Source organism: Pinus tabuliformis, chromosome 6, assembly GCF_031772625.1.
Source record: "Pinus tabuliformis cultivar Carrire ecotype Pingquan chromosome 6, CPIR1, whole genome shotgun sequence".
NCBI classification, from domain to species: domain Eukaryota; kingdom Viridiplantae; phylum Streptophyta; class Pinopsida; order Pinales; family Pinaceae; genus Pinus; species Pinus tabuliformis.
The window spans coordinates 1,270,360,055-1,270,432,143 of record NC_142292.1 but is presented as its reverse complement, the minus strand read 5'-3'; positions in this window follow the sequence as shown (position 1 = coordinate 1,270,432,143).

The following is a 72,089-nucleotide window of genomic DNA, read 5'->3' as shown; positions in this document are numbered from 1 at the left end:
GCCAAATTTGGCGGCCGCCCCATATTTAGCGGGGCTATCTGGCAGTCAGCCAGTTTTAACTGGAGTTTTTTTAGGCCAAGCTGGCAGTTGGGAGTAAATGGCCATAACTTTGGCTAGGAAAGGCGGTTTTGGACGATTTTTTTTTTTATTTTGGGTATTTTCGACCTTTTGAAGCCATTGGTGCAGGTCTTACAGCCATCTGAGGTCATTTTCAGAGGTTTTGGAGCCGTGAAAGTTCTAGGAGCCACTAGGGCCCAGTATTGTGAAGATTGTATAGGGTTGCAGGTATCCATTGGAGGTGAACCAGTAGTCAATCCTAAAGGATTCAAGTGTTCTGAATCCATTTTTACCATCTGTTCCACCTGTAGATTCTTCTATTCAGCTGTATATTCAATTTGAGCATTTAATTAAAACAAGGACAGGCCCATTTGGGAGCTTTGGACCCAGCAGACGTAGCCCAGGAGGGGTGAACTGCTTTATCAACTTCTTTTGCGTCTGTGGTTGATTTATTTTGCAGAAAAAATTTGTTTTAGTGTGTTAAACAGTAAAAGGAAATAAATCTAATATGCTTAAATGGGTCATGAACAGCTGAAATTTTCATTTGTTTTCTTTCTGCAAGACATGGACATCTTTTAAATATGTATATATATGAATTGAATACCTTGAAAACCATTTACAAGTAGTTTCAAATTCAGATCAAGTTGGTATCATAGTTATGTTGTTGTTTCTTTGTATCAAAAGCAGTCAAATAAAGCTATAGACAGAGCCTGAAATGAGCCAGGAAGCCTTCGAAATGCTCTTGTTATACAATTGCAAAGTAGATAAATGCTCTTTCAGTCAATCTCTGGTGTAGTTGTCTTTTGATTGTTTTTGTGCAAAGATATTCTAACTGTCTTGCAAGTATTGATGCTTACCAGGTTGAAACTTAAAAGAGGGGAGGGACAGTTGACTAGAGAACGAGAGAATCCTCAGTCAAGGAAGGCCATAGAGCCATCACCTCCACCTTCAATTTCACCCTCAAGAGTCTCAGCAGAAGCTTCAAGAATGTCTACACATGAAGGAGAAATTCCTACAGACATGGATCCAAAAGAAGAAGAAAGAGTCTTCAGAAAGGCTTTCTTGGACCCCACTGAAATGGTGAGGATATTGTACCAAGAAATAAATGAGAAATTGGCTGGAGAAGGGTCCAAACATCCCCAGGAAGGAGAGGGATCTTCAGGAGGTAAGAAGGATGATGATCATTCCAAGAAGGGACATGGAGGTAATGGTGATCCACCACCCCCATCGTCACCTTCTTCCTCTTCATCCTCGTCTTCTTCTTCTGTGCATAAGCATAGATCCTCTGGAAAAAGTCCTTTTTTGAAGCTTGATGTAAAATTCGAATTACCTATGTTTAATGGTGAAGTGAATGCAGAAAAGCTTGACAACTGGATTAGGCAGTTGGAAGTTTACTTGAGGATCCAAAATATGCATGATGATGCCACCAAGATTTAGTTGGCTTCTTTGAGAATGGATGGAGCAGCATTGGTCTGGTGGGAGGCCAAGACTAAAGAGGAGATCAAGAAATTTGGTAAGGTTACCTTAACATGGCCTGAATTTCTGTTAGCCATTAAAAAACAGTTTTATCCTCTTGCTCACATGCAGAAATCCATTATGAACTGGAAAAATTTCAGACAACTTAAGGGTCAAAGTGTCCAAGACTACACCCAAGAATTCAGGAGAAGAGCTCTCTTGTTAGGGGTAGATTTACAGACCCAGGAAACCTTGCTGAAATACATTGGTGGCTTGCATAGCTACCTTAGACACACCATCTTGATGTTTAACCCTACTAGCCTGGACGAGGTTTGTGTCCAAGCTACCCATTTAGAGGCAAGGGGAAAAAACACATTTGAAGAGGGTAGAAACAAGCCCCCAAGGGGAAAAACAAAGAGAAAACCTCCAAGGGAAAAGGCAAAAAGAATGCAACTATCAAACAGGAGAGTGAGAAAGTGATCTGTAAACACTGTTCTAAACCAGGCCATGAGGAGAAAAACTGTTGGAAATTACATCCTAAAAAAAGACCTCAATCTAACAAATCCAAAGGGAAACAGAAAACTGTTGCTACTACATCTACACCACAGGATTTAGGGGATGATTCAGGTGATGAAACCAAAATTGCAGCCATGGGTTTGAAAAACTTGAAGAAAAAAGAAATTGAAACTCAAGCCAGCACTAGTACCTCAAACTGCCATGTACAAGCTCCTAATGAGGAAGAAAGAATTAAACTGTTTCATGTGAGGGTGATTTCAAAACATACTAAAATTGACACACTTTTTGATAGTGGGTCACAAGAAAACCTTATATCAGAAGACTTGGTCAAGCAGCTTAAACTTGAGACCGTTCCACATCCGAAGCCATATCCACTTGGATGGATTTGCAAGGATGCAAATTCACGAGTTTCAAGAAAGTGCACATTGCGCTTTGCAATTACTGCACATTTTATTGACACAGTTGAACTTGATGTGGTACCTTTTGATATAGCAGGAATTGTTTTGGGAAGTCCTTACTTGTTTGACAGGAAAGCTATCTTTCATCGCCATGAAAACAAATATCATTTTTTCAGAGATGGCAAGGAGTTCATTGTTAGAGCTCATCACAGGAAGACAAATATAGCGATGGTGAATGCAGGACAGGTAAAAAGGCTGGTCAATTCAAATAAGAATTTTGTTCTTCTTATGATTAAGCCCAAGGTTGATGTGAATCATGAGTCATTTGACAATTGTGATCCAAAACTTACGTTAGAATTGTATGATGTAGTTGATGCATATCATGAGATGTTTCAGGAGCCAACAGGTTTGCCTCCTAAGAGGGAGATTCAGCATGAAATCCATTTGCATCCAGATTTTCCTCTTCCAAACATAGGCATGTACTGCATGTCTATTATGGAGAATGCTGAAATAAAGAAGCAAATCAAGGATTTGTTGGACAAGGGTTTCATAAGGCCAAGTACTCCGCCATGTGGATCACTGATTGTATTGATTCCAAAGAAAGATGGCACTTGGCGTATGTGTGTTGATTTCAGGGCCTTGAACAAGATAACGGTAAAGAATCGTTACCGACTCCCAAGGATAGATGATTTGCTAGACCAGCTGAAAGATGCTCGATATTTCACTAAGTTAGATTTGCGCAGTGGATATCATCAAGTAAGAATTGAAGAAAGTGACATTTGGAAGACAGCCTTTAAAACCAAACAAGGACTCTTTGAGTGGCTTGTGATGCTGTTTGGTTTGTGCAATGCACCTGCAACTTTCATGCAGGTAATGGATGATGTCTTGCGTCCTTTTCTTGATGATTTCGTTATTGTCTACTTAGATGACATCTTAATTTTCAGCAAGTCTAGAAAAGATCATGTCATGCATCTTAGGAAAGTACTTGATGTTTTGAAGAAGAATCAGTTATTTCTTAAAATGTCAAAGTGTGAATTTGGAAAGACTTCTTTGGTTTATTTGAGACACATAGTAGGAGGAGGTGCTTTGAGAATTGATCCTGCTAAAATTGAGGCTATTGTGAAGTGGCCTACTCCCAAATCCATAACAGAGGTAAGAAGTTTTTTGGGTGCAGCTCAATATTGGAGGAAGTTTATCTCTAACTTATCTTCTATAGCAGCTCCTATGCATGCAGTGACAAGTGTGAAGCATGCTTTCCAATGGGGAGGCAAGCAGCAAAAAGCTTTCGAATCTTTGAAAGAGAAGATTAGTTCAGCTTCGGTCCTTGCATTACCGGATTTGAGACAGCCATTTGAGATACAAACCGATGCTAGTGATTATGCCATGGGTGCAGTTCTTCTACAGCATGGTAAGCCTATTGCTTTTCATTCTGAAACTTTTAATGGTGTTGTTGTAAATTATCCTACATATGATAAGGAGTTGTATGCATTGGTACAAAGCGTCAAAAAGTGGAAACATTATTTGATGGGCAAAGAAACTGTTATACATACCGACCATCAGCCCTTACAATACTTGCAATCACAAAGCAAGTTACAACAGTCACGACACTTCAGATGGATGGGCTTCTTTCAACAGTTCCACTTGGTAATAAGGTACAAGAAAGGTACTTTGAATAAATTTGTTGATATGCTTTCAAGGCCTATTATTGGTGCTATTACTTTACTTGAGAATGATTCCATTGTACATGATAGTTACATAGAACAATATGCATCTGATGATGACTTTAAAGATGTGTATGCTAACTTGAGTAAAGGGAATCATGTAGAGGAAAATGACTATCACATGCATAACAATTTGCTGTTTCATTTGGGAAAGTTGTGTATACCACAGGGGGAGAGAATAAATGTCATAAGAGAAGCTCATTCTTCTCTTATTGCTGGCCATTTTGGTGTGAGCAAAACAGTTGCACATCTACAAAGGTATTGCTATTGGCCTCGCATGGTAGATTCTGTTTCAAGGTTCATAAGAGGATGTTCATTATGTGCTACAAGCAAGCCTAGTAATAGGAAGCTTGGTTTGTATACTCCTTTGCCGGTACCTTCTAGACCATGGGAGAGCATCTCTATGGATTTTGTAGGAGGTTTGCCAAAATCTAGAAAGCAGCATGATTATTTATATGTAGTAGTTGATCGTTTCAGAAAAATGTGTATACTGCCTTGTAAGAAAACTATAACTGCTGAACAAACTGCTGAATTATTTTTTCATCATGTATGGATTCACTTTGGTTTACCTACTTCCATTATTAGTGACAGGGATTCCAGATTTGTGGGGAATTTTTGGTCCAACCTATGGGAGATGATGGACACAAATTTGAAGAAAAGTACTGCTTTCCATCCACAAACATATTGACAAACAGAAGTTGTGAACAGAACCATTGTGCACCTCTTGAGAGGATATTGCAGCAAGCATCCCAAGCTATGGGATGAACATTTGCACTACATACAGCATGCTTACAATCGTGCCAAGCACTCTTCACAAACACCTCACCTTTTGAAGCTTGTTTTGGTTACTTGCCAAAATCACCTCTTGATTTCATTCTTGAGAAAGATGTCGCCATTGAGGGACATAGTGATATTGACAAAGCTCGTTCATTCATTGAAAGAATTCAGCAAATACATCAGCAAATTCAAGAACAACTTGAGAAGAGTCAAGGCAAGTACAAGGAAATACACGACAAGCATAGAGTCAATAACAAGTTTCAAGAAGGGGATGAGGTATGGTTGTAAATTAGTAAGGAAAGGATGCAAGGAGAAGGTAAAAATCTTAAGCCTATTCGTTATGGTCCATTCAAAATCCTCAAGAAGGTTGGAAATAATGCTTTTCAATTAGATTTGCCTTCCTACATGCAAATGTATTCTATTGTCAATGTGGAGAACTTACGTTTGTATGAACCTCCTTTGATTGTTGATCATGAAAGTGCTGTTCAGCTGCCATCTATAGAAGATTTCTCGCCAGAATTCTTAGATGAGCTGAAAGAAGATACAATCCTTGACAGAAGGACACGCACTTCAAGGAGGGGCAATGTAGATTATGTTCGGGTTGGTTTCAAAGGCAGCAAACCGAACAAGGCAAAGTGGATGGAGGTGGACAGAGTGAGGGAGCTATACGCTCACCTATTTAACAGGTAGTTGAAAGCTTTTGGGGTCCAAAAGCTTCCCAATGGGGAGGCGTGATCAGGTGCTCATGTCCTAAGTGTCGTAAAATGCTCAAAATTTAAAATGCTCAGAACTGGTTCAAAGTTGAATGACTGGAAAGTTCTCATCCTCCTAATTCGGTGCCGCAAACAGTTCGAAAAACGGTCGCCGTATGAGAAAGTTATGGCAAAAAGAAGAATTTCTCAGTAACATTGGAATTTTAAATTTTCAAAAAAAAAATTAAAAAAAAAAAAAAGAACATTCCATAGAATATTCCTTGGAATATTCTAGGGAATATTCCCTTTGAACAGCCAATAGAAATCTGCCACGTGGCAGGCCTGGAGGCTGCCACCTGGCCCCAGGTGACGTCAGCATCAGGTTGGAAGCGCATATTAAAATTTTGGATGGTTGGAGGATCGAACCCGTGACCTCCGTATTACAAACAAACTGGCTTACCGTTGGGCCACTACAGTGGACATTGAATGATTGGCGGATAAAATTTTATTTAAAATTTAAAATGGTTGATGGGCGGGAAATGAAGGGGACCAGCCCCTAAGCGGCCAGCCCCCATACCATATGATCGTGTGCTGAAAACCGTGGCCTAGATCCTAACCCCGGCACGGAATCCAATGCTAACAGCCACCCTGATATTTCTGTCACATGCACGCCAAGAATGGAGTTAACCGGCGGTCAGCTAGTGGCGGAATTGGCGGTGGCACCAAATTTGGCAGCCGCCCCATATTTAGCGGGGCTATCTGGCAGTCAGCCAGTTTTAACTGGAGTTTTTTTAGGCCAAGCTGGCAGTTGGGAGTAAATGGCCATAACTTTGGCTGGGAAAGGTGGTTTTGGACGAATTTTTTTTTATTTTGGGTATTTTCGACCTTCTAAAACCATTGGTGCAGGTCTTACAACCATCTGAGGTCATTTGCAGAGGTTTTGGAGCCGTGAAATTTCTAGGAGCCACTAGGGCCCAGTATTGTGAAGACTGTATAGGGTTGCAGGTATCCATTGGAGGTGAACCAGTAGTCAATCCTGAAGGATTCAAGTGTTCTGAATCCCTTTTTACCATTTGTTCCACCTGTAGATGCTTCTATTCAACTGTATATTCAATTTTAGCATTTAATTAAAACAAGGACAGGCCCATTTGGGAGCTTTGGACCCAGCAGACGTAGCCCAGGACGGGTGAACTGCTTTATCAACTTCTTTTGCATCTATGGTTGATTTATTTTGCAGAACAAATTTGTTTTAGTGTGTTAAACAGTAAAAGGAAATAAATCTGCTATGCTTAAATGGGTCATGAACAGCTGAAATTTTCATTTGTTTTCTTTCTGCAAGACATGGACATCTTTTAAATATGTATATATCTGAATTGAATACCTTGCAAACCATTTACAAGTAGTTTCAAACTCAGATCAAAGAAACAACAAACTTTTAGTTTGAATACGTATGGGTGCATGTTGGGATACCAAGGAGCATCAATTCAGATGGGGACACTATATTACTAATAATACTCTAGACAACATTGTGGCAGAACTTGGACATGAAATTGAAGAGTTTTACATCATTCCATCATAGATAAATGGGAAAACAAAAGTATTCAATAGGATTTTGGTACAAATTTTGAGGGGTTACAATCAGAATCATCTAAAGACCTGGAATGAAAATTTAGTCTACATACCACACTCCTACAATAAAGTGGTACAAAATTCAACTGGTAACCCACCGTTTGAGACTAGTTTTGGATTTTTACAACCTTCACCTTTAGATGTTGTATATGGGAAACAAGGAGGAGTGAAGGAGGATCTATTAAGGGACGCTTTAAGACAAGAAAAATTGTTGCAAAATCAAACAAATCAATTTATAGGTATAGGGGGTGCTAAACAAATCACAAGAAAAATACGAGGAGAGGCTACAAGGTGTTGGTAAGAAAATCAAAGCTTTGTGATATGGTCCTTTCATGATACTGAAGAAGGTGGAAGATAGTGCCTAAAGACTTAGTATATCCCCATAAATGTGCATATACTTAGTGGTGAATGTAGAAAATCTTAAATTCTATGAGCCTTCCATGTTGGATGAGCAAGAGGAGCATGTCCTATCTTCCATTAAGGACTTAACTCCATATGCTCAGGAAGAGTTGATAGAGGATACGATTTTGTAGAAGAGGTCTAGAACTACAAGGCAGAACCAGCATGACCTTTTGTAGATTAGGTTGAAAGGACAACTTCTATGTGAGGCTAAATAATACACTAGGAATAAGCTAGAGAAAAAATTTCCTCACCTCATTTAGTAAAGCTTTTAGGGACCAAAAGCCTCCCAAAATGGGGAGGTATGATTTGAATTGGATCACTAAATAATTTTTCATCCATATCAATAATTTCAAAGTGGAAAAATTGAAGGAATATTCTTACAAGAGCAGTTTTATCGATGGGACCCTATTTGGAGATGTGTGGCCTAAAACATTTTGGGGCTAGTTCCAGGCCTTAAATGACTTTTTTAGGGTGTAAGAATTTACATGTTTAGTTCCATGCCTTGTGATGTTTTTCTACACTTGAATATGTTTCCAATGGTTTAAGAAACATTCCAATCATAGTTCAAATGCAAAAGTTATGCATTTTGGAAGTTGACCTATCATGATTGGCCACCATAATTCAAAAGGATGTCACGCCAGCCCCATTACCAATGCAAAACGGGATAGCCATGTGGATACTATGAAGAAGACTCTATAAGGATAAAGTTGTAACTAATGATGAGGGTTGAGTGTGTAAAATATAACCCCTATTTGGCTATCAAGTTGTGTTATAACCAAGCCAATAGGAGGCAAAGGAATTCCTTTATATTTGCTTGCATTTTATTCCATAATAGAGTAGAGTAGCTAAATATGGATAGAGAGAGAGAATAATAGAGGGGGTTTGTATTCAATGGAAACCTACATGCCACAAGTCTCAGGTAATTCCGTAGAGGTTTCCTTCTACTTTATACTTGCATCATTTTCATTCTAGACAAAAGAGATCAAAGAAGCCTCACCTTGCAATTGTGTTTTCTCCTGTAAGGGTTTCCCAAAGCATATATTGGTGTTCATTGTGGTTTGTGAGATATTATATACTTGTTCTTTATTTTTCGCATATTATCTATTGCATGCATAAACATAATAACAATAATAACAATTTTGGAATCTAAAAGGAATTAACCCTGCATAGTATAAATTGAAGTTTATTTTCATAAATCTATTGTGACGATCTATCCAATGGAATATCCACAACAATTTATGGATCATTAATAAGCATTATTAGTGAACTCCTTTGTAGTCATCCCCTTATTAGTGGCATTTGTTGTCAAGGTTCAAATCAATTATAAACTATCATTCAAAAACATCCCACATACAACATTTCAAAGACATTTTAAAATGGAGTTGTCTTCATCATAATTGAAAATGAACTTCTTCATGAGAAGTTCTAACTCGAAGGGTTGTACTCCTCAAGTATCTTGGGGGTCTACATAGTCATTTGCAGATGCATGTGACTTTGTTCAATTCCATAAAATTGATGAGGCCTATGTACAAGCATGTTACTTCAAAAATATAGGCCAAAAGAAAGGGTAGTCAAGTGGTTCAAAGTAAAAGGAATGTCAGGAAGCTCCTAAGGAGGGGAAGAAGCAGTGGAAAGAGGGGAAGGGAAATAAGACAACAATTGTTGTACATTAGTGCAAAGATATTAACGACCAACGCAACAATGATGGTCACATTAAGGAGGTGTTGGAAATTGCATCTAGACCTCAAACCAAAGAACTATAAGAATGACACAAGAAGAAAAATCTGATAGACACGAATTTGAGCAACCAGGTCGAGAGTAGCTCTAACATGGATGAGAAGATTGTCTGCACAGCAATGCATAAGAAGGTGAATCTCAACAAAATTTGTCAACAAGAAGATAAGGAGATGACCAAATGCTTCCATATAAATATATAAGTCAAGAAGCCAAATAATGTTGCTTTGTTCAACAGAGGTTAACAGGTAAATCTCATAGCAGTAGATTTGATCAAAAAACTTGGATCATAGGTTCATGAGCATCCTAGCCCATACCCATTGGGATGGATCAACAAGGAGGTAGATATAAAGGGAACCACATAGTGTAAAATTTGCTAGCAATGTTGATTTTATTAATGAAGTAGAATTGGATGTAATTCCACTTGATGTATGTGTAGTTACATTTGGGAATCCCTATATGTACATGCAAGTTGCAACATTCATGTGGAGAGTCAACCAATATTTCCTTGCTAAGGATGGAAAGTTATTCATCATCAAAGAGAGCAAGGACAAGTCAAAGATTTCATTGGTAAGTGCCAAGCAAGCTAAAAAATTCATTAGCTATAACAAAAAGCATGTTTTATTATTCTTAAGAGAAAATAAATCTATAGAAGTGTTGAAAATTGCAACAAGAATTGAAAATAGCATTAAGAAAATCCTAATTTAATTTTTTCCTTGAATTAAATTTGGAATAAAATTGTAATTCTACATCTCATGGCAACATGTATTAGTTAACTAAGTTAATTTGAATTAGTTGGCTCAGTTAATTCGAGTTGAGGGTCTAACATGAGTCATGTATAGTGTCTCCTACATTATAGGAGCCCTCATTGAGTTTATTTTGAGTTGTAATTAATTAATTCATTTTAATTGGGTTCAAGTGAGTTAAACTAGTTCCAATTGTTGGAGGAACTAGTGGGAGGTCTAGTAGTGTCGTGTTGCATGTAGTGGAGTGTGGTGCTTCCTATAATGATCAACCAGTAAATTGATTATTAACTCATAAATAACTCATGCATGTTAGATCTGAGAGTTACACAGTTGAGATTGGATTTACAGTGTATTATCAGTTGTATAATCATCTGAATTGTACAAGTGGTGCATGCAGTCAAAGGAAGTCCTATGAGGATTGCACAATTCATAATGAGGAATTTCCCTAATTAATAGGGGGATAATTCCAAAGGAAATCGTGCAAGGAAATAGGCACTTGGGCAAGTAGGATTTTGGTTAAGTATTGGCTTGGGATTGTCTAGGAAGTTGTGAGACAGATAGAGAAAGTGCAGAGGTTGCTCAAGCTTGAGCAAAGCATTGTAATCTTCTCATATTTTCAGACTAATGCAATATATAGATAGAAGTGGTTTTTAACTATGGCTTTCCCCAGGAAATCATTGTGTAATGTGTTGATTGAATTATTTCTCTTGTATTCTTCATGATTTCCTAATCATTTAATTTTTTTCGTTGATGAGTAGAGTAGATTCAAGTCTATTGTTTTAGCATATTACAATTATCAGTTTAAATCTACAAGGAATCTCTACAAGAAGAGTCAATGAAAGTAAATGAATCCTTGTATGGGTGATCTACAAAACATAGACAACAACTAGAACATTTGTATTAGGAACACAGGGAAGTGTTGCATAAGCCTAAAGGGCTACCACCCAAGGGTAAAATGGAGCACGAGATCCAATTTTTTCTAGACTCTTCATTTCCAAACATTGGTTTGTACAAATAGTATGTTATAGAAGAAAATGAGGTGAAGAAGTAGTTGCAATATTTGTTAGAATAGGGTGTTATTCAACTAAATACATCACTAAGTGGGTCACCCATTATGAATGTGTCAAAGAAGGATGGGACTTGGAAAATGTGTATTGATTATATAGCATTAAACAAAATTACGCTCAAGAATAAGTACCGCTTGGCCAAAATAAATGATATGTTGGACCCATTACAGCAAGCAAAATACTTCTCCAAGATAGATTTAAAGTTAGTGTATCACCAAGTTCAAGTCAAAGAAGAAGATACTTGGAAGACCACCTTCAAAACTAGACAATTTTTCTATGAGTGGTTAGTCGTGCTTTATGGTATATGTAATTTACCAACTACATTCATGAAATAGATGAATGATATATTATGTCCATATCGGGACTCATTTATTATCATTTATTGATATGGTATATTGATAAACAGTGTTACTAGGAGGAGTACATATCATATTTGATATAGGTGTTAGAGACATTTAAGAAGCACCAACTACTTGAAAATCTTAAGAAGTGTGAGTTTGCACAATAGCCTTTGGTGTATTTAGGTTATGGTGTTTCTAGAGGCAACTTAACATATGTTTTGTGAAGATAGAGTCCATCATCAAGTGGTCAATGCTTATGAATGTTTCAGCAGCTAGGAGTTTTGCCAAGGTAGCACAATACCTGAGAAAATCCATAGATTTATTTTCATCAATAGCTACAACACTCCACGCCATAACAATGACTGGTAATAGTTTCCAGTGAGGGAAGGGTTACCAGAATGCCTTTGAAAAGTTGAAGGAGAAAATCATTTAAGCACTAGTTCTTGGATTACTGACCTTGAAGTAGCCCTTTGAAAAGGAGACAGATTGAAGTGGGTATGTTATAGGAGTGATCTTGATGTAGGGAGGAAGGCCTATATGCTATCATTCATAAGTGTTTCATCAATTCTCAACAACCCTACCTATTATGAGGAGATCTATGCCCTAGTACAAGATGTAAAAAGGTGGAAACATTATCTAATGTGAAAGGAGACAAGCATCCATAGAGATTACCAGTTGCTATCGTATTTGCAAGCCCAAAGTAAGTCATAACATAACAAGCATTACAAGTGGATGAGGTTTTTATAGTAGTTCCATTTAGTGATTAAGTACAATAAGGGTAGCATAAACAAGTTGGATGATATACTTTAAAGGCCACCTACATCAAAAAATTGCATCTTTGGGAACTCTAATGTAGATGGAGCCTTTCACCCGTGATTAATATAGACAGGAATATACAAAGGATGAGGACTTCAGGGAGGTGTATCAACAATTATAGGTCCATAGTCATGTGGATGATGGCGATGACATAATTGACTATCATAAAAGGTGATCTATTTTAGCTTATTAGAGAGTCTCTCACCTCCAATATTGTAAGGTGTTTTGGTTTTGAGAAGATAGTTACCAATTTTTAGAGGTATGTATACCAGCCTAAGATGTAAGAATATGTAGCTAAGTTTATTATAGGATGCATGTTTTATCATACAAGTAAGCATAGTAACAAGAAACAAGGTCTATACCATCCCTTACCTATACCCACTCATCTTTGGAAAATCATTCCCATTGACTTTGTGGAAGGTTTACCAACAACCAAGAAGGGACATGATTACATGTTCATTGTATTTGACATGTTTTGCAATATATTTGTTTTCATGCCATGTAAAAAGACCATCAAGGGGCAAGAAGCAATAAACTTTTGTTTGAATATGGGTGCACATTGGGATACCAAGGAGCATCAATTCAAATAAGGACACTAGATTTCTCAAAATACTCTGGAAAACATTGTGGGAGAAGATGGACATGAAATTGAAGAGTTCTACATCATTCCAACATAGATAAATGGGAAAAGAAAATTATTCAATAGGATTTTGTTACAACTTTTAAGGGGTTACAATCATAAGCATTTGAAGACCTGGATGAAAATATGATCTACATATCGCACTCGTACAATAAAGCAGACCACAATTCAACTTGTAACTCACCATTTGAGACTTATTTATGATATTTCCCTCCTTCACCTTTAGATGTTATATATGGGTTGTAAGGAGGAGTGAAGGAGGATATAATAGGGAATTCTCTAAGAGAAGGAAAAAATTTTGAAAAGTAAAACATATCCTTTTACAGGTATAGGGTGTGCTAAAGAAATCACAGGAAAAATATGAGGTCAGGCATGATCAACACAAGACAAAGAGGTCATTTAGAGTGGGAGGCAAAGTATGGTTACAATTGAATATGGAGAGGTTACATGGTCCTAGTAAGAAAATCAAGGCTCCACAATATGGTCCTTTCAAGATACCAAAAACAGCAGGAGATAATGCCTAAAGACTTAGTGTACCCCCATACATGCACATTTATTTAGTGGTGAATGTGGAACATCTTAAACTCTATCAGAATTCCATGTTAAATGAGGAAGAGGAGCATCTCATATCTTACATAAAGGACTTAGCTCTAGATTCTCAGGAAGAGTTGCTAGAGGATGTGATTTTGCAGAAGAGGTCTAGAACTACAAGACAAAAGCAGAATGACCTTTGGTGGATTAGGTTGAAAGAACAACTTCCATGTAAAGTTAAATATTACACTAGAGATAAGGTAGAGGAAAAAATTCCTCACCTCGTTTAGTAAAGCCTTTAGGGACCAAAAGCCTCCCAAAATGGGAAGGTATGATTTGTTTTAAATCACTATATAATTTTCCAACCTTCTCGATGCTTTCAAAATGGAAAAATTGAAGGAATATGCTTACAAGAGTAGTTTGATCGGTGAGACCCAATTTGGAGAATCAAGGTCTAAAACCTTTCAAGGCTAGTTTGAAGCCTTAAATGACAAATTTCCATGTTAATTGAAAACTTGGGATGTTGGTCTACAATCGAGGATGTTTACAATGGTGTAAGAAACACCTCAATCATATTTCATATGCAAAATTTATGCCTTTCGGAAGTTGACATATAGTGATTGGCCACCATAATTTGAGATGATGTCACATTAACCCCAATACCCATGCAAAAAATAATATCCACGTGGATACTATGAATAAGGTGTTATAGCTCAAAAGGCCACCCCTAGGGTCTAAGAGAAAATAACAACCCTTGCCAAGTGTTGGAGGTGCTATTCGACTAGCCCAGTCGAGTTAACTTGGAAGTATCATATTGTAAGTTGGTAGACTCCCCAGTCGAGTTGACCATCCAAATCAGTTTGGTACAATAATTTCAAATGATTAAACTATTGTAATTGTCCATAAAAATATATATATGCTTGTACTTGACTCTATGTATGAGTCTCAATTGGTTGTTGAGCATATCTAATATAAGTGTTGATTTGTTGGTTCTCCAGTAATTTGTGTCTCTTCTCTTTTCTTTACATTTCTTATGATTATGCAATTACTTGTTAATCCTTCCTACTTGCAACCAATGCATAAATTCTGCTAGATTACAACATTGGTTCCATTTTTGGTAGTATTGGACCTGAGTACTCACAATATGCATGCATAAATGATGAACTTGGAAGAGATACAAGAGTGGTGGCAGATGAAAATTAATAATTATCGGAACAATTAGACTAGAACAAATGGATTGTCAATTGCAAAAGCTAGAGCACACTTATTCATGGAAGTACACAAAAGATTTATTCAAGCAACCCCTACTGAGATAAAGAAATTCATCAACCACATTTCTATTGCATCAGATGGAACCTGATGGCTAAATGACACTAAAATTAGCAAACGAAGGAATAAAAAACTTGCAAGAGTGGGTTGAAAAGATATTATATGACTTTTGCAAGGATCAAGTGATAGAAGAGTGAACTTATATTGAAAGAATCAAAGCACGGTTTTGCAATGATTTCCACGATAATTTCTTTTGCACTATACCTACTTTATTACACAAGTTTCTCCTTGACAGAGGAGTCAAACACATACTAGAATATCTAACACCTTTGCAAACACCAATAAACTCTTACTAAAGTAAGAGGCAGGCCAACTGGGAGAAATTTCCTGACACTTGGTGTAAAAGCACAAAGGAAGTGTGGGACTATGTTTTAAGCAAGTAAAAATGTTTTTCACATTCACCCTCATCGACTAATAGTAAGTTGGGTCGGTAATGGGTAGGTAATGTTTCGTGAGAAATAAATAAATAAAAGAGAGAAAATAAAATAAAGAACTCAAAATGGGAGGAAAGTGGTTGACTGTAAAGACACGACAACACACGCTTGAGGAAGAAACCTGACAGAGGACCCAAGCACATCTGAAGCAATATACAAAATTGACCGATATTTAAAATTAGAAAGGGATAAGAGACAAAGGAGGTGACACAAAATAAGGGACCAGAAATTAGCCAGAGATTAATGATGAGCCTCAGTATTACAATAAGAATGTTGCAACTCCCAAGGCTACCAACTTTAATTATCAACTCAGGGTTCATACAAACTTAAGAGGTATCAGAACTATATGTTTAGCATACAATGTGTCCTTCTCTCATTTTTATGTAATGGAGTGAATTTAATCAAATCCTAAGCTAATTGCAGTAATGGAAATGCTCGAAATGGAAACCTTAACCTATTGCAGGAAAGAAAATACAAGGAAAGAAAATACAAGGAAAGAAAACACGTTTTAATTGCATAAAGTAAATATCATGAACTAAATATCAATCATTACATTTCGAAGAGTTTAGATCCATTAACATATTTCATTGGAGGTGGTAATCAAGAAAATCATTATTGTATTATCCAATTCATAAATTTGTCCATTAACCCAAATTGTTGAGATGTTTTGCAAGGGTAAAAAGGCAAGTCCTAGGTGGTCTTTATTCCTCCTCAACCATTGATTTAGAGCCTAGGGGTTATGATTCAACCCTAAGGGACACAAACCAATCTTTTTGAGAAAATATGGGCAAGTATATACATGCTGGAAGAGTGCTACAAGAAGTTACAGGTGCTGCTACAGGAAGTTACAGATTTGCTACAGGAAGATATAATTCACCGAATGACCAAGTAAATCAAATCCAAATTGGATGGGAAAAATTTTGTTATTGAATAGTATGTATTAGGTATCCATTCAAGTAGAATCACTCAAAAATACCCTTATTAACACATGCTAAAAAAATAGCAAAAATTACTAGTCTAAAATCTAGAAATTCAAGAACTAGTGAGCTAGTTAATCTATCAAATGCCTAAAGTAATCAAGTGAAAATGAAATGGGGTGAAGTTTGTTATTAACCTGAATGTTTTTATGATCTAATTCAAGTGGAATCAACTCAATTGAATCTCATTAGCATGTTCTAAAAAATAGCAGAAAATTACTACTATTTGCCACAAGGGACTTCCAGAAATTTAGATTTGTGAATAAGAAAACTAATCCAAGTAGATCAATGATTAATATGACCTTCCAAATTTGTTCCAAGGATTAAATCATGCTTGTGATCCTGCAAAATAACTTACTTCAACCATTTAACCCAATCCTACAACAAGAAATCATCAATACTAAATGCAAAAATAGGGAAAAAACAAGATTAAAATATGCATGTGAATAAGAAGTGAAAAGAAGAAAAGTAAATTATACAAAAGGGCTTTGAGGCTCCTAGGATGGCCAAGCCCAAGGAAACTCAGAGTTCTATGAAGGAGACCAAGATTTAGAAGGTGAAAATGGTACCAATCTTCATTATTTCCATCAATACAATTACATCCCTACAAGAAATGAAAGTGGAGTTGCAAAAATACAAGTGTTCTCCACAAGAGGACTAAGAAAAACCAACCCCTAGAGGAAAATTTGAATTAGTACTTACACAAAATTATTAGGAAGCATTCTCCATGAAAGGACGAATTTTTCCCCTCCAAAATCCCTCAAATAGTGGATTTGGTTCCCAACACTAGGAATATGCATTAAATGACAGGAAACGCATTCCTAGATTTTCTCAATCATTGGAGCTTCAAAATTTGTGCAATAATTTCATAGTATCTTGTTGATTTATTATCCAATATTGATCCTCATGTAGTAGGGATCAAGTCCCTGAATTATCTCCTCCTCCAAATCTTCATAATCTCCCTAGTATTCTCACAATATCCCACAAAAATAAATAATATTATCCACAAATATGCAATTATCCATAAACCTTCCTAATGAACATATTAAAGTTAAAAATATGTTATCTAATGCAAAAGGAGAGGTTTAATGTGCTGAAGGATGGTCATATGGGCCTTAATTTATGTCTAATTTAGAGGCCAATCATACCCCCTGCTAAAAGTGTTGCTCATCCTTTAAGCAACTTTGTGACCTCATTGTGCCTCATTCATGGCCTTCGTGGCCTCCCTGATTTGTTCTATAGTTGTCCAACACTTTCCTGTAGCAAATTGTTGCCTTTCTGTAGCAGGGCATACTATTCTTTTAGTTGTTTAGTCATGGCTCCCCTGATGCTTGGCTTCTTCTGAGCAGCTTGGGGCTCCTTTCTTTTGGATTGGACTCTTCGATTTGCTTCTTATTCTTCTTTTATCCTTTGTTCTATTTTTTTTTTTAGGCACTTTATCTTATGTTTCAACATTTTATTTTCTTTGCCACCTTCTTCTTCTTCTGCAGATCCATCCCTAACTGTCTCTTTAAGTCTAGAAAAGCTTCTTTATCCATGTCAACAACATTTTTCCATGTCTTCTCAAGGTTTGTGCAAGGGAACCCTTCTGCCAATTGTCAATTTCATAGCACTCATCATTTTAGCTTATGGAAAATGTAGGAGTGCTTCATGTTGATGAGTGAGGTGAAGAATGGTATACCAAATTCAAAACAAGTTTATTCTCCCATCATAATGCTCATCCTCACAAGAAAACTCCACTCTTCAAATTTTTATGGCTCTGCTACCAAATGTTTAGTGGAGGAATTTTGCAAAAATTCACAAAATGTTTGTTTGTAAGAGGTTATAGATCAAGTACTTACCCCTTTCTTGCAGACTCCTTCAAATTTCTAGGGTTTTGTGGCCAATGACTCTCAAGATAGGGCCCATTTTTCCTCTTGGAAAAATCTTGTAGCAGATAAACTGTCTCATGTAGCATCCCTGTTTTTTTCCCGTAGCAACTCCATTTCCTCCTATAGAAAAGCAGTTTGTGCCTTGAGATGCTTAGTTATGGTTTCTCTATTTGTTGGCCTCCTCATAGGCGTCAAAATTTTTTGCTCTCCTATTAAATCCTCCACCCATTTCTCCTAATGCTCCTTCCCTAGGTTTTCTATTTTTCTTGTTCTTGTGTATATCTTCTCTGCCCCTCATGGTATTTGACTGTTGTTGTAGCTATTTGTGCAGGTCCTTTGTTGATGCCCAAGGTGCTATTATTATTGGTGGAAAGTCCTACTTGGAGTGGTATAGTGCCTCATGATTTGGTATCGCCCCCTGTACTTGATGGGAAAGAAAAAAAATAGGATTATGGCTTGTTGTAATGGTTGCACAAGCTTCTACAAGAGGAGGTTTTCTTCCTGTAGTACTCCTTCCTTCTCTTTCAGGGTCTTTTAACTATATGGGAGTGATGAGAAAGGATGTATAGGGTTTGGAGGATGATGCTAGGGCTCTGAGGGAGTAGTGTAAGTTTGTGAAAATGTAGAGGATGTGTTCTATGTGTTTTTTCAAAAAATTCTGAGGGTGAGACAGAGTGTAGGCTTTTTTCTTGAAAAATATTAGTTTTTTCTTATGAACTGTGATGCGTGAATGATGGATAGATAGTGGATGGAGGGATCAGAGTGCTTTGGTGACTTGGATTATGCACAAAATTCCTCTTTTAAGTGTTGTTCCCACTCGTAATCATCACCCTTCTTAATTCGGATTTTACACGTTGCATGAGTGATGGGTTAGTTGCACTTAACTGGTTGAGGGTGGTTGATATTGTTGACCCATTATTAGCTTATAAAACCTCATCTCTCATGCATTGACAACAAATTTACAGCTATAATACGCTCAAGAGAAGGGGTGGAGAGTATTGCATACATGTACCTACCTGATGTCGAGATGTTGTAGATGCATGCATGTTGTTGTGGGGCTTCATATCATGATGGGTTGAAGGAGAGGAATGCACGTTGCTGCTAAGTTGATGATCGATCCATGCTTCTCTGGAGGTGCTAATTTTCTTTACTTGCTTCTGCACAGGTCTTCATAGCTTGTTAATTGTTTGACTGATAAAGTTGTTGTGTATGTCTTCTGAACTGTATTGCACCTTGACTGATGATGTTCCTGTGTGTGTGTAGGTTTTTCTCTCATGAATGGACTGAATCTATTGTTGGAATGCCTTCCCAAGGATGATGTGTCCCTTCTTGGTTGCACACATGGCTTCATCATTCTTCTGTTGGTGGGAAAAAAAAGATCTCAGAGATTTCTATTGTGATTGCACAGGTTGTTATAAGAGAATTTTCTTCCTGTAGCAACCTTTTGATCCTTTCTTCTAGTCTTCAGTCGGGATGGTGGTGTTGAAGGGAGTGATGAAAATCCATGTAAATAGGGTTGGAGTCATGAGGAGGTAATGTGAAGAATGGAAAAATGGAGAACAATGCTCTCTGTGTGTTTTTTAGGCAGGACAAAGTGAACATTTTGAGCAAGTTTAGGTGAAATGGAGTGGATGAGTGATGAAAGTGGTGTTGGGGGACCTCTCTCAACCTTCCCTAAAGAAAACATGACCTTTTTACCCCTTTCTCTAATCGGATTGCCTCCTGTAGCTTCTTCTCGGCCATCCTGTAGCAATTATGAACTTCCTGTAGCATTTCAAGACAACTTCCTGTAGCAAACTTGTTTTATGCCTATCTCTCAAACGGTAGCCTAGATTAACTTGAAATTTGGTGAGCATGTTGTCATGATCCCTATGAATATACCCATTAAAAATATTGGCCAATAGATGCACGAATCTCGAGAAATTTTAAAAAATGTTTGTAGATGATCGAGGTTGATTTCTTGAAAAGTGTGCACTGGAATTTGTTGAAATTGCTTGGGCATGTTACTCTAATCCATATGCATGTCCCCATGAAACAGCTCAATAAATGGATGCACGAATATCGATAAAATTTAAAAATGGTTGTAGGTGATGTAGGTCAATTTCTCGAAAATTGTGTATCAGAATTTGTTGACATTGCTTGGGCATGTTACAATCATCCGTATGCATCTCCCCCTGAAACATCTTGGCAAATGGATGCACTTTTTTCAATATATGACAAAAATAATTTTCTGCTTTGTGTATTTTGGCTTCCTGTAGCAAAACAGAGCCCTCCTATAGCATTTTGGGACAGCGAGAAAAATGAATGGGAAAAGCTTGGGAATGATGGGTGGACGGTGGAAATAGATGAGGGTGATGGATTGGCATGGCCTTGGTCCTTATTGATCATTTGAGCAAAGGAGGAGAAATCCTAATTTTGACTTTCTTTGACTAGGATTTTGATCAACTTTTTTCTGGTAGCTAACTTGTTTTTGTTGCTCGCAGAGGTTGGAGAGCACCTGCATTCATCAGAGAGATGCATGGAGAAAAGGATTTTTATTTTTTCATTTTTTTCTTTTTTTTATTTTAGGCCTACTAGCTGCCTCAATGAGGTTTTCAACTAGTAGGTTTGCCTAAGCACCTCAAAGGAGGTTTTCACCTAGGATCTTTTCTTTTTCTCTTTTTTCTCTTTTTTCTTTTTTTCTCTTTTTTCTCTTTTTTCCAACCCAATGACTACCTCATGGAGGTTTTCAATAAATGAGCCAATCCTAGGCACCTCAAAGGAGGTTTTCACCTGAGATTTTATTTTTTCTCTTTCATTTTTTTATATTTTTTTCTATCCTACTCTACTTGAAAAACAAAATCTCTTTCAAGTATAGGAATACTTCCAATGGAGCCATGTGCATAACTGGATGATAGATAAAATAATGTGTAGGCTCGAAACATATTCTTTGACATGTACCTGAATGTAAGAGACCAAATTTTTTTATTGAGATGAGATTAGGAATTGGTGAAGAAGAGTGTGTTGCTGCAACTTAATGATTATCTGGAACCATATTTCAATATAATTATGATGCCCCTGGTCCACTTGCTAATTTGGATCATCTTGGATGTCTTCTTCTTCCATGAAATTCAGATCTTCTTCTTCTTGTTTATTATTCTCTTGAACATGTAGAGGATCTAATGGTGAACATGATGTAACTTCTTCAATCTTTGATTCTGATGTCTTCTCTGCATCAAGTGCATCCCATGATCCTTTGGTATTCTCATTTGAATCTTCTTTTTCTACGTGTTGTCCTTCAATGGCATCAAGAGAATCTATTTTTTGCAATACTCTCATTGAGCTAAGATTAATACCATTGATATCAAGAGGAGATGTTTGTAAGTGTTGTGCCTCAGCATTGTAAGTGGGTTGAGTTACTTCCTTGTGTGGGTTTGGAAATGGTGGTATAGGTAGTTGAGTGGGAGTGGACATTTGAGATGGATGTGGTTGGGGTTGTGGTTGTGGTGGAGGTGGATGGTAGGAATAACATGGATTTGGGTATGGAGGATATTGAGGAAAATATTGAGGATATTGTGGATGGATCCCATAAGTTCATTGCCAACCTTGTTGCCAAGATCAGTTTTAGGGTTGAGATGGCTAAGGTTGCCAAGGAAAGGGTGTGTTCCAATTACTTTGAGATGGATGTGCATAAGCTTGAAATTGTGAACTAGGCTCTTGCATCATATCAGGTTGAATAGGTTGTCATGGTCCTCTTGGAGCTACATAACATAGTTGCTTTGGTGATTGACTTGCTCCATTGTCCTCTTGGAAAAATTCCTTCAACCTTGGTAATGATGGGAAATATTTAACATCATGTGATTTTGCATGGACAACACAAATATCAACGCCTTCTTTTTCCTCATCTTGCATTCTTAACATTTCTACTTATTCACTTAGATTCACTTAGATGAGCTAATTAATCTATCAAATGCCTAACCTAATCAAGTGAAAATGAAATGGGATAAATTTTTTTATTAACCTGAATGTTTTTATGATCTAATGTAAGTGGAATCAACTCAATTGAAGCTCATTAGCATGTTCTAAAAAATAGCAGAAAAATTACTACTATTTGTAATAAGGGACTTCCAGAAATTTAGATTTGTGAATAAGAAAACTAATCCAAGTAGTTAAATGATTACTATGACCTTCCAAAGTTGTTCCAAGGATGAAATCATGCTTGTGATCCTCCAAAATAATTTACTTCAACCATTTAACCAAGTCCTACAACAAGAAATCATCAATACTAAATGCAGAAATGGGAAAAAAACAAGAACAAGAGATGCATGTGATTAAGAAGTGAAAAAAAGAAATATAACTTATAAAAAAGGGCTCTGAGGCTCCTGGGATGGCCAAGCCCAAGGAAACGCAAAGTCCTATGAAGGATACCTAGATTTAGAAGGTGAAAATGGTACATATCTTCATTATTTCCATTAATACAATTACATACCTACAAGAAATGAAAGTGGAGCTGCAAAAATACAAGTGTTCTCCACAAGGGGACTAAGAAAAACCAACCCCTAGAGGAAAATTCGAATTGGTACTTATAAAAAATTATTAGGAAGCATTCTCCATGAAAGGAGGAAGATTTCCCCTCCAAAATCTCTCAAATAGTGGATCTAGTTGCCAACGCTAGGAATCTACATTAAATGACAGGGATCACATTCCTAGATTTTCTTAATCATTGGAACTCCAACATTTGTGCAATAATTTCAAAATATCTTTTTGATTTATTATCCATATTGATCCTCCTGTAGTAGGGAGAAAGTCCCTAAATTATCTCCTTCTCCAAATCTTCATAATCTTCCCAATATTCTCACAATATTGCACAAAAATAAATAATATTAGGCACAAATATGAAATTATCCATAAACCTTCATAATGAACATATTAAAGCTAAAAATATGCTATCTAATGCAAAAAGAGAGGTTTAATGTGTTGAAGGATGGTCATATGGGCCTTAATTTATGTCTAGTTTAGAGGCTCGTCAATTAAGAACTTCTTAAAATAACCCAAAGATAGGATCCCCATTGCAAATCGCAAATCGTGTTTTTTCCATGAAATGAACATGAAACACCTTTAAAAAATTGCGATGTGCGATCAAACCTCCCGTTGCGATATCCCGATTAAACAACTTGTGAACTCGCAATCGCATTTCACAGAAATCGCAAGTAATTAAGCCTTACCACTATGAACTTCATTAATGATTTGCGAAATGCGATATTGCGATATCGCAATTGCATTTCACCTTATAAGCAGGCAACACTACATTACATCATTTTAAAGATTATGATGTGCGAATAGAGAAGTAAGTATGTGAAATAATTGTGTTTGAATGTAATAATGAACGGTTTGACAAGGTAATAAATGTTTAGCGGCCCAAGGAGAGGTAATGATTTTCCAAGTTATGGGCAGTTAACGTTGGATATCTCATATAAACCTTTCCCACGATCCAAAGTCATTTCAAAAAAGCTTTCAGTCTTAATTGCTCGATACCGTCTGCACTGATATATCTCGTCCATTTCAGGCAAGCTACAAAAGACATGTCATTGAGGAAGGTGATGCAGAAATAGAAGAAACAGAGCATTGCAGAGTCCGAGTTTACAGAAATGGCTCCTATATTCTCTGATATGGTCTGCAGCGCTGACGGGGGAGAAACAGCTTGGGAGGTCATATACAACAAGCTCGAGGATGAGCGTCCCAAGGTTATTGTCACAAAAGCAACAGTTGATTCAATAAAACCTTCAAGACTCCAATTCAAGGATGTCGCATGTTCTTTCCTTCATAGGATAGGAGCGAGAGCTAAAATCCTACCATACACAAATATGATCAGGTGGGTGGTGTTGGAAATAATACTGAGAGGGGCGGGGTGAATCAGTATTAGAAAATCAATAACTTTTTCATTTCCATAATCAGATTCATATATGCTACTTCAGTTAAGGGAACTTGCATGTACACGCAACTGTATTTAAGGAAACTAGTGTATATCCAGCAAACTTATGATTCAGTTAATTCATCATATGTTGTTCTTTAATCAGTGTATCAGTACTTCATTATCCATATAAATAGTAACCAGGTGTAGTAAAAACAGAACAGATTATCAGACATAAGAAACACACATGAACACCAAGATTTAAGGTGGAAACCCAATGCGAGAAAAAAACCACCTGTTGTTGTCTTCTTTTTAATACAAGAAAAACCTGTTTACAATCTTGTACTAGTGCAAACTCATACCAGTATGCAGGCACCCGCCTGAAGAAGGCTACAACTTTCTCTCGTTCTCCAGCTTCTACTAGAAGGGAGCTACAACCCCCTAGCTCTTGTACAAGCTGATCTATTTACTAGTATGTAGGTGCAAGCGTACTGAAGGCTCCAACCTTCACTCATTTTCCAGCTACTACTGGAAGGGAGCTACAACCCCCTGGCTCTTTAACTAGCCGATATGTTTACCAGTACGTCAGCCTACAGAAGGCTAAGACCTTCTCTTTTCTTCCAGGGACCACGTTTCATAAATTTTCAAGCTGGATACTCCTGGAACACAACACCATAATTTGAAGGCCACGTTTCATCCAATTTTCATACTGGACCCATCAACAACATTGAAGCTCAAAATCAATCACCACTGCAATACAACTGTTGCATTAACCAATCATTAAATACTCAATCATCAATCCCTGAAGCACCCAACAACTGAATCACTGAAGCCCTGTCATAAAAACACAGTCACCAGAACATAAAGCAGAACCCAGAACTCTGCAACAACCACTAGAACCAACTACAAATTCAGATATCATATTTCATAATGTATACGCTACTCTGATGAGCCAAACCAGTGTGTATATGTGCTTTTACCAAAGCGAACCCGCGTACAGATCTGCAAATACTAACTTAACAACTTCACGGCTATTTCAAAATTCAGTCATACCCAGATCATAACATTTGTAGAATAAAACATGTGTCAATATTCAGATCTAGTCTATCCATGATCAAACCATATAATGATAATACATTCCAAGCCTTAATATCCTGATCCATCATCCATCATCATCCACATAGGTGCATCCTTAGTTCAGATCAAGCAAAGCATCACAAACCCATAACCTGCATACTGGATCTCACACTTCATCAGTTATTCAATACTTGCACACCTAGCCTAATGACCTTCTCCTCCTTTTATAGTGTTAGGCCTTTCTCAATACCATGGACCAAAACCACTCAGTACCAATACCTTGGACCAAATACCTAGGGTCAATTCTTCGGACCAGATACCTTGGACCAATACCATGGATCAAAATACCATGGACCAAATACCTTGGACCAAAACTTAGTTTTCCAATATATACGCGCTTTTCCTTCTGTGAAAGTGCGTGTGTACATTGTACACTCCTTTTGGTCTGTTAACCCGCGTGTATATGCTTCTTTGTCAATGTGAACCTGCGTATATCTCTGTCTGATCATTAATTCTTTGCTATTGACCTACTGCACTATGATCTGTCATCTGAATGAGTTGCCATCAAGGACAACACCTATATCATAATGCCAACGGGTGGTGGAAAACCTCACAATTGAAGATATGAAATTCAAGAATTCACGAATGGAACTCATGGGGTCATTCAGAGCAGAGGACCTGAAGTAAATGTACCATATACCTGACCCTCAGGATATATATGATACCACATACATGGCCAACTTCACAAAGAATAACCAAGAGCCCTTCAAGGTGATTCAGGGCTGGAGAGTGTTGGAGAACAAATTCAAATTCGAGAAATCAGGTATGTATGTTATAGCCTCTTTGGAAAACCCCTACAACTATGCAACTGCTATGTTATGTAGACTATATGGGTTACCCAATAATGCTAAGTTTTCCATAGAATGGATTCCTCTTATTGATGCCTGTGTTAATTCCCACATTATGAATTGGGCCACCATCCTATCTGATAACCTAGCCACCATCATCACTGAATATCGACAAAAGAGATCCTCCTCTCCAAAGAACCTTCCTCCATTCTATTTTAGTGCCTACATTATGGATGCCATCTGTTTTTGCACTAAATTTCCAATCATGGGTTGGAAATGGACCTTACAGGACCCCTACCCTATCCATCTCAGTCATAAGAAAATGTGGGAATCCCATTACATACCCCATTTCTATAAAATATGTCATGTTGTTATTTTGTCATTGCATCAATTAATTTTCAATAGGAAAGCCCCCAGGTTTTCCCAAGAAGCCGCTACAGACCTTCTAGTTGTTAGCAAATATTTTGTTGAAGAATGGTTCACCTATGTTAGGGTTTTTGGTAGCACAACAGACCCACATGTCCTCCCCTTGTATATTTCTGATAAATTGTTGGCAAGGGAAATCGCCCACCAGACCATGGGAAAAGGCCTGACCAAAGTTCTCAAAGAAAGCAAGAAATTATTATGGCCATCTTTTCCTATCAAGTGTGGTTCTTTTTCTTTAGCAAATTTTAATCATGTGATAAAGGAATCAGTAAACATGGAAGGCCTCAGGCTTCATACTTTGCCGAAAAGGAAATTTAATCCAGACAAGATAGCATATAACATAACTATTGCGCTAAAGATCAAGCCATATAACCATGAGGCTAACGATTTTGAAGACCTGTTACAGTCAGCTGAATCCTTCGAATAATCGTTTGAATGGGCAAAGGAAAATCTGAGTCCTGGAGATTTTGGAAACTTTTAGGAATTCAGAAACAGAAGGCTTGAAATAATCTCGATGCACTTGTTGAAATTTGAGGACAAGCCCACACCCAGTGTGACTATCAATAGCGAAGGATCTAGTTCTCGCATTGAATCTCAGGTAAATACTGAGAAAACACTGGATACAGGGAAGGCCCAAGACACTGATAACACAGAAGAATCCAACAGGAATTTAGTTGAGAAATAGGTTATGAGCACCCCACCTAAAGAGATCAGTTCAGACATCAAAAGTGACAATTTGGAATAGGAGTGGGATCAGTTTAATAAGAAACTACAAGACACTCCCAACACCACAGATACCCAGGAAACAATGGAGTGTCAAACTCCTCTGCATAATCAGGAAAATACAAAGTCCAAGCCAATAGATGAGCAAGCGACAACATCTCAGTATACTGAGATTATCCTTACTCTACCCACAACAGAGATTGTCTTGAAAGTCACTGAAATCCCTCCTCTATATGTGTTCTATAGCCTGATGCACAAGGATGTAGTAAGAAGACAAAGGAAAAGGAGAAGGGTAGAAACACTTGAGCTCCCACCTGGAAATGAGCCAATGGACATAGTTTGGAGGGACATTCCTTCCAACCCAGCTGAGAACTTGACTAGATTGTCATAGTTTACGGGAGCATATGCAACGGCCACCATGGACAAAGCCACTGAAGTCTCTATTTTGTTGAGAGAAAGGGAGGAGAAGATTGCACAGCTCAAGCAGTAGCTTGAAACAGAGAGGGAAAGTGTGAACAAGCAAGCCGCTGACCAGCTCGCCCAATTGCAACAGAGCATGGAGGTCCTGAAGATAAGCCATGAAGCCGATATATCGGCCAAAAATATGCAACTCCAAGAATTGCAGCAAGCCATGGAAAGATACAAAAATACTCCCATTGTCAAGGAGTTCATTAAAGAGGCATTGGAATTGAATTCCCCCCTGATGAAACAGCAAGAACAATTCTGCCAAAAGATGTCACACATCGCTCCTTATCTGATCATTAGCGACCAGCTAATAGATTAAGCGATTAACCAGAGAACTGAGTTTACTGATCTAAGCACCAAATTCTTAGATTTCATTGAATGGTAAGAAATAGAAGATGGGAGGAAAGCCAATCTGCCTGAGATTGAGGAGACACACAAGGACATCCTTTTCACAGATTAGGACGCAAGGATGAAGCAAGATGAGCTAGAAATGGCAAGAGCAGCTAGGGTGGTGAAGAACATAATCAAGGCAGTCAACCACACTCTTTTTTCCACAAACCTCGTAAAAGAAGGCAATCCAAAAGAAATGCCTGATTTAGATGATTTACATAAAAGCTGGCTGGAAAAAGCAGAAACTCAAAGGGAAACAATCGCAAAATTGGAAAAAACCAACTGGGATTCATATTGACAATACCTCATCAAGCCGCATAGCCAAATCATGACCCTTAACCACTCACTTCATTCGACTCAATGGATGTTGCAACCTCTCACCAATGCAATCTTCACGGGACAGGTCAGAACACATTTTGGGGCACCTCCTCAAGTCAAACCGATGGCCGAGATATGGATTTGAAGGACAAGATGGCAGACAGAAAATCATCATCATAGCCTCTGCTCATCAAGCCAGTGTTTATTTTTAGAGTTAGTTAGCTAGTTAGGAGGAAGGTTGTTTGAGACATCCTCAAATTTTTGTATAATCTATTTTTGCACATTAATTAGAATAGTATGTATACCCTTCTCATGCATTTAGAGAAGGGTCCAGAATTTTATCAAAAAAATTTGCAAAGAATGCACTATTGTAAGTTTGTGAATGCTTTGGTGGAATTATGGAACATGATCATTTCTTTTAAATATCAAACTACTTTCCTTTGTGGATGCACCATTGTATACTTGGGAGATAATTTGATCTGAAGTAAGGAGTTTATCCATGTCATTAATCAGATGAGCAGAACTTCACACATATGGTACTTTTATCTTGTATGATTGATTATGTTTTTGTTTAATTTGTGACAACAATTTATTTTCATGAATTATGTATGGGATACATTCTTTCTATTAAGCGTTAATTGCACTATTGTATGATGCCTAGCTGAAATTGTTTACTTTCATATATAAATCATCATATATGCAATATAGTTTATACAATTTCTTTTACTAACTATTTAGTCAAATAAATTATCTTTATACATTATCACCTTTGTTTTATGTGTGATTGATCTTTATTATCACATGTCAAGCAGGTATCTTTGTAGATCGCATATCACACAGAAATACCCGGGTTTATATTAGAATAAGGTAATTAGAGATTTGCATAATAGAATAGGTCATTTAGATTACCATTATTCTATTGCAATCACTCGTGAACCACCCACTCTCATCTTAAAACCCACATTGGGAAACTAGTCCCATTATCCCCAGTCAGAGCCACCACTTTAAATGGAAAAGGAGTTGTCTTAAGGTCTAGACCGGGTGGTTATCCCCCATGTTTCAGTAGAAAAAACCTGAGGCCGCAACACTTTGGCGCTAGAAGGAGGGCCATCCGACCATGAATGGCATATAAACCTAAAGATCAATCAAAAAACATTCTTAAGAGTCAACACCCCTCCACAACTTCTACACCTTCTAGATCTCGTTCAAAATATCCTGATCAGAAATCTAAAGTTGTAGAAATATCTCCCTCGTCTCTTAAAGTAGTAAGATGACCACCTTCTCCAGATTACACTCCTGAGTCTCCTGAAGTCCATTCTTTGATACAGAAATTGGAACAGATATCCATTTCTTCCGAGAAACCAGAGAGGCCCGAAGTTTCTGAAGAAAGTGTTACTTCCTTATTACAACAAACTGGTGTATTAACTAGATTGCAAAGTGAAAGGCTTGGAGTAACCCCTTTTGAGTTCCCCATCCCTCCACGATGTAGGAAATTTACCTCACCAGGATCTGATTCGGATACCAGCAAGATCACATCACCTTTTCAAACATTCACTTCTACTCAATCCACAACTTCTCAACTATCCACTTCTCCAATTAGTACTGCTACTAGTAGTACTAACCCAGTAGTAAGTTCTTTGCCATCTATACCTACTTCTGGATCGACCTTCCCATCTTCTCAGTCTCCAACTCAAGTTATGGCTAATCAACCCGCTCAACCTTGGACAAATCCTGGTGTTGTTCTGGTTGCAAATCCAAATGCGCTCCCAGCAAACCCAGAAAAATGGATCCTAAGTATAATCCCGACGATGGTCTTCCTGGTAAAGAACATCTAAAAAACTTTATATTAGCATGAATCTTAATGGAGTTTCACATTAAGATGTTGTAATTAGACTGTTCCCGTATACCTTCCAAGGATCTACTGGATCTTGGTATTTTTCCCTTCCAGCAATTTCAATAAGAGACTGGGATACCTTTCAAGAAGTATTTCTTGCAAAATTTGGTGATGACAGGACCATAGCATCCTTGATCAATGATCTTTCTAACTTAAAAGTTAATTCAGATGAAAGGATCAAAGACTTCAACTCCAAATTTAACAAGTTGCTAAATAAAAATCCCCACTGCATCAAAACCTACAGTAGATGTACAAATAGAATGGTACATATCGTCTCTTCCTTCTAATATTACAATTTTTTTAGATAGACCCAATAAGGTGACCCTTGTAGAAAACATGAAAGAAGCCTTGTATATAGAACGAAGGATTATAGCTTTAGAAAAGAGATCACAAACAAACGAGAGGAAGTCAAAGAAAGTAACATTGAAGGATGAACCAAAAAAGAAAGCTTCAAAGTACCCTTTCGATCTTGAAGGCCTTCAGAAAGTGTTAAAGACCATGTCTAATGAAATGGTCAAAATCAAGAAACAAGTTGTTGAATCCTCTGCCCCAAGAAACCTTTTTACTCGTGTAAAATAAATCCTTCTTTTGCATCGCAACCGCCAAACACTATTTCAAATGCCGAATCTAATCAAGAAGCAGAAGAAGACTCACTAGCCAAAGAGGAAGCCGAAATAGAAGAAGAAGTTGAATTAAATGGAATGTGGGATTTCATCCTCCCAAATGAAGAAGAAGCACAAGCTATGCCAGTAACCACAAGGAGTAAAAACTCTCCTGATATGTCTATAACAAATCAGAAACAAAAGAATGCTACCCCTGTAAAGGAGAAAACCCTAAGCAAGAAGTCTAAGACTATCCAAACTGACCCTATTCCACTAGATCCTCCAAATGCTTCCAAAACCTTGGTGATCTCAGATACAATGGAATATAACATAGTGGAAGATATGAAAAAGACTAGAGCAAACATTTCATTACACAAACTCACTAAACTCAAACAACAACAGAAAATTCTATTAAGAGAGTTAAAAGCAGTTCCTATATCTCCTTTACCATCTGCTGTGGTTACTCAAGTTGCCTATGATATGGGAAAACCTCCCTCATCTTCAAACAAAGTAGATCCTTTAGATTTAGTCCTAATCGGTGATAGATCTATTTCTCATATTCCTCCATTTCTTCTTACTTATGAAATTTTCAACAAAAATGTTCATAATTGCCTTGTTGATTCAGGAGCCTCTTCAAATATTATGCCAAGAGCTGTGTGCACCAAATTGAATATTACACCTCAAAAATCTGTAGTACACATAGTTCAATTAGACAGGACAAAAGTAGAGGTACTTGGAGAAATAGCATCAGTTTCAATTAGGCTTTCCTCTAATCCAAAAGTTTCACAAATAATTGATATTCTAGTGGCTGATATCCCAGAATTCTATGGTTTGATTCTAAGTAGGGACTGGTCTGAAAAGTTGCATGGTTACTTCACAACTGATTGGTCCCACATGTGGTTGCCACATAATGGTAAACCAAATCAAATTAGAGTAGACTGAGAAAATTTCATGAAATACACAGTCACTAACCTCGAGGGAAGCAATGAACCTGTTGCCTTCACCAATAACATCATTGGAAATTACTCAACCGAGTCATTTTTGGGATCATTTAATGCTAAGAGGTCTCCCTTCCCAGATAATATTGTAGTGTCTCAAATCGAAAACTTTTCACAAATAGATGCTTCCAAGTGTGTAAATGGACTCTCTACTTTGACAGTTCCAAATTTGAAGATGGCACAGGTGCAGGATGCATTTTGATCAATCCGCAAGGAGAGAAATCCATGTTAGCCTACAGACTTGAATTTCAGTGCACTAATAATATCGTTGAATATGAAGCATTAATCCAAGGACTGTCTAAAGCCATTGGTCTTAATGTCAAATATTTGCAAGTCTATGGAGATTCTGAAATAATCATTAAGCAGATAAGAAATACAATTCATTGTATCTCTGGGCACCTTAAACATTATCAATCGTTAGCCCAAAAACTTACTTCCCATTTCACCGCTTTTAATATTCCTCACTTCCTAGGTTGAAAAACACAAGTGCTGACTTACTCACTAATGTGGCATCCAAGCTTATACCTTCGAAAGATTTCAGTCTAGACTGATTTTCAATATAGTTATTATTTAGGTCATCTATTCCCGATAATGTAACAAATTGGAGAGTATTCAGTAACGATGCGGATATCATTGATTTCTTTACATCAGAAGGGTCATATGAGGAACACGTCATAGATGAACATGAGCATGATCTTCAAATTAAACACAATCAAGACCAAAACCCAATCCCAAAGTCTGTAGTTAAGGTGGAAGATCTCTATGATCTAAAGGATAGGTTCAAGAAAGTTACCAACTCCAAAACTCAAAGTTCTACTTTGATATTTGAAGTAGTAAACCTAGGGTCAGCGAAAAAAACTCAAAATGTCAACCTAGGTCTTGGCCTATCATCTGAAGAAAGAATAGGTTGTTGAAAACATACAAAGGTGTCTTTGCCTAGGATTACGCAGATCTCAAGACCTATGATACCTCTGTAATTCAACATACCGTACCTATGACTTCGAATGAAAAACCAGTTCAACAGAAGCTTCGGAAAATCCACCTGAACCTTGAGAGTCAAATCAAATCCGAATTGAACAAGCTTCTGAAAGCCAAAATAATCTTCCCTGTTAGACACTCAAAGTGGGTATCAAATATGGTGCCTGTAAGGAAAAAGAACGGTGATATTAGGATTTGTATTGATTTTAGAAACCTGAATAAAGCTTGTCAAAAATATAACTTTCCTTTGCCTACCATGGAACAGATATTGCAATCAGTTGCAGGTTCCGAATTAATGTCTTTTCTAGATGGGTTTTCAGGATATAATCAAATTCTTGTGCATCCAGATGACAGATTAAAGACAACATTCAGGACCAAGTGGGGAACATATGCCTATCAAAAAATGCCTTTCGGACTCATTAATGCAGGTGCTACATTTCAACATGCTATGGATATTGCTTTTAAAGGTCTAATTAATAGATCAGTTGTTATTTACTTAGATGACATCACAATCTATTCTAAGGATAGGAACAATCATTTAAGTGACCTGAAGCACATTTTTGAAAGATGCAAGAAATATGGCATTTCCTTAAATCCCAAAAAATCTTATTTTGCTTTACTAGAAGGCAAACTTCTTGGGTTTATAGTGTCCAAGAAAGGGATTTACATTGATCCTGATAGAGTCCAAGAGATCGAAAAGATTCCTCTCCCACATAACAAAAATACCATGCAATTGTTCCTAGGCCAAATTAATTTTGTAAAAAGATTTGTTCCAGATTTTTCACAAATCGTCTTACCCCTTCAAGCAATGATAAGAAAAAACACAATTTTCAAATGGGGAAAAGACGAAAGAGAGTCATTTGAGTTGATTAAAAAAGTCATTATTAATGCTCCTTCTTTGACAACTCCTGACTTTCTCAAACCATTTGTATTATATACTTTTTCATCCGATACATCATATGCAGCAGTTTTAACACAGTTGAACGATAAAAATATCAAGGCACCCATCTCTTTTTTCAGTTCCAATTTGCAAGGTGTTGAGTTAAATTATTCAGTTGTTGAGAAACAAGCATTTGTTGTTTTTAATACCTTGAAACATTTCAGACATTTTCTTCTCAAAACCCATACAAAGATAGTAGTACCCTACCCCGTAGTAAGGCAATTATTGATCCAAAGAGAAGTAGGGGAGAAAAGAGCCAATTGGGTTACCACGCTTCAAGAATATGATGTAGAAATCTAGCCAGCTAAAATTGTTAGGGGCCAAGGTTTTTGCAGGATGTTAACTGGAGCTTCCCACTTATCAGTAGAAGAAGATCAAGGTAATCAAGTACAAATATCATAGGCAATCCTCAATGATGTACAATCACAATATGTTGATTTAAAATTGTACTTGAAGAATGGGTATGCTCCTATGCATCTTAATTATAAAACAAAGCGTGATTTAAGGTTGAAATCAAATTAGTATGAATTAGTCAATGATGTATTGTTTATAAAAAAAATATGATTCAATATTGGTAAGATTCCTGGAAAAACCTGAAGCTGAGAAGGTCATGCAGGAATTACATGATGGACCAGCTAGAGGACATTTCGAAGGAAATACCACAACTCATAAAATCCTGCATGCAGGATATTATTGGCCAACGATATTTAAGGATGCACATGAATATGGAAGAAAGTGTAAAACTTGTCAAACTACGTTCGGAAGTGAAAGGAAGCCAGCATTCCCTTTGCAACCAGTAAACATCCAACAACCATTCGAACAATGGGGATTAAACATAATTGGTGAGATTGTTCCTAACTCTTCCAAATAGCATAGATACATCCTTACAACTACTGATTATTTCACAAAATGGGTAGAAGCTATCCCACTAAAGATAGCTAATACAAAAAGCATTATGGATTTCATTGATCAGTACATAATTACCAGGTTTGGCCCAATGAGTAGAAGCTATCCCACTAAAGATAGCTAATACAAAAAGCATTATGGATTTCATTGATCAGTACATAATTACCAGGTTTGGCCTACCCTCAGCTTTAATGTTTGACAATGCATCTTATTTTTCTGGAAATACAATGGTAGAATTTGCTCTAAAGCGAGGTTTTAAGTTAAAATATTCAACCAACTATTATCCACAAGGTAATGGATTAGCAGAATCAACAAACAAAAACCTCATCAGAATTATCAAAAGGACTATTGACCAAAATCATAGGAATTGGCACAAAGCATTGACATTTGCTCTTTGGGCAAACAAAATTACATAGAAGGCCTCCATTGGTTCTTCTCCTTTTGCTTTAGTTTATGGAAAAGAAGTTGTTCTTCCCACAAACATAGCAATCCCATCCCTTGCCCTAGTACAATTCATCGATGAAAACCCTTCCTCTTCTCTTCAGGAAAGACAGTTTCAGATTCTTAAGCTTGAAGAAGAACGAGAAAAGGCTAAAGCAACCCACTTCCATCATCAACAATTAGTCAAAGCCTCTTTTGATACAACCTCTGCCAGTCAAAAAACTTTTGAAGTAGGTGATTTGGTTTTGAAATGGGACAAAGCACATGAGGAAAAAGGTAAACATACCAAATTCCAAAGACTATGGCTTGGCCCTTTTCAAATCATTGAGAAAATTGGTCAATCAACATTTCTTTTACAAGACTTGTCAGGTAAGATAGATTCTTTTCCCGTTAATGGGAAAATCTTAAAAAAATACTTTTCTTAGAAGATAGCCTCTTCCAATTTTGTATCATATCGCCTTTAAGATTCTTAGGAAAATAAAGGTTAAGTAGTATTTACTTTTGGCTTTTCAAAATAAAATCTTTGACAATATTTCTGATTTTTCGCTTATATAAGTAAGTAAAAGTTAAAAGAAATAATTAGGACATTTGAGTACCAAAGTAAACCTGATTTCTTTGGAAAAACTTGATCTTGCTAAAAACATTTATTCTATGAACAAACTCTTATCTTTATAAAGTATGAATGTTTTGTTATCAGTCAAGAAAAGAATCTTTAACCTAGTAAAGACTTTCTGCAGATCAATATCTTAAAACTCTATCATTATCATCCAAAACTCTTAAAAGAGCCAATGATTCACCCCATCTGATAAAATTTTCCTTTGTTGAATTGAGGCTTTTGTGATCCATATCAAGTTTATGAAAGATTTTTCGGCTTAAATCACATGGTATTTCATTTTTCGACGCGTTTCGAACCAACCAGTGTGGTTCATCGTTAGGACAAGTTGGTTCTGACGATGAACCACACTGGTTGGTTCAAAACGCGTCGACAAATGAAATACCATGTGATTTACACCGAAAAATATTTCGTAAAATTTTCCTTTTTCAGAGTGTAATTCTAAAATATGCGAAACTTAGAAGATAAAAAGTCTCATTACGAGCTTGTTTACCATGATCATAGGGAAATAATTAAACTGATATTACCAAAACTGCATATCAAAACAGGGTAATAGCCAATGATCTCATTGATTAGAGGACGAGGGGTCTCATCAAGAGCCAGCTTGTTCAGTTTAGTTACAACCAGTGAATGGAATTGTCATTATTAGGTCACCAAGCCTAGACAATGTCTTTTAAGAAACCTAAAAGAAAATATTGTATTAAAAAGTAAAAAAGGACAAGATCCAAGTGAGATTCAAAGCAAGTGAATATCATTTTGAATTTTGAAAATTGCTTCAGATGGGACAATGAATCATTGATTGGTTAAAAGATAACCCTGTCGAGGCTATAAACACCTATTAGCAGCAAAGGCTCTATCTGTGATAAATGAGTAAATACCAAAAAACTAATCTGTAGAAGACACCTGTTGTATCACTTTAAATCTTATTATTGGCTGATACAAACATTTGTATTTTTATCACTACAAGAGTAAAGTAGTTGAATAAATAGATTGAGTAAGTGATTATGATTCTAGAGAAATGTTGTTTACTTTATAACTCATGTAATTCTTATTCCTATTACTCTAATTATTTTGAATGTTTTAGGAATTTCGGAAAACTACTCAGAGATAACTGGTTCTCCCAAGTGAATCGCCAATTGTTGTACTATGAAACAACCCCCCCATTTATATATAGCAATAGCTAAGGTTAGACATATAAATGGGGACCCTTTTTTCAATTTTTTGTCTTAGAATAATAAAACCTAACTCTCAGAAATTGCCTAAAAAAACTCTTAAAACAACCCAAAGATAGGATCCCCATCACAAATCGTGTTTTTTCCACGTGATGAACATGAAACACCTTTAAAAAATTGTGATGTGCAATCAAACCTCCCGTTGCGATATCCTAATTAAACAAATTGCGAACTCGTAATCGCATTTCGCAGAAATCGCAAGTAATTAAGCCTTGCCACTATGAACTTCATTAACAATTTGTGAAATGCGATATTGCAATATTGCAATTGCATTTCACCTTATAAGCAGGCAACACTACATTACATCATTTTAAAGATTGTGATGTGCGAATAGAGCAGTAAGCATGTGAAATAATTGTGTTTGAATGTAATAATGAACAGTTTGACAGGGTAATAAATGTTTAGCGGCCCAAGGAGAGGTAATGATTTTCCAAGTTATGGGCAGTTAACGTTGGATATCTCATCTAAACCTTTCCCACGATCCAAATTCATTTCAGAAAAAGCTTTCAATCTTAATTGCTCGATACCATCTGCGCTGATATATCTCGTCCATTTCAGGGAAGCTACAAAAGACATGTCATTGAGGAAGGTGATGCAGAAACATAATAAACAGAGCATTGCAAAGTCTGAGTTTACAGAAATGGCTCCTATATTCTCTTATACAGTCTACAGCACTGACAGGGGAGCAACAGCTTGGGAGGTCATATACAACAAGCTCGAGGATGAGCGTCCCAAGGTTACTGTCACAAAAGCAAAAACTGATTCAATAAAACCTTCAGGACTCCAATTCAAGGATGTCGCATGTTCTTTCCTTCATATGATAGGAGCAAGAGATAAAATCCTTCCATACACGAGTATGATCAAGTGGGTGGTGGAAAACCTGACAATTGAAGATAACCAATTCAGGAATTCGCGAATGGAACTCATGGGGTCATTCCAAGCAGAGGACCTGAAGCAAATGTACCATATACCTAACCCTTAGGATATATATGATACCACATATGTGGCCAACTTCACAAAGAAGAACCATGAGCCCTTCAAGGTGATTCAGGGTTGGAGAGTGTTGGAGAACAAATTTAAATTCGAGAAATCGGGTATGTATGTCATAGCCTCTTTGGCAAACCCCTACAACTATGCAGCTGCTATGTTATGTAGACTATATGGGTTACCCAATAATGCTAAGTTTTCCATAGAATGGGTTCCTCTGATTGATGCATGTGTTAATTCCTACATTATGAATTGGGCCACCATCCTATCTGATAACCTAGCCACCATTATCATGGAATTTTGACAAAAGAGATACTCCTCTCTAGAGAACCTTCCTCCATTCTATTTCAATGCCTACATTATGGATGTCATCTTTTTTTGCACTAAATTTCCAATCATGGGTTGGAAATGGAACTTATAGGACCCCTACCCTATCAATCTCAGTCATAAGAAAATGTGGGAATCCCATTACATACCCCATTTCTATAAAATATGTCATGTTGTTAATTTTCCGTTGCATCAATTAGTTTTCAATAGGAAAGCCCCTAGGTTTTCCCAAGAATCTGCTACAGACCTTGTGGCTGTCGGAAAATATTTTGTAGAAGAATGGTTCACCAATGTTAGGGTTTTTGGTAGCACAGCAGACCCACATGTCCTCCCCTTGTATATTTTTGATAAATTGTTGGCAAGGGAAATCGCCCACCAGACCATGGGAAAAGGCCTGACCAAAGTTCTCAAAGAAAGTAAGAAATTGTTATGGCCATATTTTCCTATCAAGTGTGGTTCTTTTTCTTTGGCAAATTTTAATCATGTGATAAAGGAATCAGTAAGCATGGAAGGCCTCAGGCTTCATACTTTGCCGAAAAGGAAATTTGATCCAGACAAGATAGCATATAACATCACTACTATGCTAAAGATCAAACCATATAACCATGAGGCTAACGATTTTGAAGACCTGTTACAGTCGGTTGAATCCTTTGAACAATCGTTCGAATGGGCAAGGGCAAATCTGAGTCCTGGAGATTTTGGAAACTTTCAGGAATTCAAAAATAGAAGGCTCGAAATAATCCCAATGCACTTGTTGAAAATTGAGGACAAGCCCACACCCAGTGTGACTATAAATAGCGAAGGACCTAGTTCTCGCATTGAATCTCAGGTAAATACTAAGAAAACATTGGATACAGGGAAGGCCCAAGACACTGATAACACAGCAGAATCCAGCAGGAAGTCAGCTGAGAAACAGGTTATGAGCACCCCACCTAAAGAGATTAGTTCAGAGGTCAAAAGCAACAGTTTGGAACAGGAGTGGGATCAGTTTAATAAGAAATTGCAAGACACTCCCAACACCACAGATACCCAAGAAACAATGGAGTGTCAAACTCCTCTACATAATCAGGAAAATACAGATTCCAAGCCAATAGATGAGCAAGCGACAATGTCTCAGCAGACTGAGATTATCCCTGCTCTGCCCACAACAGAGATTGTCTTGAAAGTGACTAAAATCCCTCCTCTAGATGTGTTCTACAGCCCATTGCACAAGGCTATAGTAAGAAGACAGAGGAAAAGGAGAAGGGTAGAAACACCTGAGCTCCCACCTAGAAATGAGCCAATGGACATAGTTTGGAGGGACATTCCTTCTAACCCAATTGAGAACTTGACTAGATTGTGACAGTTTACGGGAGCATATGCAACGACCACCATAGACAAAGCCACCGAAGTCTCTATTTTGTTGAGGGAAAGGGAGGAGAATATTACACAGCTCAAGCAGCAGCTCGAAATAGAGAGGGAAAGTGTGAACAGGCAAGCCGTTGATCAGCTCGCCCAATTGCAACAGAGCATGGAGGTCCTGAAGATAAGCCATGAAGCCGATATATCAGCCAAAAATACGCAACTCCAATAATTGCAGCGATCCATGGAAATATATAGCGATACTCCTACTGTCGAGGAGTTCCTTAAAGAGGAGTTGGAATTGAATTCCCTCCTGATGGAACAACAAGAACAATTTTGCTAAAAGATGTCACACATCACTCCTTATCTGATCACTAGCGACTAGTTAACAGATAAAGCGATTGACCAGAGAACTAAGTTTATTGATCTAAACACCAGAATCTCAGAGTTCATCGAATGGCAAGAAATAGAAGATGGGAGGAAAGCCAATTTTCCTGAGATTGGGGAGACACACAAGGATATCCTTTTCACAGATTGGGATGCAAGGATCAAGCAATCTGAGCTAGCAGTGAAAAGAGAAACTTGGGTGACGAAGAACGTAATCAAGGTAGTAAACCACACTTTGTTTGCCACCAACCTGGTAAAAGAAGGCAATCCAAAAGAAATGCCCAATTTAGGTGATTTGCATAAAAGTTGGCAGGAAAAAGTAGAAACTCAAAGGGAAGCAATTGCAAAATTGGCAAAGACTGACTGGGATTCATATTGGCAATACCTCGTCAAGCCGCACAACCAAATCATGACCCTTAACTGCTCACTTCATTCGACTCAGTGGATGCTACCACCTCTCACCGATGCGATCTTCACAGGACAGGTCAGAACACATTTTGGGGCACCTCCTCAAGTCAAACCGATGGCCGACATATGCGATTTGAAGGACAAGCTGGCAGATAGAAAATCATCATCATAGCCTCTGCTCATTAAGCCACTATTTATTTTTAGAGTTAGTTAACTAGTTAGGAGGAAGGTTGTTTGAAACCTCCTCAAATTTTTGTATAATCTATTTTTGCACATTAGTTAGAATAGTATTTATACCCTTCTCATGCATTTAGAGAAGGGTCTAGAATTTTATCAAAAACATTTGCAAAGAATGCACTATTGTAAGTTTGTGAATGCTTTGGTGGAATTATGGAACATGATCGTTTCTTTTAAATATCATACTACTTTCCTTTGTTGATGCACTATTGTATACTTGGGAGATAATTTGATATGAAGAAAGGAGTTGATCCATGTCATTAGTCAGATGAGCAGAACTTCACACATATGGTACTTTTATCTTGTATGATTGATTTTGTTTCTGTTTAATTAGTGACAACACTTTATTTTCATGAACTATGTATGGGATACATTCTTTCTGTTAAGCGTTAATTGCACTATTGTATGATGCCTAGCTGAAATTGTCTACTTTCATATATAAATCATCATATATGCGATATAGTTTATACAATTTCTTTGACTAACTATTTAGTCAAAGAAATTATCTTTATACGTTATCATCTCTGTTTTATGCGTGATTGATCTTTATTATCACATGTCAAGCAGATATCTTTGTAGATCACATATCACACAGAAATACTCAGGTTTATATTAGAATAAGTTAGTTATAGATTTTCATAATAGAATAGGTCATTTAGATTACCATTATTCTATTGAAATCACTCGTGAACCACCCACTCTCATCTTAAAACCCAAACTGGGAAACTAGTCCCATTAGCCCCAGTCGAAGCCACCACTTTAAATGGTAAAGGAGTTGTCTTAAGGTCTGGACCGGGTGATTATCCCCCATGTTTCGGCAGCAGAAATCTGAGGCCGCAACAGAACTTGAGACATTGAGCATGAAAGAAATGATGCACGAAACTTCTCATATGGTAGTGCACAACACCCAAAGTCGAGAAGCGTAGCACCGCGTGCTCTGAAAATAATCAAAAGTTTACAATTGAGCCCTAGGAGGCATGTAGACAACATGGGAGTTGATTACTCTGGCCCAACAATTCCCAATTCCCCCATCTCAATAATAACAAGTCATTTTATCAAAGAGTCCCTCCAGCAAAGACTTCACATCAATATAGAGCCATCCACAGTTTGGTATAAAAGGGATGAGAAAGGAAATTTGAGAGATCGACTTGAGATTGAAATTCCTAGGACAAACAAAAATTTAATAGATCATCAAGAAAATGAAGAATTACTTCTCCACATTTGAAATATCACAAACATACCCCCCTACCACAATTGTTATCTACTAAAGAAGAAGAAGCCACAAGTTCGAATGAAAAACCATCACAACCTTATATAAATCAGTTCGTCGAATATATAGACAAAGGGTGTTAAACGGATGACAGATCGACCAATTTTGTAATAGTCAAAGATGACAGCAAGAAAATACCCCACGTACCAGTTGTCGAGAATGACGAGTCATATCAATTGACCAATGCTATGGAACCAAAAAATACTCAACCTCCTCCAACAAAAATGGGATTGAACCACATCCCCTGTTATGAAGGTGATGAGTACCCAAAGAAACATTAGTTTTTTTGTGAGAAGTTTATGATTTCCAATGATATCATTGATGAAGATAAAGAAATGGCCCAGTTTGTAGCATCTCTCCAAAAGAGAGCCCCCACCTGGTTCATGGACTTCAAAGAAAATCAACCAAATTGTAAGATTATATCAAAACCAACATCTTTTCCTTCTTTAAAGTGTAAGATGTCAAGCATCTTGTAGCATAAATAATAAATGAATTAAAACAACATCCACATGAAATCATTAGGGAATACGACAAAATGTTCATATATTTCCTAAGTCAAATCCCTTATGTTATTAATGAAGCCCTACTGGTGCAATGGTACGTCGTTGGGTTGCTGCAGAAAATTAGAGCGCCCCTGAAAATGCATGAAGTTCAAACTTATGAAGAAGCCCTAAAAATGGCTCAGCACATCGAGATAGATGACGAAGGGAAGTCAACTTCCCTAATGACTGACAACAAACTGGAAGAGAAAAATGAACAATTGCAGCAGTCCTTGCTAACTCTAACCCTGCAAAAAATAATATGTGGTGCATTAATGGTAGAAGTGAAGGACACACCAAAGACAATTGTAATTTTGCTAACTACTTTGATCAAGATGTTTGTCCAGTCCACATAGATACATATTGTGATATCTACCATGTTGCGTCAAGCCACAACGCTAGAGAATGCCAATACAATCTACGAAACGTTAGAGCTAAATGGTGTGACAGTTGTGAGGATAACAATAATTCTATGCAATAATGTCAGTTAAATTCCAAAAATAAGCCAAAATATTATGTTGTCTATCACAATAAGGAATTAGATTAGTTCAATGACCCACCCATGCAAGAAGGAAGAGGAAACGGAAGAGGTGGATATGGTGGATGTCGAGGAGGTTATAATGGTTGAGGTTGTGGAAAACATTGAATTAGAGGAAGATTATATTGATTTAAATGTTGGAAACAAGGTCACGCAGTGCCTAGCAGCCCTTTGAAGAATAAAAGCAATTTATGATTCTACAATATTTGTGGCCTGGGTGATCATTCTCTAAAATATTTCCCTAAAGTTTTGGAAAAATATTGAATAAACGAGTCATCAATATGTTACAAATTGTATCAAAGCAGGAGGTTTTGAACTCAAAAAACCTCCACGACGTCACCATATCAGACGTGGGTCAAGAGAACACTTTAAGAAACCAACAAATCTTTATGCCACCCAAGAATACCACCATATATCCAAACATGCAACATCAGAGTGAGACTATAGAGAAGGAAATCGAGTTCTTTAGGAACAAATCTAGCTAGCAGAGATCGACAAAGGATGTTATACTTGAAGAATTTCTAGAATTTTTGAAGGAAGAACAATCAATTGGTCATCTAATCGAACTTCCAAATCTACTAAAAGATTGTGATGAGGATAGAAATCAAGGTAAAAACTTGTGCCAACTCTCTTAAGGAAAACATCTAGACGATTACAATCCCCAAGTCAACTTGGAGATAAATGGATACATGGTAAAACAAGTTGTAGTCAATTTTTGTTTGCAAGTAAATATACTTCTAGGGGAAACATGGATAAATTTAGGAAGGCCTACTCTCCAAAGAATAACCAATTATCTCAAACTTGCACATTAGAGATTCATTGAGCCAACTGGAACAATAAGACAAGTTAAAATATCAATCATGGGGATACCAACCTTTGTTGATTTTCAATTCATCAACTTATTCAATGGACTATGTCCTTACGCAGCTCTGGTTGGAAGACCATGGGGCTAAATGATGAAGGCTACAATTTCCTTGGAAAATTATAGAATTGAATTAAAAGGGAATAACAAAAGATCATAATACATCTTGATCCCTACGAAGGCAAACCATGGTTTGAACCCTAGGAAGATGACACTGAAATGAGGAGGTTGTATTAGATTTTACACAAGGACAAAGACAATGTGGAGCCCAATGATTTTGGAGAAATTTTGTGAGGCTCCCCTCTCTCCATTAGTCAAAACTTAGACACCAAGTTGCACAAGTGGCAAATTGAAAATTATGAATCCAAGGCAAAAGAGTGTTGGTCGATAGAAGCGTTGTTGACCAGGGGTATTCGACCTTGCTATGTTTTAAAAGAAGTACCCATTAGTTAATAAAGGGAATTTAAAGAAAATCCAACACTCTTTCCCTTCAACTTAAGCAAGGAATCTGATGCCCCACTCAGATTTAAAGAATGAGCCTCTCTCGTGAATCATGTCAAACAAGTAACCAAAGTTATCGAAGAACAAGGTAGAATACAAATCTTATTCCAAACCTTTATTAGACAAGCATCTTGGTGGTAGGACACCAACGCTTCACAACTTTAGAGGTGGAAAACAAAAACAACTTATTTTTTAGAAAGGTTTGGAGGACGAAAATTGTTGGCACAAGCAAATTTAAACCTAGAAAAGACCCTGAACTACATATACATAATTGTGAGGTGAAATGATGAAGAATAGGGTACTGGGACAAAATAGGTTGGCCACATATGTTCCCCAACACTTTTTATGATTTTCCTAACAAGTGTTATAAACTAGAAGAAGATCGAGGTCAATCATTATAATGGAGTGAGCTAAAAACAACTTTATTAAATATTTCAAATTTCGACCAAAAGAGCAAGCACTAGTTGAGGCAGCTCCCTACATAAAAGACTTATTGAAAAGTGAGTCTTCTACTTCATATAAAGAAAAAGGATAAACAACAGTTGAATCCTTGTTGACTTCGATAAGTAATCATATATCATGCTTGTCATATCAAAATCTAGCTAGTTGCATGGAAATGGAGAATATCCATACTCCATGAAAAAGTTTTAGTTCGAGAAAGGAGCATCCCGAAAATCTTAAAAATGTAAAAATAATGTTTAAAGTCGAAAAAGGAAGAAAATGAGAAACCAGATAAGTTAGACTTCTCACCCACTTATCCAAGGATGGGATCAAAGTGGATATGGTAAAAATCAAAGTGATCTTGAACTTGAACCCCTATTAATCAAACACAGATTTTTTTTTGGGTTCATACTGGATATTACAAAAAATTCATTCCATGTTATTTTGATATTACTTTCCCAATCAACGAACTATTAAAGAAAGGTGTTCCATACATATAGTTAAAATAATGTCCTAGAAATGGAGAACATCCATATTCCTAGACAAAGTTTTTGTTGGAGAGAGGAGCATCCCGAAAATGTTTAAAAAGTAAAAATAGTGTTTAAAGTCTAAAAGGAAGAAAATGAGAAATTGTTTAAGTTAGACTTCCTAGCCACTTATCCAAGGAGAGGATCAAAGTGGATATTATAAAAAATGAAGTGATCTTCAATTTGAAAGCCCTTGTTAATCAAAACTAGATTATGATCTTCTTGTGGCATATTGGATATTACAAAATATGCATTCAACACTATTATGATATTACTTTCCTAATTGACGAATTGTTAAAGAAATATGTTTAATACATATGGTCAAAAGAATGTGATGAGTCATTTAAATTACTTAAAAGGAAACTGGTTGAAGCACCCATTTTAAATTTTCTTGACTAGTTTAAAAAATTCCATGTAGATGTTGATGCATCCAATTTCGCAGTTGAGTTTGTTTTAGCACAGCCAAACAATGATTCCACAGACCACCCCAATGCTTATGTCAGTCGAAAACACAGCAAAACTGACCAAAACTATTTGAAGACGAAAAGAGAAGTACTCGCCATCATTTGTGCTCTCTAGAAATTCCACCAATACCTCCTCACATCATTTCATATTTTTCACAAATCATCAAAATTTGAGATACCTTGTTAACAAGCCAATCCATCAGGGTCGAATTTATCGATGGCCATTATTATTCCAAGAATTTGGATTTGAAGTAACAGTTTGACCTAGTAAAATGAACATTAGCCTTACCACATCTCCTTACTAGAGATAAGGGAGGAGTCACCAGATCTCGAAAATAATTACCTGATGCTCATTTATTCAAAGTAGAAGCAATCCCTATGGAATTTCCAGAAATTGCCCAATTTTTAGACACAGGGAGAGCACCTGATAGATTGTTTGAGAAGAATAAGAATACCCTAGCAAGTAAAGCAACACCAATTTCTTTGATAAATGGCCACTTATATATGCTAGGAATAGACGAGGTACTCAGAAGGTGCGTACTAGAACATGAAAGGGAATCCATAATTGAAAAAGCACATAAAAGAGGCATTGGCGGGCATTATCAAGGAGATAGAACTGCAAGGAAAATCCTTCAATATGGATTATGGTGCCTATATCTATTCTAAGATTGTTGAATACAAGTCAAAAGATGTGATGTGTGTCAAAGAATAGGCCGTATATTTCCTAGAAACCATATGCCACTCCACTCAATAAACCTGACTCTACCTTTTGATATTTAGGCAATCGACTTTACCAAGAGCTTGACAAACGGGTGCAAAATACATTATAGCCACAGTGCAGTGTTTAATAAAAAGGTCAAAATCAAAACCAGTCGAATCATGCACAAAAAAAGTAGAAGCTAAATTCATCTATGAGAATATAGTAACGAGATTCGGTTGCCCCCTGACCCCGGTTAGGAACTGAGGTACACACATTATCAATGCTACAATCTAGACAAAGTTAAAAAAAATTATTATTGAGCACAAAAAAACTACGACTTACCACCCACAGTCAAACAATGTTATAGAATTATTCAACAAAATGTTGCACATAGGTCTTACCAAAATATGCAACTTAGACAGAGATGACTGGTACAACAAAATCCCAAGAATTTTTTCGGCATATTGAACAATGTATAAGTAATCTGTTGGATTTACACCATTCAAATTGGTCTATGGATAAGAGGAAATTGAACCACTTCTCTATACAACAAATGTTGTGAATGTATCAATTATGTTAAAATATGATAATAGAAAAGCCGAAAAAGAATGACTCTATTAGCTATAATGCCTAGAGGAGGATGGGTCCAAACATTACACCAACAGTGAGTGAGAAAGAATCAACAGAAAGCTTGGCATGGTAGGAACTTGAAGACAAATAATTTAAAATTAGGATACTTAGCATTGTTATATGACAATCGAATAAAGGGCAAGCCAAGGAAATTGGAAATTGCATGGCTTGGCCCCTTTGTGGTCAAAGATATATATCCCTTAGGAGTTGTTTAGCTTAAAACACTTCAAGAGCACATATTCAAATCGATTTTAAATGGTGCTCGAATTAGAAGATATATCGCTTGACGGAGTTGGAATGTGATCGGTGAAAACCTCTTTGAGGCACCAAGAACATGGGATAGTTCTAAAACCACATTGTGGCAAACTAGGTAAATTACTAGATGTATTATATTTTTCTTTAGTTTAATCTCAGTTGTTACAAGTAATAAATAAATATGATCAGTGTCAAATAGCTACAAATTTGGTAGAATAATAATTGTGATAAAAAAATGAACATTATTAATAAAAAAATACTTCTAATCAAATGAGAAAACACAACATACAATGGAGTGGGGACAAGACTTAAGGAAATTTGTAAACATCAAATCAAAAGAAAATAAAATTTGACATCAACTATATCAAGAAAGAAGAAAAGGCAGGCGAATAAGATTCAGAGAACAAGTTAAAAAAGTTGACTCGACTAGGAAGAAAGAGGATCGACTACAAGTCGAAAGTCAGACTTACCAAATGGCTATATCTAACTCAATCAAGAAGAAAGAGGATAGATCGCAAGTCAGAAGTTAGATCAACCGAATGGCTATATCTGAATTGGACACCATGACTGATGATGGAATCACATCACATTTAAAAACTTATGATGATTCACCAAATTTAAAAAGTGAATTGATCACCAAATCACAAAAAGTAAGGTGGCCATGTGCGTCACATGGGTCGAGAGTTATGGCAAATTCAAACATTAATGTGATGACATGTATTCAACAACAGGTAGTGGATGGAGTTAATGAAGTAATTAATTGAATGGTTTAAATTTGAAAGAGGAAATAGTCTCACCTCCAATTGTTCTTGAATTCTCGTTAATTGCCGCATCCGAACTACCAGAGCTTCTAGATCTTCCTAGTGCATTGATTTATGACTCAAAATTGCCTGAGTGCATTAAAGGATAATAATTTCAAGCAGATCTCAAAATGGCAAAGAAGAGAGATCATTTCCAAGATGAGGAGATCATTGTGGAGCCAATAACTAAAGCTCAGTTTGACCAAGCTATGATGACAGGGTTGGAGGTTCAGCTCCGCGATATCAAATAGGCAAAGACAGATGAACCATCATGAGAAAAACACTTTGAGGCATTCAAGAAGTGGGGATTCATGGATAGAAAATGGACTACAAATGTCCAAATGATGCACCAAGATGACATTTGGGATATTTGAGTGCTCCCATGGTCACTAACCTCCAAGGCTTAAAAGAAGAAGTTGTTAATTTCATGATCATTCAATACCACGATGGCACATTGTGGTTAGATAAAACATTGCAGATCATGGATATGACCATCCATAATGTCATTATGTTACCACATACAGGAGATAAGATTCCAAATATAGTCAATTCGACAGCTTGGATTCGAGAATTCACTGGAGGAACGATGGCCAAAAATTCCAAAGGAATAATTATCAACCAAGTCTAGGACACACAAGTAAAATGGACATGCGTTATTATTTCTCTTTGCCTTACTCCAGTGGGTCGAGCATCTAATGTGAAACTGAACATGCCGGATGCAATCAGCCAGATTACCAAGAGAGGGAAAATATACAATTATGCAGAGTATGTTACATACATGATAAAATCCAATTACCAGGACGGTCAAATCTCTGTAATATTATTCGATTCCCATCTTTATTAATTTGGTTAGCCATGAAACAGGTTTCCCTGTTCGATGAGGAAACATTTACAAATAATTTTGTTCCATTGATAAAAAAAACTATAGAATATTTTCACATGGTTGGTTGGGATCCCCTTAGTTGGTTTCCCAATAGGAGATATTTAGGAATTGGTTGTTAAATTTAAAAATGGTGTCAAATGGATGGAAGGATCCACAAAAGATTCGACAGATGCTACCTAGCATGTCGCACATTAAACTATGCCTTGAAACGATGAAGGTTTGGTATGTGGACTCTAGTTATGTTGACCCTAAGGATCTCCCCTACCAACCTTCTATTCAACAAATATTTGAGGAGTTAAGTTGATAGAAAAATATTGTCGCCCCCATTCCAACATATGCTTGGGAGCCACAAATTGAATCCTTCCTGTTGTTAACAAATGCAGAGAAGGAGGAAGAGCAGGAAGCAGAATTGTGTACAATTCCATTCAAAGTCAAAATGTCATGGCCTCTACCAGAATCCTCAAAGAAGTCTACAAGGAAATAAGTTTATAGATTTGTTGAGGTCAAAGAGCAGGGAGTCAAAATAAATTGGTAAGATGTCTTAATATACATCAAACTTGATGACCCTAAACTGCAACACTGACTCAACCCAGTGTTAAAACAGGTCTTGGAGGAGACAACGACACAGGGAAAAGCAACAAAAATCCAAGGAAATCTCACGAGTTTTTGGGGTCCTCTGTCAGCCCAAAAAAATTATATTCCTTGGGACATGCCATGGAAATTTTCATTGAAACAGTCAAGCAGAAGATGATGGATGAGCAAGAAAAATAAGCACATCAACAGTTGGTACCAGTACAATTGACTGCTCAGAAGGGAACCTCGTCACAAAAATAGACCTAAGGTTAGTCGATTGGGGGTGGAAAATAAAAGGAGTGAATGGTGGAAATAAGACAGCAACAAATCAAAAAGTTGACATTCATGAGATTTCATTAGAACAAGTCGAGTTGACCAACTTGGGAAGGGTACTGATGAGATCCAATATTGAAATAAGAATGTTGCAACTCTTAAGGATACCAACTTAAATTATCAACCCGAGGTTCATACAAACTTAAGAGGTGTCGGCACTAGATGTGCAACATGCAAATGCTTGAAATGGAAACCTTAACTTATTACAGGAAACAGAAGAAAAGGGAAGCAAACCTATTCTAATTACATAAATTAAAGAGCATGAACCAAATATCCATCACTGCATTCAAAAGAGATTAGACCTAGTAACAAAGTTCATTAGGTGCTTCATAAAGTAATCATGGAAATCATCACTATGTCATTCAATTCATGAACCTGTATACTAACCCTTAACTGTTGGAATGTGTTGTAGTGGTAAAAAGGCAAGTCCTAAGTGGTCTTTGGTCTTCCTCAATCATGGTTTCAGAGCCTAAGGGTCATTATTCAAGGCTAAGAGGAAAAAATCAAGATTTTGGAGAAAATCTAGCCAAGTTTACATGGTGCTATAGGATTCTACAAGATTGCTACAAGATGTTACAGGATTGCTACGGGATGCTACAGGATTGCCCTGTGATTAGATCCATGATCATTCTAAGGGTGAAAAATGTGATCTAAAGGTGGGAAAGGGTAGATGAAGGTATATGAAGGTTCTATGAGGCTTTTTCCAAGCTCAGAACCTCTCAAAGGCCCATCTTGCACAAAAACAAAATGCACATTGTGTCCTTCAATGACCCAGAAATGTACTTTTGATGGTAGAGTTTTGAGGGCATTGTGTACGGAGGAGAAAGAGGTTTATGATAGTAAGAGGAATGTAGGATTACAATGCTAACCATGAAAAACAACAATAGTACCTACACACCACAAAAAGATTATGATTTTTTCATCCTTGAAAAGATTAAAATACCGAGTCTACCAGCTAGTTTGTCCTCCAATTTATCTCATTAAATGACCAAGAAAATCGAATGAAAATGAGATGGGGTGAATTTTTTTATTAATTAGGATGTACTAAGACTCCAACCCAAGTGGAATCACTCAAAAATACCCTTTTTAACACGTGCAAAAAATATATAAAAATAAATAAATGACTACTCCAAAAACTAGAAATTTAAGAAGTAGTGAGCTAATCAACCTACCAAATGCCTAACCTGATCAAGTGAAAATGCTATGGGGTGAAAAAAATTATTAACTTGAATTTTTTTATGACTGAATACAAGTGGAATCAACTCGAAATAAGTTCACTAACACATCCTAAAAATTAGTGGAAAATTACTACTAGTTTGCTACAAGAGACTTCCAGAAATCCTAGAATTGTGAACTAGTCAACCAATCCAAGTAGCTCAATGATGAATATGATTTTTCAAAGATATTCTAAGGATTCATTGTGCTTTTGAATCTATAAATAACCTGCAAAGCAACTCACTTCAATGATTTAACCAATATAACCTACAATAAAGGAATAATGAATACTAAATGCAAAAAATAAGAGATGCAAGTGAAAAAGGCATTCAAAGAAAATAAATAGATTGTACAACAGGGCTCTAAGACTCCTCGAATGGCCAATTCCAAGGATAACTAGAGTCCTATGAAGGAAACCAAGCTTTAGAAGCTAAAAATGTCACCAAAGTGCATTATTTGAATCAATCCAAGTACATCCCAGCTAAAAATGAAAATAGAGCTGCTAAATAACAAGTTTTCTCCTAAAAAAGACTAAGAAATACATTCCCCTAGAGGAAAATTTGAATTGGTACTTATACAAATTGATGGGAAAGAATCCTCCTTGAAAGGAGGTAGCTTTCCCCTCCAAAATCCATCAAAAAGTTGATTTGGTTCCCAACAATAGGAATCTTCATTAAATTACAAGAACTACATTCCTAGATTTTCTTAATCACTGGAGCTCCAGAAGCTATTCAATAATTTCGTAATATCAAGTTCATTTATTATCCAATCTTGGTCCATCTTGTAGTAGTGAGCAAGTCCCTATATTATCTCATTTAGAATTTACTCAATATTCTGCAAAAATAAATAATATTATGCACATAATATGATTTTATCTCTAAACCTTCCTAAGAACATATTAAAGCTAAAAAACATTATTAAGTGTAGAAGGAGAGGTTTAATATAACCTTTATGTTCCTAAGAAAGGTTAGATGGGCCTTAAATTGTGTCTAATTTAGAGGCTCATCATACCCCCCTATTGAAATTGTTGCTCATCCTTTGAGCAACCTATCCATCTTCTTGCCATGTTGTTCTTCTTTTATGCCTCAAATGACTTTTATGATGTCCCATACTGATGTTGATGTGCTAGATAAGATTTGTGTTTATCTCAATTTCCCATCATTCCTTTGATTCTCCCTCTTGGTTTTAGTATTCTAGAAGTATCTGTTGATTTTCCTCCTCTCATGACTTCAATAAACTTTTATCATTCTGGAACATGGAGTTTCTCTTTTCTTCTACAAGATTCTAAAGTTTTATATGTGAGAGTGTTTATGGAAACAGAGGTAGAATAAATGTTCTTTTTATGATGTTTAGGAGAAGGGAGAATTCAACATGCAACCCAAGACATTTGATCTTTAATGACACAAATTCATTGATATTCCTTACTGAGATTTAAATATGTGGTAGCTACAGAGTATGCTTTTGATAATTGAGAGAGTTTTAAGGGTTTTCATGCCAAGTATTGTTGGTGAAAAACTTTACTTACCCTTTCCCTCATGATTATTTCCTCCTCCTTAGCGTTTAAGGGCAATTATGTCTACTAACGAGCTTCATGTAGCAACCTGTGACTTTCCTATAGCACTTTTTGCAGACCCTGTAGGTTCCTATGCAGTGGAGGTTGTTGTAGTAGAAGAAATTTTTGATAGTCTTGTTTCAAGGTTGAGGAAAGAAAAATTATAACATGCACCCTTTCCCTATTCAACACACCATATTGTTCAGCAAATGCTCAACCAATCCAACTATTTTTTCTTACTAGAATCCATACCATAAATTTGTAGAGTACTTTTTCTTAATGATTGGGGTGTTTTTGGAATGCTTATGCCAAATGTTGGAGAGGAGGAATTTTTACACACATTTCCATTGAATATTTCCTTGCTTCCCAAGGCTCTAGTGGTTGTTCTGGGAGAAATTTTCCTTCATGTGGTACTTTTTTAGCTACATGCAGCAGACTATCTCAATCTTGTAGCAGTCTGTTCTGATCCTTTAGCACACAACCCAAATCTTGTAGCAACTAATATTTGCATGCCAAGAGGTGGTGGGTACACTCTTTTATTTTTTATTTTTTATTTTTTTTTATCTTTTTATTATTTTCAATATTTTTTTCTCTTTTTTCATCACATGCAAAATAAGCTCAGAGTTATTTGAGTTAACTAAGTTTCCCCCACCTACCCCTTCACACTCTTTTTCCTCTATCATGACTAAATGATAACAACCCATTTTCTCAAGTCTTTTTCACTTTTGTCTTGTTCCTCACACGTGTGGGTGTGTTGGTGGAAATGTGAAGTTAACTACTAGATAAGGCCAAGGTTGCTCTGCTACTAAGTTTGGTTATAAAAAAAAAAATTCCTTCCTACTCTTGCAATGTTTTTCAAGCTAAAATGCATTCATAGGAGAGGTTTAGAGGAGTGTTGAAAAAAGAGTAACTAGGTTCGGTATTTACAAATGTAATTTTGATCTTTGTACTTGTCAAGAAAAAGAAATATTGTTTTTGTAAATTATAAGAATGAGTTTCTTGCTCATTTCATAGGTCTAGGAAAGTCAAAGAGCTCTTCTTGAGCATATATGTAATGTATATAAGTCTACCTAGTGACTAAATTAGCCCTCCAAGACCAGTACAATCCTCATGAAGAAGACATCAAGAAAAATGATAAGGAGTACAGTCATGTCGGCCTCAAATATATATATATATATATATACTATCATGTCGGCACAATAAATAGATAGAATGTTTCACACTATATGTCGGCTCATTTATGGAGACATGACAACTATAAATACCCCATTGGGGTCACCACAGGAAACACAGAACTTCGCATAAGCCTCAGCAACTTCGGATATCTCTGATAATTTCATATAAGTTACAGAATGTACAGTAGCTCAAGAATTTTGGATGTAAAAAAGTTCAGGTTTTCGGATGGAAGGATCTTTGTAGTTTTCGGTGATGCCTCAGCCTCCTTACAGTCTCAATAAAGCATTGTCTAGGCATGTTGAAACATTGTCCCAGTCATAGCATATGTGTGGTGAAATACACTCTCGGCATACCTCTGTCTCAAGCATATTGTCTCGGCATTTTTATGAAGAAGAGGATCACCCTCGATCCTGGCATACACTTAAGATGCAATTATATCTTGATCTTAGAAGTAATCCTAAAGACATAATCACAAGCATGATGCAGATCTCGGTATATATATCTTAGCATAAATATCTATGGGTTATCTGGATGAAGGAGAAGCAATGATCTCATTGAAACATCAACGATGATCTAGTTGTTATAAAGAATAACTCAGTGAGGGTGCAACAACAATAAATATTTTGATGATGCAGCAGTGATGGCCTCAATGGTGCAGCAATGATGATGATCTTAGCAGTGTCAAAGAAGAGGATTAGTGTCTTGGTCTTCGAGTGGCCTAGTAGGTAAAGGGTCAAGGTCTTGGTATGCATCAAACGGAATCTCTATAAGAAGAATTGTGCGCAGGTTTTCCTCTCCAAGGACATTGAAGGAAAGAAAGGATTCATCTAAGGCTCATCATACATCAATTCAAAAAGGAAACATCTGCCAGTTGGGGATATACAAGATCCTCAAAATTCTCTGATGGAATCCTCATCGTAGGGTTCACTAATCTAGAGAGGAAGAAAGTGTTTCAACAAGAACTCCAACTTATGGAATCCATGAGATGATGATATGATGACATGAAGCAGATGAAGGGACTGAAGATCGTTTCAATCAAGGAAGTTGCTGGGAGAAAACTCGACGACTTGAAGGTCAAATAAAGTATGTATGATAGTGTTTAACATTATAATGTCATGTCATATGGTTTCAGGTAACATAGATAATTACTTCTATATTAAGAAGCATGATCAAGAGAAAAAGGATCTCCTCCTCTGAAAGGATGCAGGAAGGCATAAGTCACACTAGATGAAATCAACATAATATGTCTGCATATGAAGTATGAGGTGATTGACTATAATGAAGAAACTCTGATTGAAAGCTACTGGGAATGGAATGTGTGAGGAAGTAAGAGATCGTGAGATATGGAACCATGATGAAGGCAATCAACATCCAAAAGATCAAGAAATTTTGAATAAGAAATCTCCCAGAAAGATATGAATACTATGATGAAAGTCTGAAAAAGATGAAGACCCTTGACAATGGATATATTTGGGAGATATATCAATATGTGTGCAAGATGTTGATACCTACATGAAAATGTCATGATGAAGAGTCACCTAGTAAGGTACAAATTGATTTAATGATATATTTGGTTTCTTGAATAATATCTGGATAAGTTCATGCAGTGCTAATTACAAGTACAACTAGCATTCATGTGATGAATGGAAGAAGCATGATGAAAAAGAAGTAGTCATATGACGAAGGTTCCAAATATGAAGAAGGCAACTTTCCATGAAGAAAGGAATGACATGATGAACTAAGGAGGAAAGTGATAAATGATTGTTGCGCTACAAGAAAGAAGCTCAACTAACTTTCATGACATCAAGGAGAGAAGTCGATCAAGCAGCTGAAGGACCCACGAAGAAGAAGTTGTTGATGTATAGAAGACTCCCAAGCTAAGAGGAAGCTCTGACAGGTCCCTTATCAAGAGGGAGCTTGAATTATATCACCCCTAATTACAAAGGAGTGATAGTTATGTTTTTCTATTTCATGTGTCATGCATTAGACCAGGACTAACAGTCATAAGTCTAGGTGAAGGCCATGAATGGAAATGTAGACACATGATAGACATAACATTATTATCTTCACCTGGGAAGAAAGAAGGGAGGATTGGGTAATCATTTGGCATCTGATGCTCTTTGAGGATGTGGAGGGCATCCAAGATAAGAGTAGGCAAGAGGACCGATATTCTTTCAGGGCTGGGAACCCAATATGAGAATAGTCCTAGAAGGTCATACTCAGTGAATTCTTGGGTGGGTATGTACCTTAAGAGAAAATTATTAGGTTGTCTATAATCATTGGTCTTGCCAACATTGTGCTCCGATCTAATGAGAGATAGAGTTGTCAGTCAAGGCCTTTCTATGGAAACGATGTTGGTTACTATGATGCTATACAGATGGGTTACTAATCTGATTCTTCTTATGAGAAATTCTTTAGATTGAGAATGACCAAGTGCCATTATAAATACCTCCCTAGTTAAGAGGGAGTGTTGAAGAAAGTGTAACTAGGTTCGGTATTTACAAATGTAATTTTGATCTTTGTAATTGTCAAGAAAAATAAATATTGTTTTTTTTAATTTTAAGAATGAGTTTCTTGCTCATTTCATAGGTCTAGGAAAGTCAAAGAGTCAAACAGCTTTTCTTGAGCATATATGTAATGTATATAAGTCTACCTAGTGACTAGATTAGCCCTCCATGACCAGCACAATCCTCGTGAAGAAGACACCAAGCAAAACGATAAGGAGTACAGTCATGTCGACCTCAAAAATATATATATATAGCTATCATGTCGACTCAGTAAATAGATAGAATGTTCCACACTGTATGTTGGCTCATTTATGGAGATGTGACAACTATAAATACCCCTTTGGGGTCACCATAGGAAACACATAACTTCGCATAAGCCTCTACAACTTTGGATATCTCTAATAATTTTGGATAAGTTATAGGAAGTACAGTAGCTCAAGTATTTTAGATAAGTACAAAAGTTCAGATTTTCAGATGGAAGGATATTTGTGGTTTTCAGTGATGCCTCAGCCTCCTTACAGTCTCAATAAAGCATTGTCCAGGCATGCTGAAACACTATCCCAGTCATAGCATATGTGTGGTGAAATACACTCTTGGCATGCCTCTGTCTCAAGCATATTGTCTCGGCATTTTTGTGAAGAAGAGGATCACCCTCAGTCCCGGCATACACTTAAGATGCAATTATATCCTGAGCATAGAAGTAATCCTAAATACATAGTCACAAGCACGATGAAGATCTTGGTATATATATCTTAGCATAAATATCTTTGTGTTATCTGAATGAAGGAGCAACGATGATCTCATTGAAGCAGCAAATATGATCTAGTTGTTATGAAGAAGACCTCGGTGAGGGTGCAGCAACAATGTTGCAGCAGTAATGAAGATTTTGATGATGCAGCAAAGATGGCCTCAATGGTGTAGCAATGATGATGATCTCAGCAATGTCAAAGAAGAGGATTGGTGTCTTGGTCTTGGAGTGGCCTAGTAGGTCAAGGGTCAAGGTCTTGGTATTCGTCAAATGGACTCTCTATAAGAATAATTATGTGCGGGTTTTCCTCTCCAAGAGGGAGAGCTTTTGGCCCTGGCAAAAACTCAAACATCTTGTGTTCTTGTCTCTTTGTTTTTGGTAGCTATTTGATGAAATAAGAAACACACACTCTAATAATGTCAAAGGGAAGATTGTGCTAATAAGAAAATTAAAATGCCTCACAAATAGTTATCAAGTAAAGAAGAATCACATTAATCCTACTTGCCCTAGATTCTTCAATAGATTGCATACTTAAGCCTTACCCTGGGTGTGTTTTTTTTAAGCGATGTTGGAGATGTGATGCAACTGTTTGATCTACTGATGTGACCATTGGAACCCTGACATGATTGTTGGAACTCTATTATATTGATGGAACTCTTCCTAATGTGATTGTTAGAACCTGGATGTAGTGGCTAGAATGTTTATTTGAATATATGAATTCCTTTGAGGTGTGATTTATAAACTTCAATAATCCTTTCATTGGCTTTGAATTTTTTTTATTGTTGATGGAAATTCCCCTAGTTCAGGTTGTCAAAGTACTATTGTTGTAGCTATCCTAGTGTGGTTGATTCCTCATGATGAATGATCTTACAGGAAACCTTGTAGCTACACAAACCTATTTTCTGAGCCTTCTGAAGTGTTGTGGTCTTCAAAGTTCTCGGACTAGTGCTGAAAATTTTGATCCTGTAGGGTTTATGTAGGTTGCTATAGAACTGTATGTCTTCCTATAGCAGCCACATAGGCCCCTCAATTTCATAATTTTCTCTGAGTGTGGCCTTTAAAAATTTTGATAATTCATGGGAAAATTTTCGGTGGTAGTTGGAGAGCCTTTTAGTGATGGTAATGGGTAAAAATAGAGGTGGAGGGTCAGATTTTGTGGATGTTTAGTGGGACAGTGGAGAAAAAATGAAGTTTGGTGGAGTGGATGGATACCAATGGATTATATAGACTCCTTCTATTTTCCCCAGATGAAAAAATTCAAATCTGCCTCCCTTTCCCATGCTTAGCAGCTTCTTGTATCTTGTAGCACTTTGTGTCAATCCTATAGCAGAAACTATTTAGCTAATATATCTCAAAAGGTAGATACCGGGGGATTATATAGATTCACCTGAAATTTTTTTGGCATGTTTTCATCATCCTTATACATATCCCCATAAAAAAATCTTGACCAACGGATGCACCAATCTAGAGAAAAATGGAAAATGGTTGTAGGTGATGATGGCCAATTTCTTGAAAAGTATGCACTAGGATTTGTTGAAATTTCTTGAGCATGTTACTATCATCCACATGCATCTCCATTTTAAACAACTTGGCCAATCGATTCACGGTTTTCGAGATATGATAAAAAAACAAGTTGTGCCATGTGTATTTTGGCAATCTTGTAGCAAAACATTACTTTCCTATAGCACTTCAGGACAACGAGGAAAATGAATGGGAAAGGCTTGAGAATGATGTGTGGATGTTGGAAATGGATGAGGGTGATGGATTGACATGGCCTTGGTCTTATCAAAACATTTGTGGAAAGGAGGTGAAATCTTAACTTTGACTTGACTAGATTTATGATCAGCTTGCATTCACCAAAGAGAGATACCTCAAGCAAAGAATCTCATTTTTTTTCATTTTTTTTCATTTTTTTCATTTTTTTTCCTTAGGCCTACTAGCTGCCTCAATGAACTTTTCAACTAGTAGGTATGCCTAGGCGCCTCATAAGAGTTTTTCACCTAGGATCTTATTATTTTTTTTCTTTTTTCTTTTTTCCCAACTCATTCATGGAGGTTTTCAATCAGTGAGCCAATCTCACGCACCTCAAAGGAGGTTTTCACCTAAGATTTATTTTTTTATCTTATTTTTATTTCCTCTTTTTCTTTTTCTTTTTCTTTTTTATCATACTCTACTTGAATAAAATCTCTTTCAAGTATAATAATACTTCCAATGGAGCCATGTGCATAACAATGATAAACTCATGTGTATGGTTGAGATATATGCTTTGACACAATCCTAAATATGAGAGACCAAATGCTTTGACTTTGATGATATCAAGCACCATTGAAGAAGAGAGTGATGCTCCATCCGGTTGATTTTTTGGAAACAAATCTCAATATAGTTGTGATTCTCGTGGTTTTCCTGCTTGTCTATATCATCTTGTGTCTTCTTCTTCCATGCCATTCAGATCTTCTTATTTTTACTGATTATTTTATTAAACACATAGAGGATCTAATGTTGAACATGATGGAAGTTCCTTAATCTCTAATTCTGATGTCTTCTCTCCATCAAGTGCAACCCATGATTTTTTGGTCTCCTCATCTGAATCTTCTTTTTCTGAATGCTTTCCTTCAATGACATCAAGTGAATCCCATTTTTTGCAATACTCTTCCTGAGCCAAGATGAATACCATTTAGATCAAGAGGATTTGTTTGGAAGTGTTTTACCTCAGAATTGTAAGTACACTGAGTTACTTTATTGTTTGGGTTTGGAAATGGTTGTATAGGTAGTTGAGTGGGAATGGATATTTGAGATGGATATGGTTGGAGTTGTGGTTGTGGTGGAGGTGAGTGGTATGGATAGCATGGAGTTGGGTATGGAGGATATTGAGGAAAAGATTGAGGATATTGTGGATTTCTCCCATAAATTCCTTGCCAACCTTGTTGCCAAGATTGGTTTTGGGGTTAAGATGGCCAAGGTCGCCAAGTAAAGGGTGTGTTCCAATTAATTTGAGATGGTTGTGTAATTGTGAATTAGGTTCTTGCATCATACCAGGTTGACTAGGATGTCATGGTCTTCTTGGAGATACATAACAAAGTTGCTTTGATACTTGATTTGATCCATTGTCCTCTTGGTAAAATTCCTTCAACCTTGGTAATGATGGGAAATGTTTAGTATCATGTGAGTCTGCACGGTAACAAAAATATCAGTATCCTTTTTTTGCTCATTTTTCATTCTTAACACATTTATTTGTTCACTTAGATTTCTAAGAACTTTTGTTTTAAAGTTATCAAGCAAATTTCCAAGTTTAGCTTGACTTACCAATATCGATATTGAATTGCTTACTCTTTCCCTTCCTCATGATATGTGCTTGCATATTTTACAAATATATTCAAATGATAATTGGTATACATCGCCTCTACTCATGAGATCAAGGAGATCAAGGAGATCAATCCACTCATCCCTAATTGTTCTAAGAGGTTTTTTAGCGTGTCAAATCCTAAATGATGTAATTTTTTCCTCTTAACGTTATACATGAATTTCTCTATCATATCCTCAAGGCTCTCATCTTCTTTTTGAGTCATTCTAAAGATTTCTTCTTTAAGATCATGATCTATATATTTTTCTAGAAATATCTTTTGCATATCATTCTATGATTTTTTTAATTAGTCCCTAAACTCATGAGCCATTTAAGAGCTCTATCCTTCAATGTTTTTGGAAACAGTCGCAATGTTTGAGTCTTTAATAAGTAACCATAAGATATACAAAGGATTTCAAATTCAAAGAGAAAGGTTTATGAATCCTCTGACCTCGTACCATGGAAGTTTGGAAGAAATTATGGAGGGATGTTCTTCATGTGAACACTGATATTAATATCTTGAATGGGAAATCCAAGAGGATCTTCCTCATTCTTATCATCTTCATCCATTTTTCTATCTTCTCTACCACCTCTTCTTATTCTACGTGTAAAAGTGGATGGTGATTTGACTCTTACTGCGCCATGTGGTCAAATGCGGGGGGGGCGGTCGGTGTTGGAGAAGTATTTTTCTTTTTCTTTTTTTGAATAAGAATGTTAATGCAATGCAATATGCCTAATTTTTTATTTTTGCAAAAGTAAAAGAAATGAGTCATATAGGGAAGAAAACAATGCATGCTTTTACACCTCCCTGAAAACGGTGCCAAAAAATGATGAGCCCCAATATTGCGACAAGAATGTTGTAACTCCCAAGGCTACCAACTGAAATTATCAACCCGAGGTTCGTAAAAATTTAATAGGTGTCGGCACTATATATGCAGCATGCAATGTGTCCTTCTTTTGTTGATATGATGCAATGGAGTGAATTTCTTGAAATCAAACCTAAACTAATTCGAAAAATGGAAATGCTTGAAATGGAAACCTTAACTTATTGCAGGAAACAAAAGAACCCTAAATCAAACCTATTCTAATTACATAAAATAAAGAACGTGAACTAAATATCCATCACTGGATTCAAAAGATATTAGACCTAGTAACATAGTTCATTAGGTGCTTCATAAAGTAATCATGAAAATCATCACTATGTCATTCAATTCATGAACCTGTCTACTAACCCTTAATTGTTGGAATGTGTTGCAGTGGTAAAAAGGAAAGTCCTAAGTGGTCTTTGGTCTTCCTCAATCATGGTTTCAGAGCCTAAGGGTCATTATTCAAGGTTAAGAGGCAAAAATCAAGCTTTTGGAGCAAATTTGGCCAAGTTTACATGGTGCTATAGGATGCTACAGGATTGCTACGATATAAAGGTGGGAAATGGTAGATGAAGGTATATGAAGGTTGTATGAGCCTTTTTCCAAGCTTAGAACCTCTGAGAGGCCCATCTTGCGTAAAAAAAAAAAATGTACACGATATCCTTCAATGACCTAGAAATGTACTTTTGGTGGCAGAGTTTTGAGGGAATTGTGTAGTGAGGAGAAAGAGGTTGATGATGATAAGAGGAATGTAGGATGACAATGTTAACTCTACAAATCAATAGTAGTACCTGCACAACACAAAAAGATTATGGTTTTTTCATGCAAATATTAAAATACCTAGTCTACTAGCTAGTTTGTCCTCCAATTTATCTCATTGAATGACCAAGAAAACCGAATGAAAATGAGGTGGGGTATATTTTTTTATTAAGTAGGATGTACTAAGACTCCAATCCAATTGGAATCACTCAAAAATATCATTTTTAACATGTGCTAAAAAATAACAGAAAATTACTACTCCAAAAACTAGAAATTCAAGAATGAGTGAGCTAGTCAACCTACCAAATGTCTAGCCTAATCAAGTGAAAATGCTATGGGGTAAATTTTGTTATTAACTTGAATTATTTTATGACTCAATCCAAGTGGAATAAACATGAAAGAAGTTCATTAAAACATCCTAAAAATTAGCAGAAAAATACTACTATTTTGCTACAAGAGACTTCCAGAAATTCTAGAATTGTGAACTAGTAATCCAATCCAAATAGCTCAATGATGAATATGATTTTTCAAAGCTATTCTAAGAATGCATCATGCTTGTGACTCTATAAATAACCTGAAAAACAACTCACTTCAATCATTTAAACAATATAACATACAACAAAGGAATAATGAATACTAAATGCATAAATAAGAGATGCAAGTGAAAAAGGCACTCAAAGAAAATAAATAAATTATACAATAGGGCTCTGAGGCTCCTAGAAGGGCCAAGCCCAAGGATAATCAGATTACTATGAAGGAAACCAATATTTAGAAGCTAAAAACAACACCAAACCTCATTATTTGAATCAATCCAAGTTCATCCCTGCTAGAAATGAAAGTAGACTTGTTAAATAACAAGTTTTCTCCTCAAAAAGACTAAGAAATACATTCCCATAGAGGTAAATTAGAATTGGTACTTATAAAAATTGATGGGAAAGCATCATCCTTGAAAGGAGGAAGATTTCCCTTCCAAAATCCCTCAAAAAGTGGATTTGGTTCCCAATAATAGGAATATTCATTAAATGATAGGGAGCACATTCCTAGATTTTCTCAATCACTGGAGCTCCAGAATCTGTTGAATAATTTCATAATATCATGTTCATTTATTATCGAATCTTGGTCCATCATGTAGTAGGGAGCAAGTCCTTATATTATCTCATTCAGAATTTACTCAATATTATCTCAATATTTTGCAAAAATAAATAATATTAGGCACATAATATGCAATTATCTCTAAACCTTCCTAAGAACATATTAAAGCTAAAAAACATGATTAAGTGTAGAAGGAGAGATTTAATATAGCCTTTATGTTCCAAGAAAGGTTAGATGGGCTTTAATTTGTGTCTAATTTAATTTGGGTCTAATTTGAACCGAAAATGACATACACTTTGGGCACGTCCTTGACTTAGCAGCAAGAACCATCTATAAAGCGTACCATGGTTGACACAGCTACCCGAAAATCAAAAAAGAGATTCACAAAAGAAATGCATACTAAACCATATGACCTAACTTATGCATGTGACAAACTTGTATTTTCTTATCTAGACTATTCACCAAAAGAGGCTAGAGGAAGATGGACAAAGGGAGTGATTGAAAGCAATAGATTAAAGCAAAAGAAACCACAAGAAGAGGAGGTATGGTCAAACTACATGCCCCAGGTAGAAGAAAAACTCAACATAGACATTCTAACCAAATTTGATGATCCACTTGTTTCTTTTCAATAGTTAGTCTACCAGTTGGTAGACTATAACGTGCAAATGAACGAATAGGTTGTTGGGCTTCAAAAATAGGCAAAAACATAGGGAAACCAAGAGTTTTCAGCCATCATCTAGGAGGAACACAAGGAATTTATGAACGACAAGCAAAAATTAGAAAAAACATTGGATAGGGTTGCCACATTAGGCACAATCCTTAACAATTGGCCAACATATTTGTCAAACATGTGTAGTCGACTGAGATCACAACAAATGCTCCTTCAAAACTTTTCATTGCGATAGAGCATGGTCTTTGAGATTTAGGATAGGATTGCATTGGAGAATCAAATTTCACAAGAAAAGAAGACAAAAATGTAGTTAATTATGGAAGATAGTGGCTCAAGGAAGGAAATAATTGACAGATGGAAGCAACCGATGCTATTGATTAGTTAGAAAGCACCCATGATAGAATCCAATGGCTAGAACAACAAGGTACACTCAACCAACGATTGACCCAACAAATCTCAATGGCTGAAAAAGTCCAATATTTGGTAGATTTAAACATTTCGGAAGTACAAGCTCAATAGTCGATAAAATATTTGTCGATATTTAACGGACATCTACAGTTAGTTGCACTGGTCATCTAATCGATGTATTTTGGAGAGGCACCTATCTAGGCACAATCAATAGAACCGACACCTCCTTGGCCCAAGTTTCAATTTTTTGAACCAAGCACATCGAAATGCGCCCAACACTTGAACAACACTCTAATATATGAGAGATTGAAGTGGAAGGGTCCAACTAGTCACTAGGAGAGAAACAAAGACGCATAATTCACATGTTAAGTTCACTCGATAGAAGTCAAGCAACATCAGTCGACCAACCCATAGATCTGTCGACCAGCCAATTCACCAACAACAAAAATTACATTCATCGCCATCACCAATAAAGTGATTCTCTGTCAGCCAACAAATCTTCTCTTCTATTTTCTATTTCTATGTCTATCCTCTATACTGATTTTATAAAAAAATTCAATTCTCCAAATCTCCCCCTTATTTGGGACCAAAAAGGCATTGAGGGTGGGGGAGATGTTGGACGGGCTAGTCCAAACAAGCCAAAGAATTGTACTATAAGTTGGTCACCTCGCTAGTTGAGTCGACTAACAAATTCAGTTTGGTACAGTCGTTTCAGATAGTTAAACTGTAGTAATCATCCATATAGAATATATATTTATATATATATATATATATATATATATATCTATATATATATATATATATCTATATATATATATATATATATATATATATATACTTGACTCTATGTATTAGTCTTGATTGGTTGTTGACGATATCTAATATAAGTGTTGATTTCTTAGTTCTCCACTACTTTGTGTCTCTTCCCTTTTCCTTTCCTTTTGTGTGATTATGTAGTTACTTGTTGTTGCTTGCTACTGGAAACCAATGCATACTTTATGTTAGATTACAATGCCAAGTCAAAGGGTCAAAAAGTGCTTAGTGGAAGGCTCCAAGATAGTAGTTTTTGAGGCTTCAATGCTCTTTCATAGTGTTAGGAGAGCAACAGTGGGCCTAAAAACACCCTTTTCCAGTGTAAAGGGTAAAACATTAGCCAACAACAACCTTTTGCAATGGCAATGGAGAAACAGAGCGAAAGTTCTATATGTATTAGCTTGATTTGGTCAAGTTTGATCAGGTGATGATTGATTTCGTCATGTTTAATCATAACCTATTATATGCTCAAGAATGTGGTTAGGTTCAACGTGGATAATCATAAGGAAAATATATATAAACAAATCTCTCCACTAGTCAAATGAGGCGAAAGAGGTAAATTATGTCAAAATGATCTTAGACTGATCTTACGATAAGATTGTATTCATAAGCCTTGATACTAGTGAGTGTAGGTGAGAGAGTCACCTCGACGAGGGTTGCATCAACCTCATTTATGCACATTATCTAATGATATTAATGCAAAGTGAATAAACTTTCCCCATATTTCCATTGTGTAATTTCATTATATATTGCATGTTGGATTTCGTTTTGTGCACTAATCTCCTGATTGCAAGGAAGTAGAAGGTTTTTCTCTCTCTTGTGTGTAGGTTTCGGGAAAGGAGTAGGAGCCAAGATCTCTAGAAGATCTTCTTTCAAGTTGGTTGCATCAACAGAGATAAGGATCTCGCTATAGAACTGGTAACTTCTATTACATTCCTTTTTCAATTCATATGTGCATGATTGCAGTGTTTCTATTTGTATTGCTTCAATTTATACACACACACCTTCTGTATAGACTCTAGGCAAAGTCTATTGGGTTAAAAATAGTTGATTATTGTAAGCCAAATTTTCCAAAAACAAAACTTGTGACTCCACTGGGGAAGTTCTAGTGCGAGCATTTTTATAGTTTTTGGTTGTTGATTTTGATTACTCTTTGCTTTTCCAAATTTGCATGCATTCTTGTAAGTTTGGTAATCTAATTAGGGTTGGAACCTACCTCTTGGGTATGATTCCTATAAGTGACATTAGTGGCAAGATATCTCTTTGGCATCATTGTCCTGACAAACCATATTAATTTGTTTGCTTGTGAGTTTGTTGCTTGTAGGATTTATTTTCACATATTAGTGCATACTTGTTTGTAGAGTTAAGGTTTTGGATTTTGAGTTCTTTACTAGTTTCCTTTTTCTTATTTTGTTGTACATTTACAACAATTTTTTTTATTTGTATTATGGATTTAAGTGTTCAATGAGAGAGAGAATAAGTATTGTGTGCATGGTTGCATTTAAAAAGGCAAATATTCTCTCCTTCCCTTAAATTGAATTCATCAAAATCAGAACTTGCATTTTTATCATTTTGCAAAGTAACACGTTAATTAAAACTAACTCGAGATCTTTTATTTCTCTGGTAGCAAATAAACATATATTGGTTAGGATCTTGGAATAGGAGTGAAAGGTAAACTTTCCAAGATCATAAAACACACCTAGCATCTTATGATGGGGAGCATAAATCCACTCATAGTCGTATGCGCTGTTATCACAAAATCAGCCCCAGATAGGCTGTTGATCAGGTAGACCTTGTGTAACTCTTTCAAACCAACTTTTGGCTAAGGCTTAGCCTCCTCAGCCTGAGAGGGCTCTCTCAAATGGTTAATGATTTTGATTAAAGATATGGATAGATGGCTAACTCTATGGTCTATGATTGTATATGTTTATAGGTTGAAAGATGAAGGCTGGCTACCATTGGGCTATGGAGTCAAAGTATGTTTCAGTACCACAGCAAGATCAGCTTAACAAGAATTCAGGGCATAGAGAGTTTTTATACATCAACAAAACAAAGATACAATGCAAGGAAACACAGTTTATAAATACATGAAGGAAGTTAGAGCATCATTGATGAGTTCTAAGTAACATGTATTCATACCACTGCAAGTAAGTGAAATAGGAAAGCCATGAGACAATAGGACATTAAAAACTCTCTTTGAATCCTGAGTAGTGAAGCCAAAACATTCTACCTAGCATGGATGTCAAGGCATTATAGAGTTCAAGTGCAGAAATGCAAATATAAAACAGTGAAACACAGTTAGTTTATCTATGGATGAAATCAAAGCATCATTGGTGAATTTCGAGTATCATAAGTAAACTCCACTGCAATGTAAGTATTGGAAGATGCCATCAAAACAAGAACATACAAGAACTCTTCATGAATCTTGAGTTGTCTAAGTAGAAATTCTGCATTAGGTTAAAAATATACACAGTCTGCACATAGAGCAGCAGCTGAGCCAAAAAGTCTCCAACCCCTTGCTAATTCGACCTCTTGCTCTATATATAACATTTACAACATGTATTCCTTCATCCCTCATCAAGAGAATTCGAATTTGCTATGAGTGACACCTATTCTAACCATAAACAAACTATTAAATACAAATGACAGCAAACTAGCAGTCCTAGCAGTCCTAGAGTCAGCGATAGGGTCAAAAAACACATGGTTAGTTTGATGATTCTCATAACATTTTATATCTTCAAACAATTGACCCTCAGCTACACAACATTTATTTGATATGCTATCCAACTGCTTTTCTGAATGATTCCCACAAACAATGTAATTTTCCTCATTATTATGATCATTCTTTGATGTAAGCTGCTGCAAGGAATTACAAAAATGAACAACCTTTTCCTCTGCCTGAGGGTTATAAAAAATTTCTTCCAGCATTTCTTCTTGGTGTTTGTAATCATTTCCATACTCTTTGTTGGGTGAAACTATGTTCGTTTAATTCCGTTGTAGTACTTACCCAACTATTTAATTTATCAATCCGAGGTCCGTAGACTTACGAGACACATGCACTATATATGCAGGACTGAAGTGGAACTAATCTAATCTAATCTAATCTAAATTACTGAAATCAAATTAAAGCATTGAAACACTAACTAGGAAAGCATGAAATTGCATAAAGGAAAATAAATACAACATGTGAAGAAGTGAATGGCAAACAACAAATATGAGCTCATGACAATAAAACTATGTCAAATTATATTACAAAAACTAAATTACAAATCAAGAAAGAATCAAAGTTAATCTCCATTCTCTATTATTCATTATTCACTATCACAATGAAGAGAGAGCACTCTCTTATATACATGAGGAAGATAACCTTTCCATAATTACATATCAAATATTCTCTCAAGCACTCTCAACTAGTTTCCCATTATTACAAGATATCATCGCACAAATCTCTCAAACATGATCCCACAAATCTCTCATATCTTGGATAAGATATGTCTTCATGATTTTCTCCTTAGGATAAGATATGCTTCCATGATTTTCTTGATATGCCTCCATGATTTTCTCCGTAGAAAAAGGCTTGCATAATTATCTCCTTGATATGGTGGAGGAGATATTAATTCTTCACATATTTCCTACATCACAAAACTCACATATTCTTGAGATATATATAAAAATATGTACATTTTCTAATAATTAATCATAAATTCACTTATAATACAAAAATGAATAGAATGGAAAATAAGAAGGTGAAACCCAAGTGTATGTAGGAAAGTGATATGATAACAGGTTAATGGGATGATGAAATGTAAGGAAAAAGGTGGATGAAAATATGACATTTCTGAGTCCCAACACTCTTTATGATCAAAAGATTGGCAAGTTGCTACATCTCTACATCAATCTCTGAGGATGTAATATGATTTTCATAAGTAAACCCCTCTTGATTTTCATGTTGCATTTCATGGGATGTTATCCTTTCTTCTTGGTGTTGAAATGTATTGTTATGAAGAGCCTCTAAAATTTCTTCATCCATGAATTCATCATCATCATAACAATCCTCCAAATATTGAATAAGACTCAAAGAATGTTTACAACAATTTTTTACCAGCAATAAGGAAGGATGACATTCTTTATACATCTCATAGAATTCATCATGAAAATTAGCAAGCGAATATATTGAACCATTTTCCAAACTTTTATACCAAGACCATGTTTTTCCTTCTAAAGTGGTCATAAACATCTTCATGAGACACTTCAGGGAAATGAACCTTAAGACTGCGTACATGCATATGGAACCTAACCAAATGAAGAGCAGCATTGTCCTTCTTTTCATCTTTGAATATTGGAAGATCATCTAACCAATCAACCTTTGGCATAGGATTTGGAAAACCAGGGATATGAGACTGATTCATAGGAGCATACCTGGCATTCATTCTTGTAATGGAACTCATCTTGAAACTTCATCAAGCTATTGATCTTCTAGCAGTGGAGTCACCTTCCAATTTGTTATTTGATGTGTGGAGTCACCTTCCAATTTGTTATTTGATGTGTGGAGTCACCAAGGTAGTTTGCAGCCTCAAAAAATTTCTGAGCTCCTGCTACCTTTAGAAGTTCAGCTTCTTAGTTTCGGGAATGAATAATCTTCAGACTCCCGGCAGACGCACCAAAATGTTATCACCAAAATAGGACCCTGATAGGCTGCTGATCAGACTATCTCAGTGTAACTATTTCAAACCAATCTTTTAGCTAAGGCTTAGCCTCCTCAGCCTGAGAGGGCTCTCTCAAAGGGTTAATGATATTGATTAAAGATATGGATAGATGGCTAACTCTATGGTTTGTGATTTTATATGTTTATAGGTTGAAATATGAAGGCTGGCTACCATTGGGCTATGGAGTCAAAGTATGTTTTAGTACCACAGCAAGATCAGCTTAACATGAAAGTCAGGGCATAGAGAGTCTTTATACATCAGCAAAACAAAGATACAATGTAAGGAAACACAGTTTATAAATACATGAAGGAAGTTAGAGCATCATTGATGAGTTCTAAGTAACATGTATTCATACCACTGCAAGTAAGTGAAAGAGGAAAGCCATGAGACAATAGGACATTAAAAACTCTCTTTGAATCCTGAGTAGTGAAGCCAAAACATTCTACCTAGCATGGAAGTCAAGGCATTATAGAGTTCAAGTGCAGAAATGCAAATATAAAACAGTGAAACATAGTTAGTTTATCTATGAAGGAAGTCAGAGCATCATTGATGAGTTCTGAGTATCATAGGTAAACACCACTGCAATGTAAGTATTGGAAGATGCCATAAAAACAAGAACATACAAGAACTCTTCATGAATCTTGAGTTGTCTACGTAGAAATTCTGCATTAGGCTAAAAATATACACAGTCTGCACATAGAGCAGCAGCTGAGCCAAAAAGTCTCCAACCCTTTGCTAATAACCTCTTGCTCTATATAAAGCATTTACAATATGTATTCCTTCATCCCTCATCAAGAGAATTCGAATTTTCTATGAGTGACACCTATTCTAACCATAAAACAAACTATTAAATACAAATGACAGCAAACTATCAGTTCTACCCCACTCTATTTGGTTTTGGTGGCGACTATATTCGGTAGTTTCACGTACTAGGGTGGTCTATTTAGGGAGGCTTCAAGCTCGATACCCTGCCCTTGCATGTAGTTCTAGCTAACGATTGTTCCCGCAAGACGTATTGTTATTACTAGTATCCTTAGTGGCCAGTATTGGCTAACTATCACGAGTGATGGTGGGGGGAGTGTCTCTATTGTACCCAAGGAAAATTCCAGCTAAACACACTCGGTTCTCCTAGAGGTGTGTTCCAAAAATGGTATTTGAGTGATGAGCTGATGGTCTTAGGAGTGAGTCATTAAGCATATCATTGTTATAACTATCCAAACCATTTCATCACCCTTGACCATCCCAACTATTTCATCACCCTTTACCCATGCATTGATTAACTGGGCTCCAATGGTAGGAGGATACCTTCGATTCTGGTTTTCTTGGCTTGATGCCTTAGGATTTTCTAATTTGTTTTTTTTTTAATTGTTTATAATGGCCTTAGGATTTTTCCTTTTTCACGATTGTGTCACCTTTAGTTGCCACCATGGCAAATTTTCATTTGTGTCACTCTCATAGACTTACAACCCTTGCCCCCTACAAGGCATGTCCACCTCCTTGTAGGCATAGACTTAACTCCACCATAGGTACATCCTTTTATCAGGTTACTTTAGGGAAAACTCAAAGTCCTAAACCATATTTTCACCGAGTGGTTGACCACAGTCTACCACCTCATCACCATACCTTTGCACCCATCTCATTAAGTGGGGGTGTTGACTTGTCTGGATATTTTCATAGTCCTTTACTTGAGTTTTTCTTAGATAACACTATTACCTCTACAATAGAACCTATTATGTCCACACTTGTAGTGATTGATGGTCTTCCACATGTCATGTCAACATTTGTCCCTATGACCATAGGTCTTGTCCATACAACATCCTTTGATAACTCGTTCTCCTCATTTTGGAAGAATATTCATGGGAATTATTTCCCTCCACTTAGTTAATCCATGGGTACATCCACTTCAAAAACCATCTCATCTATGTTCACATTGAGAAGAGTTCTAGTTCAGTCATGTCTAGAAATACCTATGTCTAGTGTTGGAGGGTCAAACTTCTCATTTACATTTGGTTCCTCAGGCCCCGTGAAGGGTACTAGTATCTCAGTAGTGGGTATGACTATACCTAATAATGAATTTCCTTATGGTTGAAATCCTTTCATTATATCCACGTCATCCTCTAGCGTGGTTGGGGGTATGTTCGTTCTAGTGTGTCATCGAATCCTTTTGGAATTCAAACGTTGATCCGTAAACTACCGTGGATATTCCACTGGATAGTTCGTCACAACAGATCTAATAAATTATATTTAAAATCTGAAATTCTATGCTATTACAGTTTTATTTTATTTTTGTATCTATAGATTTACTATTAATATTGCATGCAAGCGAATTAAAATTATGCATAAAATAAAGGATGAAAATA